General features: G+C 37.8%; 4 protein-coding genes and 1 non-coding gene across 5 annotated transcripts; 3 read left to right on the forward strand and 2 right to left on the reverse strand.

The window, feature by feature from the left end:
• Positions 1-843: 843 nt before the first annotated feature.
• TRNAL-AAG (transfer RNA leucine (anticodon AAG)) lies at positions 844-915 on the reverse strand. Its single transcript has one exon. It is a non-coding gene; the product is annotated as a tRNA-Leu (tRNA).
• A 15,717-nt stretch (positions 916-16,632) lies between these two features.
• LOC114349561 (tetratricopeptide repeat protein 7B-like) lies at positions 16,633-29,798 on the forward strand. The gene is made up of 7 exons (XM_028299973.1): positions 16,633-16,912; positions 18,354-18,633; positions 20,583-20,697; positions 21,980-22,134; positions 25,264-25,369; positions 28,682-28,801; positions 29,664-29,798. Exons 1-7 carry the CDS (start codon positions 16,786-16,788, stop codon positions 29,796-29,798), a joined length of 1,038 nt encoding a protein of 345 aa, XP_028155774.1. The 5' UTR covers positions 16,633-16,785.
• Positions 29,799-32,060: 2,262 nt separating this feature from the next.
• Positions 32,061-48,504, forward strand: LOC114349562 (uncharacterized). Its single transcript, XM_028299974.1, has 4 exons — positions 32,061-32,163; positions 33,261-33,380; positions 47,726-47,862; positions 48,325-48,504. Exons 1-4 carry the CDS (start codon positions 32,068-32,070, stop codon positions 48,488-48,490), a joined length of 519 nt encoding a protein of 172 aa, XP_028155775.1. The 5' UTR covers positions 32,061-32,067; the 3' UTR covers positions 48,491-48,504.
• Positions 48,505-49,443: 939 nt separating this feature from the next.
• LOC114349563 (mast cell protease 1A-like) lies at positions 49,444-50,906 on the forward strand. Its single transcript, XM_028299975.1, has 3 exons — positions 49,444-49,696; positions 50,013-50,149; positions 50,741-50,906. Exons 1-3 carry the CDS (start codon positions 49,508-49,510, stop codon positions 50,904-50,906), a joined length of 492 nt encoding a protein of 163 aa, XP_028155776.1. The 5' UTR covers positions 49,444-49,507.
• Positions 50,907-54,548: 3,642 nt separating this feature from the next.
• LOC114349564 (trypsin alpha-like) lies at positions 54,549-56,761 on the reverse strand. Its single transcript, XM_028299977.1, has 3 exons — positions 56,282-56,761; positions 55,607-55,767; positions 54,549-54,729 (listed from the first exon to the last, which is right to left on the reverse strand). The coding sequence occupies exons 1-3, from the start codon at positions 56,759-56,761 to the stop codon at positions 54,549-54,551; spliced, it is 822 nt and encodes a 273-aa protein (XP_028155778.1).
• Between the last annotated feature and the right edge of the window lie 15,328 nt (positions 56,762-72,089).

A 72,089-nucleotide genomic window follows, 5' to 3' on the forward strand; every position in this document is an offset into this window, starting at 1 on the left:
CCTGTAAGTCAAGTTTTGTGTAATTAAAAGTTGCAAAACCAAAAACGTGACCCAGTATGTGTCCTGCCCCTAGCCTAGAGACAATAACCTTGAAATGGCTGTGGCGTATAATCTGTCGCATAGCCGCGCCGATCGCGTCGATACGGCGCAGCATGCAAGCCAAGGACGCTGCCAGATAATACTTAGCCTCCTGCAATACGCCACCTACTGGCGCATAACGGGCCATATGAATATTCTCTAACACAATGCTGGTAGTTGTTAGATTTGAACATGTGTTCAATGCCTTTTGAGAGCTTTATATGGTGACTAGAGTAAGCTGATGATTTTTAGAACCCGTAGAGCTGATTAAGATTTTAATTTTCTACGATGCAATAACAAACTGATACACTTCTGAAATATACATTTACTCGTGCTTCTAGGCGCTTTCAATTAGGTATATTAATTATTACGCGAGTCACGTATGTTATGTTTCATGTAAGATAAACGAGGACACTTACATTGGAACTCTATATTAGTGCACATTTCTGTTATAATATTTATTTTTACCAACGCTCGTAAACCGTTACCAGCTAACATTTGTATTTTTTTTTTTTTTTTATCCACAACGAGGAAGCTCTTGGCCTGTATCTCACCTGATGGTAAGTGACGATCAGGCCGAAGGTGGAAGCGAGCTTCACCCGGAATCCTCAACCACGGAGGAACTGGCTATCTTACCTCTAACTGCCGGAACACAACAATGCTGTTAACATTGTTGTTATGGCGACAGACTTAGGTAAGATGGTGGTAGCTAGCCAGGCGGACTTAGAACAAGCCCTACCACCAACCAAACCGAACAGAAAAATCTGCCCCCACTGGGAATCGAACCCGGGACCTCTGCGTCTTAAGCAGGTGGTCTTACCACTAGACCACAGAGGCGGCTAAAAGTATGTTATCAGCCAACGTACCGCCACACAGTGAGATGTGGATCATAATAATATAAGATTATCCTGACTCATAACTGGGTTTTAGGACTCTGATATAAACCTCTTCGGGGCATATAGTTTAATTATTATAGTAATATGAGTTCATTATTTACAGTAACTAGGTACATTTAAATTAGTGGCTGGCCGTCTGATATGCACGGTTTTTTCAGTGTGAAAATAAAAAAAATCCTTGTCCTTGCAAAGCCGCAGAGGACGCGGTGCGGTCCGATAGTTCTGCATGAGGGGAATTGTATGCTCGTATGTGTAGCTAATTACATACACCTCTACGGGAGGGCTGTGGGGAGAGCTGTTTTATCAATGAAAAATCATTAACATTCAAGGTAAACACAACAGTGTTTCATTCACATAATTACATTATATAGTTTGTTTGAATCTCCATTGTGTTTCCGATTTATTTCAATTGAAAATTATTCCAATGAATAAACAGCATATAAGTATGTAGAATTGAAATTGTTATCAAACAAGAGTATCATTCGTATGCAATCACATTAACAAGGGCCGAGCCAATCAGCTAATGAACCGATCCCATTCAATAGGTGCGACTGAATGAAACCACTCGAGCTATCAGTTCTACTGAATTTAATCGAATTACTCCTCAGTCTACGTTACAAGATGATCTTTATAGCCGTGGACATAGAGGAGGATTTAGACAAGCCAGGTTAAAATTGCGCCAAAGGAAGGCCAAGCCACAAACACTATTCGAGAAGTAGGATCACCGAAAATGAGTAAGAAGAATTGATTTTGGGTAAAAAATTACAGCATGTACAGTACACGGGGCAAAGAGAAAAAGGATGCTGAAAAATGTAGGAAATTTGCAAATAAATCCATATGATGCATGTACTTATCCTATATCTGGATTTATGAGGAATTTATTTCCAATGAGGAAATCTACTGAGCTTACTTGCACTGTGCGATTGCCGTTATCGTTACATGACCCAGTTACTGGTAATTTATTTACCAACACTTTTAAATGCCCATCCACGGATGCTATGGAAAGTAATTGAGTTGGCCAGGCCTATTATCTTTTCCGCACACAATTGAAATACTTGTTAAACTTAATTAATCTGTTTCAAAATTGTATCTGTTCGTCGACGACGAAAAATGTAGCAATTTTTAGTTTATTTGCTCATAATGTAAGAATCCGACTTTAATGTATAAAATATACAAATAATTTTCAATCACGTTGAAAATTACTAATATTGGGATGAAAAGAAGAATTTGTGAACTAGAAGAATATAGTAATTCTCACTCAAAGGTCTTTGATATTTAATATTAAATTGTTTGATAGCATAACCCGTGCCAATATCTTAACAATTTTGTAAATAACTAAGATCAAAATGAAATTGTCTGTAAGCTGTCTCAGTCATACCAGGATACCTTCTTAATTAATTTATTTTTAACTACAATACTCTCATAGTTACAGGCATTAATATTTCGGTAGTAACGTTGGTCAGTTTTATTGTTTGCAAAATAGCTAGTCTATTGGGGCGGACTATATCGTACACCACCCAAGGCCCAAGGGCAGAGCTAAGCCCGGGGTTTCTGTTCAAACCTCACACACAAGGATGAACAAAGAATAAAGGGTTATATCCCAATAAATACTCGCCGAAAGATTCAAACGGTATGGATTTTCGCCGACAAAAAACTCAGTAAATAAAGCTTAATATCCTGGCAACTCTCAATTTTCGATAACCCGTCCTCAGGCGCAGTAAATCGAAAATTTCAACATTGAAATCCATCCAACATTTCTCGTTGAAGGTAAACCAATTTTGGCGGGAGGGGCCGGCCCCTGGGACCCGGGACAGTGCTGCGTCAATGCTTTCTATTGTAGGACAGTAATGTTTGAGATGGGACTCAATGCAGATAGATTGCTATGACGTATTCTGTTATATTTTGTGAGCAGTATCAAAAATATCTCGGTTTGTCCAATATTTTACACTGGTTACTATTTGAAGATCATTAAATAAAATACGTGAATTTAATTCTGTATTTGGTACATGAGTCTCCGCATTAATAAACGCCTTTGTTTGACCCATTCAATTGTGGATCTAAGAACAGAGAGTGGCGATGACATCAAGATAATAAGTATTGTTACACTGTCAAAATAATACCCTACTTCATCTACCGTCATCTTTTGTTTCAGGCATTTCATCAGCATAATAGCTGAGATCAAGTGGGATTACTCCGGGACGCCTAGCTGTGAGGTTGGCAGCACTGGCGCGCTGCGGCCCGACATTGACCCACAGTGCTGCACAGGTGCGTCATTCATGCCCCTCCCCTCCCCGCCCGCCCAGGATCCGCGGCCCGCACGCCCTGCATCAAACTGCCCTGAATTTCAGCTACAGCCAATCGACTTACATCGATGGTACCGAAAGATAAAACTTCGCAATTCGTTTTTTAAATTAACATTTTTGTATTTTGTACTGTTATTTTATTTTTAATCTAGAGTAAATAGCGTGTCACAATATCATATTTTTAGGTAGGTAAAATGAGACTTTTATATTTTAATCCGCTTCAAAAATAAATTAAAGGAATAAATAAAAAGAAGTCTAAAAGCATGTTAAAACATGAAATATTGTAAAAGTATGGAAAAAGTGTATCATTAAAATAAAGGGCGAAAATTAAATTAACTTTGATTTTATTTCATTTGGATAGCTTCGCGACTCGATTATTTAGAGGAAAGTTTTTTCACAAAACAATTGCTTACCAAACACTTTGTTAGGAAGTTGTTTCTATTCAAGAATGTTTTTCTTTCTTTACCAAAGTTTCAGGGGTTTTTTGTTCTTTGAACAATAAATCTCAAATCACAGTTCTTTGTTTATTGTTTTGGCGCAACTTTATGGTTTTGTGCTCGTACTTCGCCTACATCTTAACAATATACCTACCTAGCGCACAAAATTACAGTAAGAAATGTACAAAACACTTTAAAAAAAATTTTCGTCAATGTTTATAAGAAAGGAAGTAGGTATAAGTCGACAGCACACTTGGACGAAAAAACCACTGGTGGGGGTGGTTTGTGGTTTATTTATCCAAGACAGCACATCATCAGATAAATACCTTTTTGTAAGTAGTTTTTTGTATTGCTATCAAAAGATATAGGGTGATTGCTATAGTAATTAGCCTATACATAGTTATTGGCCACCTTGACTAAAATAAAAATAAACAAGCATATGTACGTTATTAAGAGTGGAAAAGAGACACACATACTTTCTCTGAGCAATACGCTGTCCAATGTAGTATGTCAGAGTAAGAACAGATGGCACTCTAAACAGCAGAAGCTTTCTTTCGACAACGAGTCGTCCGAGTAGCCGCATGCTTGTCAAAATTTTAAGGAACATAGTTATGAATATTGTTCGTAATTTAATTGTTTTTCCTTGTTATAGTAATTTTTTACTGTTTTTTTGTAAAGAGAGAAATAGTAGCTTATGTAGATAGATTAAGTTACTTTGTTTTGGAATAAAATAACTTCAAAATTATACCGGCCAATAACTATACCACGTTTCAATTTATTTCAGTTATTGGCCATGGGTGGCCAATAATTAAATTTTACTTTTATTGTATTTTTATTCAAGATTAAGTTAATTTAACCCTTAAATATTTGATATTAAAATACTAACGTCCTAACCTATTGGGATCAGTAATTAGCCGGGGGGCCAATTACTGACACTTATGCACGGCCAATAACTATTTTTATTGATTTACTTTACCTAGATTGTTACAAGATGCCGTAGGTACCACAGTATACTAAGGTTGGTATAAGTAGTTGGAACAGAAACACTTAATCAGTTTAAAAAATAAAACAAATAATACCTGAAATGCAAAACAATGAACATTTTTTTTATTCTCTATCGTTTGTGGGACTATTATAAGCAAAATGAATTGGAAGCGGAAGTTACAGATGAACCTGAAGCTATAAGTCGGGAGAAAGAATCAACATTGAGTGAAATAGGAGATCTTCAAACTAGAGATAAAGAAAGAGAGACACTTAGGAGAGACAAAAGACCCTAAAACTGGGACCCAAGAAGATGCGATACTTGTAGACATAGATCGAGATGAACCGTTGGCCCAAGAAAAGGAAATAACAGTTAATGAAGCAGCGTTATCTGTAAATAGAACACAACAAAAAATAAATTTGACGACCTGGAAAAAACTAGGACTACCAATACTTTTATTAGTATCACATCAGAATTACACCCACTATCGGCTAAATTGACGAAAAAAAAAAGACAATGATCACCAAAACGTACATTAAGTTGAAAGAAATAGAACGAAACAACTTTGATTTAATAGAAATAGAAAACGAAAACTGTAAATAAACTTTAGAAGAAGAAGAAAAAGCTAAAGAAAAAGAAATCCTCGAGAAAGAAAAAAGGGAACGAAAAATTGAAAGAGAACAAAAAAGAGAGGACAGGAAACGGAAAGCTGAACAAAATAAAACTGCTAAAATAAAAAAAGTAAGAATAATGTATCTGTATCCAATCAAATCTGTAATATTTGCAAAAAGCTTATAAAAATAGACTTTTAGTATGCTCTGAATGTTACCGTGTCTTTCATAAATCGTATATTCCTGAAGAAGAAGGAGACAGTTATCTTTGTCACAATTGTTACAATGTTACTGAATGTACTGACGATGATGAGATAGATGAAGAAATCGATAAGAGTGATACTGATGACGAATTCTTAGCTAATCTGGAAAGACAAAACGAGTTAGGATTACATAGCGTAAACTATGTAAACTGGATGAGAATGCCTTATGGCATTAAGTTCGCCTAATGTTAATATTTTTGGCATTGAAGTATAAATAAATAAATAAATAAATAGCGTGATGTTTCAGTGATTTTTATGGGTTTTTTTTCGGTGGCTAATAACTGTACTTCTAGGAGCCAATTACTGTGTTTTTGGGGCCAATAGCTAAATTTAATGTGATCTCTGATATTTTTAAAATTATTATTGTAATTCATATCGTATAACACCAAATAGGTACTAGCTTAAATAGCAGGAATATTGTTTTCTCATAATAAAATATAAAAGTAAACAAAAGACGAGTTTTTGTTACATTTTACACAAGTTAACTTACACAACACTCTTAAAGGGCCAATAACTGTAGCAATCACCCTATAGACGAAATTTTTTATTTCGGTTTTTTAAAAACAAAATTCCATGAGTGTCTAAGTTTGTCTCTTAGCGAATAAGCTCACGAAAAAACAAAGAAATGCTACGTTTTGCGTAAAGAAAAATTCCAAAATTGCTTCAATTTTTCTCCATAGCCTGGTAGTGCTCATTATTCACGTGTACTAGCGTAATAAAACACCGGGTGACACGTACGTAGTTCGTACTCCATGACAAACGGCTCGGGAGTACCGCAAGGGTGTGGCAAGCATCGCGACCCTTTTACCTGAACATTAGTCAACAAAGTGGCCGAGAACATTGCAGGTGATGTTTGGTTACGGACGTGTACTTATTGCGGGCGTAGGTAAGGCCTTTCTTAAAAGTGACGTAAGTATACCTACATATAGAAGATATAAAAATTCAGACCAACCATATGAAATCGTGAATACGTAACTATGAAGGTAATTTGAGTTCCATGACATTAAAAACATAAGAATTATAGTTAATACTAGTGTACCTATTAAGATTTATTAGTTCCTTTCAATCTGTTAAGACTAAGAAAATTAAATACTAATTTAAAAAGACTCACCATTATCAGCCATTAAAACTCGATCCCCGCGGTATGCACACAAATTGTTTTCACTGGCACACACTTATTCCCAATACTTTTTTTATTCATATACTAACTATAATCAAAAACGTGCATTATTATATTTTAAGAGTTCGCTTTAATATTGGGAGATAACACNACAGACAGACAGACAGACAGACAGACAGACAGAGTTACTTTCGCATTTATAATATTAGTTGGGATGCTGCAGAATACAAAATAAGACAGAAATAACATTTTCTTCTGACCGGTCACCACCTAGACATTGAAGAGTGCATTCAAGCTTTACCTCTCCTAAAAAAATAGAAAGCACCACCCAAAGACATTTTGCCACTGTGTAACTTGTCCAATAAAGCTTACCAAAGTTTATAAATGTTACCTGAAAACGAACTAAGTTAAAAGTCAACTGAATGTTATGAAGTAGTGAAGTAACTAAGTAAATACTAGTTGTACCGAACTAATACTGCCCATAAGACACGTTTTGTGTACCTAATTAAAAGTTGCAAAACCAAAAATGTGTCCCAGTATGTGTCCTGCCCCTAGCCTAGAGACAATAACCTTGAAATGGCTGTGGCGTATAATCTGTCGCATAGCCGCGCCGATCACGTCGATACGGCGCAGCATGCAAGCCAAGGACGCTGCCAGATAATACTTAGCCTCCTGCAATACGCCACCTACTGGCGCATAACGGGCCATATGAATACATTCTCTAACACAAAGCTGATAGTTAACTAAATGCTTTCGGAGAGCTTAATATGGTGACTTGAGTGAGCTGATGATTTTTAGAACCCGTAGAGCTGATTAAGATTTTAATTTTCTACGATGCAATAACAAACTGATACACTTCTGAAATATACATTTACTCGTGCTTCTAAGCGCTTTCAATTAGGTATATTAATTATTACGCGAGTCACGTATGTTATGTTTCATGTAAGATAAACGATGACACTTACATTGGAACTCTATGTTAGTGCACATTTCTGATATATTTATTTATTTAAGGATAGTACACAGCCCAATATCAATCTGTGATAACAATGTTTTTAGTAGATTTTGTAGGCCAATTATGACTATCCAACATATATTTTCACCAACGCTCATAAACCGTTACCAGCTAACATTTGTATGTTATCAGCCAACGTACAGCCACAGTGATATATGGATCATAATAATATAAGATTATCCTGACTCATAACTGGGTTTAGGACTCTGATATAAACTTCTTCGGGGCATATAGTTTATTTAGTATGATATATGAGTTAATTGTTTACGGTATCTAATCGTAGGTAGATTATTTTAAACTAGTGGCTGGCCGTCTGATATGCACGGTTTTTTCAGTGTAAAAATCAAAAATCGTTTTTTTGCAAGTAGGCCCCCAAAGAGCCCTTTAATTATGTAAAACATGGAATATTGTAATTATGTTATGAATTTGGCGTTCCAAGGCTGTCCTTGCAAAGCCGCAGAGGACGCGCTGCGGTCCGATAGTTCTGCATGAGGGGAATTGCATGCTCGTATGTGTAGCTAGTTACATAGTCATACACCTCTACGGGAGGGCAGCGGGAGAGCTGTTTTATCAATGAAAAATCAATATCATTCAAGGTAAACACAACAGTGTTTCATTCACATAATTACATAGTGTGTAATCTCCATTGCGTTGCGGATTTATTTCAATTGAAAATGATTCAAATGAATAAACAGCATTTAAGTATGTAGATTATTGAAATTGTTATCAAACAAGAGTATCATTCGTATGCAATCACATTAACAAGGGCCGAGCCAATCAGCTAATGAACCGATCCCATTCAATAGGTGCGACTGAATGAAACCACTCGAGCTATCAGTTCTACTGAATTTAATCGAATTACTCCGCAGTCCACGTTACAAGATGATCTTTATAGACGTGGACATAGAGGAGGATTTAGACTAAGCCAGGTTAAAATTGCGCCGAAGGAAGGCCAAGCCACAAACACTATTCGAGAAGTAGGATCACCGAAAATGAGTAAGACGCGTGCGAGCAATGTGAAAGTAAGAAAACAACGAAATTCAAATGGAGCTAACTAGGTAAGTATAAATTGTTTTTGGGTAAAAAATTACAGCATGTACAGTACACGGGGCAAAGAGAAAAAGAATGCTGAAAAATGTAGGAATATACAAATAAATCCATATGATGCATGTATTCTTAATACATACATCTGGATTTATGAGGAATTTATTTCCAATGAGGAAATCTACTGAGCTTACTTGCACTGTGCGATTGCCGTTATCGTTACATGACCCAGTTACTGGTAATTTATTTACAAACACTTTTAAATGCCCATCCACGGATGCTATGGAAAGTAATTGAGTTCGCCAGGCCTATTATCTTTTCCGCACACAGTTGAAATACTTGTTAACTTAATTAATCTGTTTCAAAATTGTATAGTCTGTTCGTCGAAGACTAAAAATGTAGCAATTTTTACCCGACTACGGCAAAGCAAAAGGAGGGTTATTAGTTTTTTTGCTTATAATAATTTAAGAATTTTATTGTATTGTACCTACTTTAATGTATAAAATATATATAAGTTTTCAAAAAGGTTGAAAATTACTAACATTGGGATGAAAAGAAGAATTTGTGAACTAGAAGAATACAGTAATTCTCACTCAAAGTTCTTTGATATTTAATATTGTTTGACGGCTTTGACGCATACCTAGCCTGTGCCAATTTTGTAAATAAGATCAAAATGAAATTGTCTGTAAGCTGTCTCAGTCATACCAGGATACCTTCTTAATTAATTTATTTTTAACTACAATACTCTCATAGTTACAGGCATTAATATTTCGGTAGTAACGTTGGTCAGTTTTATTGTTTGCAAAATAGCTAGTCTATTGGGGCGGACTATATCGTACACCACCCAAGGGCAGAGCTAAGCCCGGGGTTTTTGTTCAAACCTCACACACAAGGATGAACAGAAATAAGGGTTATAAAGAATAAAGGGTTATATCCCAATAAATACTCGCCGAAAGATTCAAACGGTATGGATTTTCGCCGACAAAAAACTCAGCAAATAAAGCTTAATATCCTGGCAACTCTCAATTTTCGATAACCCGTCCTCAGGCGCAGTAAATCGAAAATTTCAACATTGAAATCCATCCAACATTTCTCGTTGAAGGTAAACCAATTTTGGCGGGAGGGGCCGGCCCCTGGGACCCGGGACAGTGCTGCGTCAATGCTTTCTATTGTAGGACAGTAGTTTGAGATGGGACTCAATGCAGATAGATTGGTATGAGGTATTCTGTTATATTTTGTGAGCAGTATCAAAAATATCTCGGTTTGTCCAATATTTTACACTGGTTACTATTTGAAGATCATTAAATAAAATACGTGAATTTAATTCTATATTTATGATACATGGGTCTCCGCATTAATAAACGCCTTTGTTTTACCCATTCAATTATGGATCTAAGATCCTGTAAAGTAAACCATAAGAACAGAGAGTGGCGATGACATCAAGATAATAAGTATTGTTACACTGTCAAAATAATACCCTACTTCATCTACCGTCATCTTTTGTTTCAGGCATCTCATCAGCATAATAGCTGAGATCAAGTGGGATTACACCGGGACGCCTAGCTGTGAGGTTGGCAGCACTGGCGCGCTGCGGCCCGACATTGACCCACAGTGCTGCACAGGTGCGTCATTCATGCCCCTCCCCTCCCCGCCCGCCCAGGCACCGCGGCCCGCACGCGCGTTGCATCAAACTGCCCTGAATTTCAGCTACAGCCAATCGACTTACATCGATGGTACCGAAAGATAAAACTTCGCAATTCGTTTTTAGGGTTCCGTAGCCAAAATGGCAAAAACGGAACCCTTATAGTTTCGTCATGTCCGTCTGTCCGTCTGTCCGTCTGTCCGTCTGTCACAGCCGATTTACTCGGAAACTATAAGTACTACAGTGATGAAATTTGATGGGAATATGTGTTGTATGAACCGCTACAAAATTATGACACTAAATAGTAAAAAAAAGAATTGGGGGTGGGGCCCCCCATACATGTAACTGAGGGATGAAAATTTTTTTTCGATGTACATACCCGTGTGGGGTATCAATGGAAAGGTCTTTTAAAATGATATAAAGTTTTCTAAAAAACATTTTTCTTAAAGTGAACGGTTTTTGAGATATCAGCTCTCAAAGTCGTAAAAAGTATGTCCCCCCCCCTCTATTTTTATAACTACGGGGTATAAAATTCTAAAAAAAATAGAGGTGATGCATGCTAATTAACTCTTTCAACGATTTTTGGTTTGATCAAAGTATCTCTTATAGTTTTTGAGATAGGTTGATTAAATTGACATAATAAGTTTATTATATTTGCTGCTACGGAACCCTTTGTGCGCGAGCCCGACTCGCACTTGGCCGGTTTTTTAAATTAACATTTTTGTATTTTATTCTGTTATTATGTGCTTATTTTATTTTTAATCTAGAGTAAATAGCGTGTCACAATATCATATTTTTAGGTAGGTAAAATGAGACTTTTATATTTTAATCCGCTTCAAAAATAAATTAAAGGAATAAATAAAAAGAAGTCTAAAAGCATGTTAAAACATGAAATATTTTAAAAGTATGGAAAAAGTGTATCATTAAAATAAAGGGCGAAAATTAACTTAACTTTGATTTTATTTCATTTGGATAGCTTCGCGACTCGATTATTTAGAGGAAAGTTTTTTCACAAAACAATTGCTTACCAAACACTTTGTTAGGAAGTTGTTTCTATTCAAGAATGTTTTTCTTTCTTTACAAAAGTTTCAGGGGTTTTTTGTTCTTAGAACAATAAATCTCAAATCACAGTTCTTTGTTTATTATTTTGGCGCAACTTTATGGTTTTGTGGTCGTACTTCGCCTACATCTTAACAATATACCTAGCGCACAAAATTACAGTAAGAAATGTACAAAACACTTTAACGATGGAAAATTTTCGTCAATGTTTATATAATTTTATAATTTTATATTGGAAGTAGGTATAAGTCGACAGCACACTTGGACGAATAAACCACTGGTGGTGGTGGTTTATTATAGTTTAATCGTCAAAGACACCAGAAAAAAAAACCTTTTTGTAAGTAGTTTTTTGTATTGCGATTGCATAGTAGATGGCACACTGTATCAATAGATGAATAGACGAAAAATTTTTGTTTTTACAAAATTCCATGAGTATCTAAGTTTACTCTTTTAGCGAATAAGCTCACGAAAAACAAAGAAATGCTACGTTTTGCGTAAAGAAAAATTCCAAAATTGCTTCAATTTTTCTCCATAGCCTGGTAGTGCTCATTATTCACGTGTACTAGCGTAATAAAACACCGGGTGACACGTACGTAGTTCGTACTCCATGACAAACGGCTCGGGAGTACCGCAAGGGTGTGGCAAGCATCGCGACCCTTTTACCTGAACATTAGTCAACAAAGTGGCCGAGAACATTGCAGGTGATGTTTGGTTACAGACGTGTACTTATTGCGGGCGTAGGTAAGGCCTTTCTTAAAAGTGACGTAAGTAAGTATAACATTTTAGAAGATATAAAAATTTAGACCAACCATATGAAACCGTGAATAACTATGAAGGTAATTTGAGTTCCATGACATTAAAAACATAAGAAATATAGTTAATACTAGTGTACCTATTAAGATTTATTAGTTCCTTTCAATCTGTAAAGACTAAGAAAATTAAATACTAATTTAAAAAGACTCACCATTATCAGCCATTAAAACTCGATTCCCGCGGTATGCACACAAATTGTTTTCACTGGCACACACTTATTCCCAATACTTTTTTTATTCATATACTAACTATAATCAAAAACGTGCATTATTATATTTTAAGAGTTCACTTTAATATTGGGATATAACACTAAACAAGAATTTTTAAAGATTTTTCTAATTTTATGTGACGCGCACAGTTTTCTGAACTACCAACTAAAATAAAATAAAATAAAACTGACTCTCGAAGATCACGTGTGATTCAAATTTCGAACTGTGCCTTTGTTCTCCTGTCATGATAGAAAAAATAAATTTCCTCAGTAGTTTGCGTTGCCAGTGCTAAATTATATCTTTTTATTTTTATTTAGCTTTGACATTACTTTATGGTTAATTGCTGTAGGAATTGAAACCCAGGTTGTATTTCTTCAGCTTTATTTGTATTTACTCCAGGATAAACCACAAAAAATAGGAACGTCCTAGAACCGTCTTAATACTATTCGTCTTCTGTTTAAATCCCGTCGTTCTTCCTTCCTCACTCATTCATTCCGTCTCACTCACTCCCTTGCGTTCCGTTTCACACTCTTTTGTACTGTTAAGAGTTTTGGTCGATTGTAATTTTATTAATACAATAAACATTTATGACTATGACTAAGACTATTCTGAAACAGATACTTCTATGATTTTATTATATGTAAATAACGTAATTAAATAATTTATGAATATCAAAATATCCTTTGACATTTTACCCTGCGCCATCTAGTCCCAAACTAAGGTGTGTACTTTAAAATTTTCGTCATTTTAAAGTATTGCATTTAACCAAAAACGTTTATTAATTAACTTTTAAAGTAGAACCCAGGGGAATACCTATTAATTCAATGGTTTAGGCATAATAAAGGATGTAAAAGACAGGCTGGTAAAAACAAACAGTAAACTCACGTAGCATGATAATAAGTAATATTGTTTGTCGTTTATGTTTACCTGTATCATTAGTCTATATTGTTTTTCTCCTGGAGAAAATTAGACATCTACCATTAGTAGACTAGTTATACAGTTTTGTTGCAAATATACATAGTTACCTGTTACCTATGGATCTGCCGTCTTCTCTACTGTACTAGAGATTTTTTGGTCGTTTTCTCATAAGTTTAAGTATCTAACTAAATACTTTAAAAAATAAAATGTGAAAACCGTGAATTAGCTATTATGAAATTATAAATGCGCTGCTAGTTCTCAATTTTGAACAGTTTAGTAACTATGTTTTACTAATACTTCCCTCCCTTACATCCTGTATCACGCATTTAAATATTGATGTCCCAGGAGGTTGGGGATTACTGTCCAAGTCGCAAGGTCGCCCTTGGAGCGTAATCCGCTGCTGACACAGCTCCGTAGCAACGAGCGCCGTAGCTCGTAGCACGTAGCCTCGGTGCGCTACGAGGGAGCTCTTTAGACAGAAATTAGGTAAGTACATTCACGGAACGTGCCTACTTCTAGAATATTCTTATCTTGTTACGGTTGTTTTAACTACGTGTATTCCTCGTGCCTTAATCCTAGGTAACATAAATATTTGTAGCGAGCTTTAATCTTATTTTATCGGACTATAAAGTAAACTAAAATCTTTATACGCTACCATATTGACATTATAAAAACATTAGGGTTATTATAAAGATTAGAAAATATAACTAACAACACATTGTTACACAGAGAAAAAAAACCTTTTATGAGCTTTATCATCGCTATAATACCTACAGTATTGTGTATATTAAAGTTGATTTAATATTATTTAATGAGGTCTATGTAGCTTTATTTAAACAAACCTGTTTTTAAGGTTGTTAGTTTGAAGTGTTCACTTTATGTCTTCCTTCAGCATTATTAATTCAATGGTTTAAACTTACATCTTACGGAAGTCGGTTTCACATTAAACAATCGGTATATTGTTTCATGGCCTTATCGAATAAGAAAACAATCCCAAGCCCTTGGTACAAACAGGAGACGTCTCCGGAACCCCGCCCCACCCTTTCATCCCCCCAAAAGGAAGTAGTTAAGTTATAAAAGTCAATCAAACGACCATTTTACATCCTGCAAAATCTACTTTCCGTGTTTAAGGCGAATTTGCAGACAAGCTTACTTAATGTGCGGCAATAACCACAAAATATCTTATGGCAGAAAGACAATAATACCCATTATAAAATTGCTGATTCGATTCGGTTGTGAATAATAAAAGTCTGTTTTTACACTTCAGTTGCTTTATTCCATTTTCTTTATCTTAATCTAATTTGTCAGTCTAAAAATGTCTTTTTAGGTCGTTTAATTTGATTGAAAACACCTGAACTATTAGCGATTTAGATTTTTGTTAGTAATTTTTCCAAGAACAAGGTTAGGTACTAATTGAAAAATACCTCTGTGTTCACATTAAAAATAGATTCACTCATTTTATACACTCCACAGACTAAAGGCTCGAAATATTGCACTATTTGCACGCAATAGGAGCGAATTCTAATCGTAATAACCGTAAAGATCGCCGGTGTTGTTTATCGACAGGCGAGAACAGCGTGTGGGGGGGATTATGTAAGTGTTGTGAATAAAATCGGTCAGTAAATCCACTCCTTATAGCCAGACAGAAAACACAGTAAACATAGCAACACACGAGTATTCAACGGCTAGTTTTATCTAACTTGAGCAAAGAAAAGAATTGAACAAAAACTTTTTGTTAAAAACATAATCCTCCTTCTGGCGCAGTCGGGTAAAAATACCTACTGCCTATTTGATAACGCCTGGTAAACCACCTGCCTTCTAGTACCTACTTCATGTTCAGACGACTCTCAAAGCTTGGCAAAAATTCATGCTTTTTTGTTAAAAGACAATATAATAATACTTATGCGGATCTTCTACATCTTTTTATTTTTTGACGTGTAGGTTTCAGGCCAAATGATTATGTCGTGTCGAACCTTCATAAAAGCGGAAATTATCGACAAACTTTCAGGCGGAAAGCTGCAGGTATTTTGTTACGAGATAAGTATGGTATTTTCTAAACGTGACCTTTAAGGTGCTTACATGACCTATTTTCTAATAACTAAAATACCTAGTTACATAAATAAGTAGGCACATTACGTGGCAACTTCTTACCTAAATCTCATAATCTTATCTTTATTTAGCTGAATAAATATCTGGGAAAGTATAAACACTTGCCTGTTCTAATATTTTCAATATCCTTTCTTCAGATTAATAAAGTATAGACTACTTTATTTAGGACAAGAATAGATTTTCCTGTAAGTCATACTTATTGTGGTTGGACATCATCTCGATGTCAGAGAAATATTAGAGAGCGACTCTAGAAAATAGAGATAATGTGTAATGTTTTTCTTTTTTTCTTATTGTACTTAATGGTAATGAGACAAGACAAAAACTGCGCATGACCAAAAGGTCGCCCTAAAATTAGGTAGGTCAACGATCTCGCCCTGTGCTCATTGTTCGTGATGGTGGAGATGGCAAGAAGACATTTTTTTCTTGCCAAATCTTACCAAAGCAGTATGAATAAAATTGACAACAATAAATATGTTTGATACATATTAATGATAACATACGAAATGGAGTTTTACGTGGTCTTAATTTATTTTTTAAATAAAATAAGTAAAGTCTTCTCTCCAACGTTGTTGAACCTTACTTACCTAGAAATGCAGATATAACTTTTAACGAGTGTGGGTAGTATGTGTACTTAATTAAAAATTAATTTTATTATTTAGTTAAGTTTTTTTAAATACCTAAATAAACTAAAACAAACTTTTTTTTACTTTACATCGCGCTAGTTTATATACTACTAACGCCATCTCTTGAGTTTTTTATACAACAAATAGTTACAGCTTTGACATTACCAAACCATTTCCGAAACGATCAGTATTTTTGCACTTATTATTTATTAACATTTTCATAAAGTAACCAAAATAATCATAAAAAGGATCTGGATAAACCTGAATTATTTGAGAATAAAATGCAGTTATGTTTGAGGTTTAATCGTAACTAGCCTCGTAAATGTAAACTCATACATTTCATTAAATAAAATTGAAATAACTACTGTTTTAATTAATTGAAAATATTAAATTGTTACATTTTTATTTTAATATTATTTAAACAGATGTCATAATACACATATTTTTTCAAAACAATGATTGTTTGACAGATTTGCGCGAGAATAATCAGCAGGAGTTCCGTCACCGGAATAGGGCCGTGCAAGGGATGTTGTCATCTGTCAAATTTGGCCTTCAATGCGCTGGGAATCCTATTGCAATTTGTATAGAATTTTGCAATGTTCAAATGAAGTTCTAGCCAAGATCGATGGTGTGACATAAAGGTGCTTGCGTTCATGTGTTAAAATGACATCGAGGAGCAAAAATGCGGTGCGAATTTACGAAACAGAAATTGACAAGAGCAGAGAGGAGGCGAATTGGAAGAAGGTAGTGGACCTGGCTCAACAGCTAAAGGCCAGGTCACCACAGCATGGTATGTCCAAAGAAGAAACTCTTTACTAATTCCTATTTCCAGCCTTGACTTCATTCAGTAAAAACAGCATGAACATGTAATACCTCATTGACCACCCATAATAATTTGTTTTCTTTAATTAAATAATTAGTCTCTAATTATTAGGTATTGTGGACACACAATGATCACACCATGTAAGGTCATAAAGCCATTTCTAATTAGATTATTTAAATAGTCAAGTAACAAATGTATAATAGATTAACTTAGTTAATTAAAATTATATAATACTTGGTTTTCAAGTTCACTCATTATTAATGTAGCCTATATTTTGTATTAATGTCTTCTATTTTTGTAAGTTTACTTACTGAATTAAAATCAGCAGTTAAAATGCAATAAAAATGACTGATGTATCACTGAATAATGACACTGAAAATTAATGTTTATCTTAATAATTAGCCTTTGTTAAATAAGACAAGGTCTATTTACTTATATATTTAGATAATTATAATATCATTTCTCATCAGAAGGTAAAAGTGCTTAGTTTACAGTAAATATAAAATTGTGGAATTGCTCTTTTCATATAATAATATGTCTTAGTGTTTGTGTAATTTATGTTTTTCGTTTATTAGAAAAATCAAATCATGCTGAAACATAATATTGGTAGGTTTCTTTCTCCTGTATATGTGTGTACTAAAGGATAAGTGTGTGGAGGTCTGTCTTTTAGTTATTGTATTGTTTGATTCTGGCAATAAATATTTTCATTTTCATTTTCATTTTCATTTTCATTTCATTTCATAATACAGAGTGTGTTGGACATAACAAGGCGCTATGTTAGGCCTCCCTAACCGGTTTGGCCAGTGTGGAGAGTGTAAGCCTATTCCTGCACTTGCTTCCTATAATATATTTATCGTTATACATAATATAGGCTTATATATTTATAAATTCCATTTTTTTTGTCATTGTATTATAACCAAGCTAATTACAACAAATATAAAAAACATAGAAGTCAACATAATGATAACTGCATGTTAAGCTTGGTATCCCAACAATCAATAAATGCTATTTGGTAGCTCTTTGTATCTCCATGTTTATGCATTGCTTATCAGATAAATCAAATCATTTATTATCTCTAATCTGGTACTTTTTTAGTCAATAGGTAATACTAGTGATTCTGCAACACTGTACAGTGCTACTCCATATCGGCCATAAAGTATGCTATGGTGATAAAATAACTGTACAATTCAAAATTAGCTATTGTATGTTAATGAGTTTGTGGCTGTTTAAGAATAATGCTGATTGTTTGTGTAAATAAACAGTTTTATGAGATCATTTGTATGATTGAAGAAGAATAATGCCATTAATATTTCATACCCGTTCAAGTACGAACTTATAAACAAATTAAACCAAATGTTATTCACAACAACTTTAAGGAATTCAACTAATATGTTTAATGTTATTCCAGAAAGCCTCGCTCACTTCCTCATCGGTGAAGGAAAGCTGGAAGCGTTTCTTGACGAATGGCCACCGACGAAGGAGAACATCGAGAGGGCCCAGCGGGAGCTGTCCGAAGCGCGTGGATACCTCACCCTGGCCACAGATGACGCTGGGAAGCGGGCAGGAGTAGCGCTGGACGCTCACTTGCTCTTGGGCAAGTTGAACTATGCCTGTGGAGCGTACGATGTTGCATTGAAACACTACCAGTTGGCCGAACTGAATACCTTGACTGAAAAAGAATTACCAGTGTAAGTTAACCTTTTATTTAAACTTTGCTGCCAAATATTTGACTGAAATCAAATTCAAGTTTCAATCAAGCTCCCCGTAAGGTTTCTTAGCATTGATTACTCCTATCAAGGTGTTGGGCTAATCATTTCTACATAGAAAGAAATATATATAAGTAAGTGTCATGATTTCAACTCAATACATCTTAATTGTTATCAGTGACAATAGGTAGCGGTGTTGTACCTTTTGATAAAATTAAGTATATAAGGTATTATAAAATATGTTGTGTTTGATAATTTGATAATATTGTAGTCAATCCCTATTTGTACTAATAATTACGTAATATATTTTAACGTCAATATCCGCCGGTATGCTTATAAATACATTGAAGCTATAACTTTTATAATGCATAGTTCAGGTAAAGTTTTAAAATTATAGGCTTCTACTGCCGGCAGTTGTTAAAATCAACTAACTATGCATATTATTAGAAGAAAATAATATACATTGCATCATATCATCTAAATATTGGTCAAAGAAAGTGATGAAAATAATTGAACTACTTTTGAGAATAACAAACAATACAACTGTGTTCACACACTTGCTTCAAAACAATGTCTGCTGATATGTAATTAGCTTAGTTGAATGATAATGGACTGAAATGCGCGCGCGCACAAGACGTTGTTTTGTAGCCTTGCTGATTCATCGCTATCTAAACAGCCGTCAGTGCGATGACGGAATGTTTGATCAACGGTCACCATTCGCTTCTTTCCTGTCGAAAGCCAATGATAGACTCGCTATCAGTGGGCATGGAAACATGCAGTGACTAATGTTATTGAATTTACATTGTATGCTTCGTAAGAAGTACATTTTAGTTTGTACACGATATTTTAGGCCTCAGGTGGGAGTATGGGACTTGAACCCACGACCTTTCATTTAACAGTCGGATGTGACCTGAAACGCGAGACGAAACGCATTACGCGCATCTTCAGCTAGAGTATAAACAAAATAACATTTTAAATCTTATCTATGGAGAGACATACCTACGTCGCGTCATGGTGACAAAAGTCGCACGTGCGCGCGCGCCTTTTGACACGATATTACGGCACTGTTTTGTATTATGAGGGTTAAAGTTCGTTCTATCTACATACTGGATAAGTTCATACATCATTCGATGGACTACATTCTCTCTTAACCAATACGTTGAGAACGGTATTCAACTAGCATGAAATTAAACGAAGTTTGATACCTATAGTTAGTGAAAACATTATCCATTACTACCATTTGTGTCATAGGAAATGCTTGATGTCATTTAAAATAATGATATCAGAATTACGTTAATAAATAATCAGCATGACGACGGTCAATGTTGAAATATAATTAGATTGTTTATCGCTGAAATATATAGGTACGAAGGTATTTTTCTGGTTATAAATTTATTTCGGGAAATATTATTTGATAGTTAAATATTATACACTCGATTATATACCTACTCTTACCTCACAGTTTGAGTGTAGGTATAGACGATGTTATAACGTAAGGATGATACGAGTTTTTAAGGCATCGTCCTAAGTTGAAGCTCGCAAGTCATTGCGCGTCTAAATCGCATCGCACGCTCGTCATGACACCTCAATTATTACATATTACTTTTAAAAGCTGCTGAACCGTAACTAGAAACTTTAGTGCCTTACTTTTATTTTTATAAAATCAACATAAAATCAGGCACTCCCTTCGCAGACGTAAACGCTTTTTGTACCCCAATTTATTCCACTTAAAACCATACAACGACTCATTTTCCTCTGATGTTGTACCATGTCGATGGCAAAGTGTCCGCATTTTCGCAGCCCCTAAAATCAGGTCGTTAGTCGTAATTTGTTAACAATTTTTCTCTACGATGAAGCCTAGACTGTTAACTGTTTGTATACCTATTACAAATAAATAAATAAATAACCTAGTCGTGTTTTCTTTCAAACAGCCGGAGCGTGCGCATCGTGGCCGAGTCGTACGCGATCAAGGGGCTGTGCCTCGAGCAAAACGCCCTGCCCGGCTCCACCAGCCGCTACAAGCAGGCGGAGAAGGAGTCTGAAATGGTAAGGATAAATATTACATTTACGATGTATCTTTGAAGTAAAAGACCACTATTATTATTTAGTTCAGACATCACTCATCATCACCATCATTATTTCAGCCATATGACGTCCACTGCTGAACATAGGCCTCCTCCAATGATTTCCATGTTGATTGGTAGCGGCCTGCGTCCAGCGCCTTCCTTCTACTTTTATGACGTCGTCTATTCACCTTATGAGTGGACGTCCCACGCTGCGTTTCGGCCTCCACTCCAGAACCTTGCTGACTTACTTGCTGCTTACAGATATCACTATTATAACTAAATAATTATGTCTTCCTTTTTTTTGTCATGGTTCCACAGCATCAACAAAGTGCTTAAAAGACTTTCTTAGAAACTAAAGGCAGGATGCACTATTCTGCCTCTTAGCACAGAACATTGATTAGTAGATAGAAAAAAAGAAAACATGTTTATGCAGTATCACATAATTTACAAAATAGAAAAATGTTAGAAGATAATNGTTACTTTCGCATTTATAATATTAGTTGGGATATATAAGATAAGATAAGATTTTTCATTACGAGGAAGCCTAGACTGTTAACTGTTTGTATACCTATTACAAATAAATAAATAAATAACCTAGTCGTGTTTTCTTTCAAACAGCCGGAGCGTGCGCATCGTGGCCGAGTCGTACGCGATCAAGGGGCTGTGCCTCGAGCAAAACGCCCTGCCCGGCTCCACCAGCCGCTACAAGCAGGCGGAGAAGGAGTCTGAAATGGTAAGGATAATACTTTGTTTTTGTCTTTAAAGACCACTTAAACATTATCATTTAGTTCAGAAAGTAGGGCCCCGATTACGCTAATTTTTAACGTGTCCAATACAGACGCGCTTCTTCAATTCTGCGATACGATTGGTCAAAAACAGCTGACGTCAGCTGTTTCCGTCCGCAGAATCGAAGAAATCGAAGAAGCGCGTCTGTATTGGAGACGTAAAATATTAGCGTAATCGGGGCACAGTATTACAACTAAATACGCAGTCTTCTTTTTTTTTCATGACCCACTGAATGTGTGACAGATTGTATTGACGCGCTTGCTAGCGACGGCGTTTGATGTAAACTCACACTAACACCCTGAAGCACATTTGAAGTCTCGCTGACGTTTGACAGCACAGAACTGGCCCATTTATTGTCCCGAAGCAGTGATAGGGTTAATACCGTGGGACGTGTAAAAGTACTTTTTAAAAGCCTATTTGCAAAAATAAATGAGTTTTATGAGTTTTAAAAACATAAAAGGCATCTGTCCCTACAGATCCGCAGCTTCGAGTTGGCGTCAGACCTGACGCTGCTATATCTTCAGCGCGCACAGGCGGCGGGCGCGCGCGCCGGGCCCACGCTTGAAACGGCGCTCCAACGAGTGCCTATACTACACATACGGGCCGGCCGGTTACAGAACGCCATCGACAGGTTAGTTGTGATAAGAGATGACTGGACACTTTGACAGTGTTAATGTTAGCATCAACGCGCGCGCCGGGCCCACGCTCGAGACGGCGCTCCAACGAGTTCCTATACTACACATACGGGCTGGCCGGTTACAGAATGCCATCGACAGGTTAGTTGTGATAAGAGATGACTGGACACTTTGACAGTGATAATGTTAGCACGTAATGAAAGGTGACTTGACAGTGATAATTTTAGTGTCGCCGCACATCAATCAACGTTAGCGCCGGGCCCACGCTCGAGACAGCGCTCCAACGAGTTCCTATATTGCACATACGAGCTGGCCGGTTACAGAACGCTATTGACAGGTAAGTCGTAATGAAAGATGACAGTGATAATGTTAGCGCCGCCGCACATCAATCAACGCGCGCGGGCCCACGCTCGAGACGTCGCTCCAACGAGTGCCTATACTGCACATACGGGCTGGCCGGTTACAGAACGCTATTGACAGGTAAGTCGTAATGAAAGATGACTTGACAGTGAAGTGATAATGTTAGCGCCGCCGCACATCAATCAACACGTGCTCCAGGTCCACGCTTGAGACGGCGCTTCAACGAGTGCCTATACTACACATACGGGCTGGCCGATGATCAGGTGATCCGTCTGCTCGTTTGCCTCCTATCACATAAAAAAAAAATACGGGCTGGCCGGTTACAGAACGCTATTGACAGGTAAGTCGTAATGAAAGATGACTTGACAGTGAAGTGATAATTTTAGTGTCGCCGCACATCAATCAACACGTGCCCCGGGCCCACGCTCGAGACGGCGCTCCAACGAGTGCCTATACTACACATACGGGCTGGCCGGTTACAGAACGCCATCGACAGGTTAGTTGTGATAAGAGATGACTGGACACTTTGACAGTGATAATGTTAGCGATACCGCACATAAATCTAAAAAAAAAAACATCTGCACATACCAGCAGGCCGGTTACGCACATTGGCAGTATCTCGTGGCGTGTTTCGGCAGCACACAGGGACTGTCTCATCCAAAGCGCTTTTGCGCTATTATCAACAAGCTACAAATTAATCGCGACACAATCGTGCTAATTCTATACTATGTATTGTCATGTCCGTAAAATATCACACTATTTACATGTTAATAGTGTTTGAGGCTCATTTTATGGGCTTTCTCTTATACTCAATACTCAATCGTTTATTGCATAACCACATTAGCACATTCACATTAGGTCTTACAATTTAGGCAGTTATACAATGTGAACCCAGTTAGGGCACAGCAACTTCAGGAAGGAGACAAAACGACGATCTTAATAGTTTCAAAAGAAATTAANTACATGCTTGAAGAATACATGAGATGGCAGCACTGTAGCTCGATACATTGAAAAAATATTTACAAATTTTACACCCTGGGTGACATATGTCACCCGCGCGAGCACTCTAGTGTTAATGTACTTAATTAAAATCACGCCTAAGTAAGTAGTGTAGATATTATCAAACCTTCCCAGATGTCTATCCACTTGTATTTGCAAATGCATTGGATTTTCGACGTTAAAACGAAGTGACTATGTTTCAAAGTTGGATGGCTTCTATTCTACCGATGCCCTACAAGGCTTAACAAGTGTAATACTCACGTCGAGGCGACAAGCCAAACACTAAGCTTAACGTAAAATGAAACACCATGGTGTGCGCAGATTTTGACCCATTTTTAATGTACTTCGAGTACGATCCTATTTGAAAAAATATTTTTGTGTTGGGTAGCCCATTTACAGGAAGGCTTTAGGCTTTATAACATCACCCTACAGTCAATAGGGGCGGAGCAGTAAAGAAAAATGTTGAAAAAACATAAAATATTATTCATACTATTTTTACGCGTACTACGAAGTCGTGAACACAGCTAATTTAATATAAATAAGTCACTGTGTTATGCTAAGTGGTGGAATGTGTTTTGAAAATCTTATTATTTTCAGTCTAAATGTAAGTTACAAAAATTGTGAAGACTGTTTCTTATCATCGTTCAGTTTTTTATCGGCCATAAATGGTGTAATCGCCCCGGCTTAGTGCAATGGCGAGTGTCGGCGGCTGCGCAAGAGACAAAAACCGATCGCTCGGACGCGCCTTGCTGCGCCCGCCACTGTAATTTATGCCGTCTTTGCACCATCCTCGGCGTTGTTTACACAAACACTATATTAAGGCATATTTAGCATTATCACTGTCATATTTGATTAAGCAGATTTTTTTATATTGTTCCAAAAAACGATAAATTTCATAAACTGAACATACTGTGACAAAATCAGTGGAATGATATAAAACATACAACAACGCCAACGATGTTTTCAAATAACTGACGTCAAAAAGTCGTGATATTCTTGTACAAAATATATTACGGGAATGAGTATAATAATTGAATTGACATATCAATTGCTTTACTATTTTCGTTCGTCGCCGAAAGACGTCCACTGCTGGACAAAGGCATCCCCCAAGGATTTCCACAAAGACCGGTCCTGCGACGCTCGCATCCAGGCACCTCCCGCGACCTTCACCAGATCGTCGGTCCATCTAGTGGGAGGCCTGCCCACGCTGCGTCTTCCTACTACGTCCTATTTACTAACGACGTCTTACTACTGTTATATTTTAAAAGCTGTTATTTTAGATTACAAAATGTAATTTAACATCTATCAGAATATTTTAACTAAAGTAATGATTTCCTGCCCCAGCGGCCATCAGCTCTCCGAGCTATGTGCCCTGCCCACTGACACTTGATTTTAGCGATTCTGTGGGCTATGTCAGTCACTCTGGTTCTCCTACGCTGATGGCCGCTGGGGCAGGAAAGTTCTTGAGTGGCGACCACGAGCCGGAAGACGTAGCGTGGGCAGGCCTCCCACTAGGTGGACCGACGATCTGGTGAAGGTCGCGGGAGGTGCCTGGAAGCGAGCGGCGTAGGACCGGTCTTTGTGAAAATCCTTGGGGGAGGCCTTTGTCCAGCAGTGGACGTCTTTCGGCTGAAACGAACGAACGAACGAATGATTTATATTTTCAATGCAAAAAATAAAATGTTTTAGCGATGTGCTTTACAATATTAATGTTGTTTCGCTATCCAAATTGACCGCTCCAAGAAATCGCGTCGTTGTTTCCGCAGGTACCGCTCGATGCTGACGGCGGTGGAGTCGACGTCGACGCAGGCGCTGCGCCTCACGCTCACGCGCCAGCTGGCCGAGGTGCTCATGCGCGGCGTCACCGGCCAGGTATGACGTCACGCCTTCAATGAAGAATGTTCACTAATTTTGTTTTTTAGCTTTCTGTATTCTCTGTTAAAAATAAAAAATACACGTGAAAGAATTATTTCGATACGTCAATTAGTTTCCAAGATATTGAATTTTAAAAGTGCGGGCGGCGGCCGGCCCTCCATTTTATGCGCGTGACGTCATATTACAACGACTGGCTCATATTTGTATGGGTGGAATCTTGCAAACTGAATTAAGACCCACTTCCAGGCAACCGATTAAGCTGAAATTTCGCAAACACATGTGATTTGGATGACCATGCAATATTATGATGACATGGAGCTGATCTGATGATGGAGCTGGAAGGTGGCCATAGGAACTCTATAATAAAACGACTTAAATGCATCGAGTTTGGGCTCGTTCGTTTTGTATTGATGAGTATTTTAATTCTATATAGTAATCGGGGTCTAATGATGGAGCTGGAAGGTAATTCGCAATAAAACGACACAATCGCATCAAGTTTGGGTTTGGTTCAATTTTAATTTCTGTGATGGGTCTGGGTGTTAATATGTATAATAAGTTTGTATTTACGAAAAAAAATATTTAAGTATGTTTATATCCGTTTTATGGTGAGCGGACGCTGTGAATGTACGTCACACGGGGTCACGTGACCATCGGCGGGATTCAATATTTAAGCGAACTTTGAATGCCTATAAAATCATAACTACTGGGTATTTTTTAATGAAATAAAAACTAATGTATTTGTAAATGTAAAAGCTTAACTGTAACATAGGTTTCAAGTGATTTTGCATACCTAGTAACATTCTCAATTCAATGAGGGCTATCGTTTTTATACTTAACAGTTGGCACCCCTGGCGATTGACAGGACCTTACTCTACAGTGGCGCCATCTTGATGAGTGCAAATGCGATAGTCCTCTTACCACTTTAGCGCTCACCAGTTGGTGCCACTGTCTTCGCTACTAGCAAGTGACAGGACCTTACTCTACAGTGGCGCTAACTGGTGAGCGCTAAAACGATAGCCCTCATTCAAATTGTTTTATTGTGAAATCACAGGTAAATACATAAGGTCATACAATTTTGTAATAGATCAGCTGTGTTCCGCCGCATGGGCATACAATAATTGAAAGATACAGAATTTAAGGCGACGACAAGCGACAAAGGCAGGGGGGCTACGCCTAAAAACGGGTCTGACGCAGAAAGTGCACTTCGCTCAATGCGCACTTTTTCATACTAATACTGTACAAATAAACTTCGGCCTTCGGCAGGACCGTTCATTGTGGAAAACCTTGGGGAAGGCCTTTGTCAGAGTAAATACTAATGAGTAGGTCACCTTCATAGAAACGCACCGAGCGCGGTTTGTATGTGAGCGCGCCAATACGTATGCGGCGCGCACGCACACACTGACAAAATTTAGCGTGGATTAGCGGTGAGGTGCGCCGAGTGGACGTCATTTGGCTGAAACGAACGAACGAACGAAACTTCTGCCTTTACATTTGTATACAAAAGTGCGCATTTTACGAAGTGCACATTCTGCGTCAAACCCCCATAAATAATATCCAGTTTCGATTGTTTCCATCCCTCTCACGCAAAGTAAAATGCCAGTATGAGTGACAGTGACAGAAAAGACCCGAAACCCATGTAAACCGCGTTGTGGAGTAGTCCTGTAGGTTCTGACGAGACCGTAGCTTAGGGATATGCACCCGAACAACTTTGTTCGCCACTGAGCGCGACTAGAGGGACACGACTGGTTTTTAGCCGTTGTAATTTTACATATTTTCCAGTCGAAAAAAAAACGGTTCTGAAAAACTCTGGCTCCATATTGTCTTTGATGCATTGTCATTCGCATTTTGATAGGGAGAGTAATGCTCTGGTGCTGCAGAACGATCTAAAGGTTATCGATGATTGGTGCTCGTCCAATAAAATGTCCCTCAACGTAGATAAGTGTTGTGTTATCATCACTTTTACAAAAAAGAAAAATAGATTTGTACACTCTTACTACATACGCGATCAATTAATATCCAGAAGGGACACCGTCAGAGACCTAGGTGTTTTGTTCGACGAGCAGCTATCTATAATAGTAAAGACTGAAAAATATTCATTAATAAATCATTTACGTGACATACATGACACAATTGATGTAATAGTGACATGGCTTAATGCCAATAATTTGAATGTTAACTTGACCAAAACAAAAATAATGAATTTTAATAAATTAAATGACTTGAATATAAATTTTTGTAATAATATTATTGACGAGGTAAAAAATATAAAATTCTTAGGTATAACAATAGATAGCAACCTAAACTGGAAAATTCATATCGAGGAATTATGTAAAAAAATAAACAAATTTGTATATGCCCTTAGTCGGCTTAGAAGAACAACGTCGCAGCACACTGCCTTACTAGCCTACCATGGGTATGTTGGCTCTGTTCTTAGATACGGCATTATTATATGGGGTCATGGTGTCGAATTGAATAAGGTTTTTATTACACAAAAGAAATGCATCAGGTCGATCTGTTTGGCACATCCATTGCAAAGCTGTAGAACCTTGTTCAAAAAATTGAATGTTCTGCCTTTGCCATCTTTATACATTTATGAAATGTCTTGTTTTGTGAAACAACATATGCATTATTTTAAAAGGGCTGCAGAGATATACCCCAGGAACACTAGAGATCCTGATAGGCTGGTGCATGCTTTTGCGCCGAGAACAACATTGTTCCAAAAAAATTGTTACTCTATGGGCATCAAAATATATAATAGGTTGCCATCGAATATTAAACTCCTTCCACTAAAAGACTTTAAGTCTAACATCTTCGCAATACAGGCATACAAAAACAATACTTCTTACTACAACCCTCTAGTCAGGATGTGTCGCGCATATAATGAGTTGGCTCGTGCAGGCAAGGACATAGATGTATTTAATAGTAAATTTCCTCAGTATAAAAAGGCTATATCCGACTTGCTCAAAAATGACGAAACGACAGCGTCTCCCGGTGGGAACAGTGGGTAATGTCTTCTGGGTAATCTTTTGCTTCCGTCGTAATCACCGCAATTAGTATAAAATATCTAATAAAATTTCATAATATTGTGTTGTAACTGTTAGAGTTAAGTTAGAACTGTATTTATTTTTAGATAGTACTTGTAATTTAATTTAATTTATCATGCTGTGTATACTAATTTTGGCTTACGGTCCAGTATGTAATTAACACTTTTTCTTTACGATGAAGCCCAGACTGTAAACTGTTTGTATACCTATTACAAATAAATAAATAAATTCGTTTAATTTATAATAACTATAATTTATTCGTCAGGTATACAAAGCGCCAGAGAAGCTAACAGTGATGCCACAGCAAGGAACGCTGACGAGGCGGCGGGAAGACCACGTCTCGGAAGGCCCATGGAAACCAAAGAAGTATGCTGGGATCAACCAGGTAATAACCACGGGTATATTACAATTTCCTAAATTATCTACAAATAGTATTCTCATGTGAAATTTATTGTAGGGGGGACAATAGCCCAACGGTGTCGCTGTCAAACTGACCGACTCGAAATCTGAGAAACGCAGGTTCAAACGCTGCAAACCCAGTCGTCCACTGGACTTATATTAGCTTAGCTAGGGGTATTACGCCCGTATTCACAAACATTACTATGAGGTCTCTCAGTGCGCGTGGACGCACAGTGTGACACACGAACCAATCACAGAGCTCCATTCCGCTGTGCGTTAGATTTGCTGCTTCTCTTAAGCAAGCATCGTTTGTGAATACGGGCGTTAGGGCCTACGTTAAAACTTGCGCCGGCGGCGCACGCACCCTTGTCTGGTGTCGAAACATTTTATGAACAGCGCAGTGTGTCGCGGAAGTGTTAGATGGGTTTCTACACGCGCGGCATGCGGCGGGCGCATGCATGAACTTGCTTTAATAGGCGATCTATCGATCCAGGTTCGTTGACCTTCTGGCCAGTACGGGCATCGAACTACAGTTCATAGCCCGAGTTTCTTCGCGATCTTCTTCGCGAGCGAGGATTGATCGGTGCCGGGAACATCGCTGTGCGATGGACTTCGCTGCAGCTCGGCCCTAGTACCATTGGCCCGCCCTCGGCGCGGTACAAGCCCACCGGGTGATTCGACGTTGGTCGAGGCTCAGTGAGCGAGCAGGCGGGCGACTGCAGTGCAAGCCCGCTCTGTGCATCCGCGCAAGTTTTAGCGTCGGTCCTACCGTTACTTGTAAAAACATATTTTGTAAAAAAATGTACGTTATTTGTAAAAAAATAATAAAAAAACTGTCTCCCTTCCAGTTCGTGCCGCGCAACGAGTACGAGGAGGTTGTTTTGCTGCTGCTGGTGGGCGAGGCGATGGCGGTGCGCGACGCCGNTTACCGGGTGCCGCAGCGGCCGCTGCTCCGACTGACAAGTACCTTGATAGGGAAATAAGACTGATATTTTTATTGTTTTTGTATTGTTTTATTTATTTGTGTTTTTACTTTATTTATACAACTTTTACAAACCTTTTATTGACACATTTTATTTTATTATTATTCTCAAATATCACTAAGCGGTCATACGGACAGCTGATTATTATATCACACACTTTAGGCGACGCGCACCTCCGGCGATAATATGTTCGGCTTCAGGACTCCAGCAAAGAAGCCCAGCGACGAGGTCCAGCAGAAGTCTCCGGATTCCCCACCAATCCGCAGGCCCGGGAAAGTGAGACGCAGCGTCGGCGAGTGGGAGACAAGGAAAGCTGGGCTTTCCTCTGGCTCCGACTCAACCCCGCCGCAGGCCGAACCCCCGAAGGCCCCCAAGAAACCTGCGCCAGTGCGCCGGTCTTCTGTGGAGGCGGTTTCGGCGAGCTCACCGAGGGCACCCGCCGCCACTATTGTTAAGGAACGGACAGCCGAAGCCAGAGCCTGTTTGCAGAAGGCCAAAATGTCCCTTGGCACAGCTAGGAACCTGCGCGGTGACATTAAGACCGACGTCACCCAGGCTCTGGATCGGCTGTATCAGTTAGTGAAAGAAGCCGAGATTGAGAGGAAAGGGAAGGTCTCGGGGAAGAAGGCTTCAGAGCCAGAACCCGAGCCTTCCATAGAGAAGGAAACGGATAGGGAGAGGGAGCGAGGGCTGAGTGAGGAAACAATAGTGGCGGAAATCAGAGAGAATCGGAGACTCCTGTTGGAGAATAATAGGAAATTGGAGGAGATGAGGGAAGAGGCAGAGAGGCAAAGGAACAGCGTTAGTGAGCAACTCACCTATGCCAGCGTCGCGGCGTCCGTGCCCGGACAGCAGCGCCTGCCTGTTAGGTCGGCCCTGCACTCCATCGTGGTCACGTCTAAGGACGCGATGGAGACAGGGGAGGAGGTGCNGAAATAAAACGGTGGTTATGAAATACTTCCCGACAAATAAACTAATGATTAATAAAATAAGAGACATACCTACGTGTTAAGGCTATTAACGTTCGCTCGGGGCTCGGGTTGGCTTTTTTCTTTGTTTATTTTATGAATAAACGCACTAGTAAGCCAAAAGGTGAATTACTTTAATATGATAGTGTTATAATTTTTAATTATATTATTCACTAGCTTTCCGCCCGCGGCTTCGCCCGCGTGGAATTTTGTCTGTCACAGAAAAACTTTATCGCGCGCGTCCCTGTTTCAAAAACCGGGATAAAAACTATCCTATGTTCTTTCCCGGGACTCAAACTATCTCTATGCCAAATTTCATCAAAATCGGTTGCGAGGTTTAAGCGGGAAAGCGTAACAGACAGACAGACAGACAGAGTTACTTTCGCATTTATAATATTAGTTGGGATCTAATATTATAAATGCGAAAGTAACTCTGTCTGTCTGTCTGTCTGTCTGTCTGTCTGTCTGTTACGCTTTCCCGCTTAAACCTCGCAACCGATTTTGATGAAATTTGGCATAGAGATAGTTTGAGTCCCGGGAAAGAACATAGGATAGTTTTTATCCCGGTTTTTGAAACAGGGACGCGCGCGATAAAGTTTTTCTGTGACAGACAAAATTCCACGCGGGTGAAGCCGCGGGCGGAAAGCTAGTATCTTATCTATATTATAAAAGAAAGTCGTGTTAGTTACTCCACTTATAACTCAAGAACGGCTGAACCGATTTAGCTGAAAATTGTCAGGGAGGTAGTTTAAAGCCAGGAGAAGGACATAGGATCGCCAACTTTTTATCCCGTTATTTATTGCCATTAAGGCGGAACAAAGTTCGCCGGGTCAGCTAGTTTTAACTAAAATAATGATTTCCTGCCCCAGCGACCATCAGCTCTCCGAGCTATGTGCCCTGCCTACTGACACTTGATTTTAGCGATTCTGCGGGCTATGTCAGTCACTCTGGTTCTCCTACGCTGATGGCCGCTGGGGCAGGAAAGTTCTTGAGTGGCGACCACGAGCCGGAAGACGTAGCGTGGGCAGGCCTCCCACTAGGTGGACCGACGATCTGGTGAAGGTCGCGGGAGGTGCCTGGAAGCGAGCGGCGCAGGACCGGTCTTTGTGGAAATCCTTGGGGGAGGCATTTGTCCAGCAGTGGACGTCTTTCGGCTGAAACGAACGAACGAACGAATGATTTATGTTTTCAATGCAAAAAATAAAATGTTTTAGCGATGTGCTTTACAATATTAATGTTGTTTCGCTATCCAAATTGACCGCTCCAAGAAATCGCGTCGTTGTTTCCGCAGGTACCGCTCGATGCTGACGGCGGTGGAGTCGACGTCGACGCAGGCGCTGCGCCTCACGCTCACGCGCCAGCTGGCCGAGGTCCTCATGCGCGGCGTCACCGGCCAGGTATGACGTCACGCCTTCAATTCAATGAGGGCTATCGTTTTTATACTTAACAGTTGGCACCCCTGGCGATTGACAGGACCTTACTCTACAGTGGCGCCATCTTGATGAGTGCAAATGCGATAGTCCTCCTACCACTTTAGCGCTCACTAGTCGGCGCCACTGTCTTCGCTACTAGCAAGTGACAGGACCTTACTCTACAGTGGCGCTGACTGGTGAGCGCTAAAACGATAGCCCTCATTCAAATTGTTTTATTGTGAAATCACAGGTAAATACATAAGGTCATACAATTTTGTAATAGATCAGCTGTGTTCCGCCGCATGGGCATACAATAATTTTATTGAAAGATACAGAATTTAAGGCGACGGCGAGCGACAAAGGCAGGGGGGCTACGCCTAAAAACGGGTCTGACGCAGAAAGTGCACTTCGCTCAATGCGCATTTTTTCATACTAATACTGTACAAATAAACTTCGGCCTTCGGCAGGACCGTTCATTGTGGAAAACCTTGGGGGAGGCCTTTGTCAGAGTAAATACAAATGAGTAGGTCACCTTCATAGAAACGCACCGAGCGCGGTTTGTATGTGAGCGCGCCATTACGTATGCGGCGCGCACGCACACACTGACAAAATTTAGCGGGGATTAGCGGTGAGGTGCGCCGAGTGGACGTCATTTAGCTGAAACGAACGAACGAACAAAACTTCTGCCTTTACATTTGTATACAAAAGTGCGCATTTTACGAAGTGCACATTCTGCGTCAAACCCCCATAAATAATATCCAGTTTCGATTGTTTCCATCCCTCTCAAACAAAGTGAGATGCCAGTATGAGTGACAGTGACAGATAAGACCCGAAACCCATGTAAACCGCGTTGTGGAGTAACCCTGTTCTTCTGGCGTGACCGTAGCTTGGGGATATGCACCCGAACGACTTTGTTGAACTCGCGTCATTCGCCACTGAGCGCGAGAGGGACACGACTGGTTTTTAGCTGTTTCATTTTATAAATTTTCCAGCCAAAAAAATGATTCTAAAAAACTCTGGCGCCATATTGTCTTTGATGCATTGTCATTCGTTTGATTTATAATAACTAATTTATTCGCCAGGTATACAAAGCGCCAGAGAAGCTAACAGTGATGCCACAACAAGGAACGCTGACGAGGCGGCGGGAAGACCACGTCTCGGAAGGACCTTGGAAACCAAAGAAGTATGCTGGGATCAACCAGGTAATAACTACGAGTATATTACAATTTCATAAATTATCTACAAATAGTATTCTCATGTGAAATGTATTGTAGGGGGGACAATAGCCCAACGGTGTCGCTGTCAAACTGACCGACTCGAAATCTGAGAGACGCAGGTTCAAACGCTGCAAACCCAGTCGTCCACTGGACTTATATTAGCTTAGCTAGGGGTATTAGGGCCTACGCTAAAACTTGTGCCGGCGCACGCACCCTTATCTGTGTCGAAAAATTTTATGAGCAGCGCAGTGTGTCGCGGAAGCGTGAGATGGGTTTCTATACACGCGGCATGCGGCATGCATGAATTCGCTTTTAAGAATAAGAACACTTTATTCAGAATAGAAAAAAAAAACAGTAAATGACATTAAACTATAAACTCGGACGACCGAAGCGGGCACCTGCTGTGTGCATCCGCGCAAGTTTTAGCCATCGGCCCTTAACTTCTTCTTCGTCGCTACACTCTTGCCGTAGTCGTGGTCGTCACACCAGGTCCGGTGGCAAGCCTCACAATCCGTCGCCATTCCTCCCGCACTGCAGATTTTCTTGTGCTCTTTTGACCTGGTCAGTCCAGCGCATGGGCAGAGTAAATACAAATGAGTACGTCATCTTCATAGAAACGCACCGAGCGCGGTTTGTATGTGACCGCGCGCTAATACGTATGCGGCGCGCACGCACACACTGACAAAATTCAGCGCTAATCCACGCTAAATTTTGTCAGTGTGTGCGTGCGCGCCGCANAGAAACTAATATTAGTACAACAAGGAATACTGTTAACATTGTTAAATTTATCAAAGTTTAAAGCCTCTAAATTACTGGAATATTTACGTCCCTACCTAATTAGTGCTCTTGGCTCGTTTGAGTTTAATTGACAGTAAATACGGTGAGTTTATAAGCCAGCAGATTAATTGCCTAAGTTACATAGTAATTAAGCAATCTGTTGTTTAATATGCAAATAAAATCTCCTTACACTTACATTATGTAATAGCTTTCGCGTAAAAATGCGTCAATAAACGTAAATCAAGCTTAATCAAGCCTGCCGGTACTTAAGTCAAAGCTACTAAGCGTCGTTATAATGGAGGACTATTTTGTAAGTAATAAAGTCTTCAAACCGTATTGAGTCACAATTTTAATTCATATGAAAAAATACGGTTACGCACAAACTGGATGGAAAATCGTCTCCCAGTTAGAACCACAGATATTATCTAGAATTGGACCCATTCTCCTTATCTACACTCCTCCCTTAAGTAAATGTTGTAAAAAGTGACTAAGGGACAACAGTAAGCATCAGGCATTCCCAACCCGAGCGTGGAGAGTGTAGTCCAACCAATAAGTACTCCTCAATTTGAGTTTCTTCGGTGGAGACTAGATGACCTAATGTTGAAAATTGACAATAGTTTGTAAAGGTAGTTTTACTTTGGTCATATTTGACGAAGTTATGATACCTTTCTTCTTCTTTTCGTGTCGACAACAAACCTACACAGTGTCAGCCCAAAACTCCGCCACAAGAGTGGCGTTGTCAGCAGCACTTATCAAATCCTCCTGAGTGCAGTTGCTCGGGCCCTCCCCGTGAGTAGCGGCAGAAGCCGTAAAACCATGAATTACTGCACCACGATGACAAACCGAAGTTCAACCAGTCCGCTCACAAAACCGTGCCTGTGTGTAGTCTCGATTAATATTGAAGGGTTCTCGCAGGACAAATCAGAGATTCTGTAAAACCTTTGCCGCAAAACCAACTTTGACATGATACCGTTTAATATCATTCAAACAAACATTTACTGGCTGCACCACACAATTTATCAAGAGCAAAAGGTATGCTTCATTCATGCGATGCGAATGCGACGGCGCGCGCATGCGTAAGCGCCGGTGCCCATTCATTGTGCCGTATTAGTACGTCCCTAGGCGCCCACTGCTGGGACCGAACGGTCAACGCGAAAGGAAGTGCCTTTAGGGAAACTCGGATAGGAAAGTTATTTTCATTCAAGCGGAATGAAAGTAGACTTTGAATTGTAGTTTCAAATATTTGTCTTTGTGTTTGTTGTGTTTTGTATCCTTGTAATACATATAGCTACGGTAAGTATTAGGTGATTTTTACATCATTTGATTTTACTTTTTCTAAATAATTTACAAAGAACTTTAGTAGAATAATTGTTTTTCCAACAATTTTCAGGAAATCGATACCTATCTAGAGTTTCATGATGAAGAAATTGAAATGTAAGATTCTTGTTAGGGCAACATTAGTAACATTAGTAAGGTTTAGGCTTTGAAATTAATAATTAGATTCAGTTTAATTTAGTTAATGTTAGGTAAACTGGAATAGCCAGCGTCCTGTAGTTAGACTAATTTTATTGCAGGCCGTCACTACAGTCTTGTAGGCTTAGTCCTTAGTTAATTCTCCTTTATACATCTTATGATACTTAAGCCTACATCGTTTGACAGCATCATCATCTATCCACGCCATTCATTCACCTAAACAACAATCTCCACCAGTTAATTAGCAAAAATCAACAGCCGCACTTTCGAAACAATAAGCAATAAGTAGCTCTGGTATGATCGACGGGCAGCAAGCAGTATCCGTGACAAATCGTGCAGCCGGCGTTTCAGTGGCAGACGATAAATAACTGCTTATCGCGCATACCCGCTTGTTAACACGTGTCCGAGAAGGGCCACCAGCGGTTCTCAATATTTAAGTTTTGTCCCCAATAGAGTTTACCCTCTATGTAAGGTATAAGGTAGGAAGAACGGGAATTGGCAACATTCAAAAATTATATTTAGCTTGTATACGAGTAGATTTCTTATAACTGTAAGTGAGCTGTATAATTTTCAGGGATTTATCCTATTGATATATCAGTTAAAAGCCTCATTGATATTGGTTAACTCTATGTAAGATAATATCCAGCATAATGTTGACACAATGTATATTGCGACTGAGTATTTTCATGACTCTGAAATAATGTATGTAATTTTAATGGCCATCAGAGAAGTATGTCCTTTCAAACAAAAAAAGATTTCTTAAATTGGTATTGGCGTCTTGAGCAACCATTTTGTTTAAATCGGTTACAAATGATAAGCGATAGATAAACCTACACAAGTACCCTTTGAAAGGACACATGAAAAGTTTGAGAAGCACATATCAACCATCACTATTAACGATCGGAGCGAATCGACGCGAAAGCGTGCTACTGCTTTCTATCTCCATAGATTCGGTCGGGAGCGATTGTCCTCGTGGCTAATGCATCCAAATGTCGATAACTGATACTAAACTTATTAAGGTTTAACTTTAACTAATGGAGTTTCTAATAACCACAGAATACATAATAGTAGCAACAGAAATTGCACTCCTTTGTGTAGGATCAGATGCCGACATTTTAACGGTAATAATAATAATGCGAAATATCCAACGCACATGGTGCATTCGAAATCGCACCTTACTACTACGCTCACAAGAGCGCATTTTTTTTGTGTTTAGAATTGATCTACGTCACCGCTCAAGCGTCAGGGTTGTATGAGCAAAGTAAAATAAATAAAAACTTAATTTTAAGAAGCATTTATTGTATTTACGATTAGAAAACTTTAATCTAGTGGAGTTTGTATAATCGTACCATCTCTAAAGTACCTATTAATAAACTTCAGTGTTGCGATAATTCGAAATTAAACAAACAGTTTTAAAAGGTGTAGTGTCGGAAAATAGACACGGTGAAGTAAAGTTAATGTTTTTATTAGCTAAAANGGGGCAGAGGGCGTCCACAACAGTCCTCCATCGCGTTTATTCTTGACCTTCGTGTTTGATCTTGTTGCCGTAATTTTTGCCTCGTCTAATACAGTGCGCTGCCAAGTTGTTAAGTTAAATTGTGATTAACTATGATACTAATGAATAGCCACAACCACGCAGAATGATTCGATCGATCGAGACTGTTTTGCTGACGTCGAGACACACACAATCACAGTATACACAAACGCACTTTAATACATTACAATTTATTATTATTATTATGTACACACACACACAGTTTTGTTTTTTAAATATTATCCTTTTATTTATAAATATCTTATCACATCTTTTCTACTTCGTTTATATCGTATATTTTCTACTACGTCTGTATTTACACTTAAAATTTATACGCGCACTATTATTTATTATTATTTATGTATGTATATTTTATGCAGTATAGGTTAGTGTCCGTGACTCTCACTTGGCATGGGGCACACTGAAAACCAGCGTCGTGGCCTCCCTCACCGGGGGCCACGGCATATGCTGAGTGGGGTCCCATTGCGATGGGCATCGCTGTGCGACAGGGTGGCACTGCTTAGTTTACTTGCTCTTTCATTGTATGTTTTATGTCACCTCTGTCTTATTTGCTTTTTTTTTATTTTACCTCTTTTGTCTTTTGTGATGTCCATGGCAATAAATGTTTCTTTCTTTCTTTCTTTCTAATGAATTCGAAATATTTTGTACGAAGTGAGCTGGCTGCTCTGCATTACCTCGACACTATCTCGCAGCCATACGATGCGTTCCAGTGCACCAAGCTGGTTAGTCCGTGTTTAAGTTTGTACTTATTAACTGTAATCAGACCACCGACCGCAGGAATAGCTCATTTGGGGTGGTCCACGGTATGGTTTAATTGAGTTAATGAGAGCTCGGAGCGGTTACGATTAAAAGATCAAATTATTAGATTCTAGAACGCCTGGGCTGGTGGTTTGCCTACCGAACTCTAAAGGCAGCGATTTGGAGTCTCCTTTAGGATTAATTAGAACCAAGTTATAACTACTTCATGTATAGGAGTATGTTATATCTACCCATGCAATCATACATAACCCTCCTTCTGGCGCTGTCGGGTAAAAACAAAGTGACATAAAAATCGGATGTTAAGTGTACCGTCATCATTAAATAAGATTAATATTAATTTTATTCGATTTGAAATTTGATTTAAATCTCAAAAATTCCCCGGCAACTACTGCAAATGCCTCCCTACGTATCATTCAATCAAATTCTGCACCAAAACTCAGTACCGACATTAAAATCATGCCAATTAAAATATTCAATATATCAATGGAGCCGATTGATTAACGATTAGGTAGATTCGAGATTTATTTTTTGATGTTTGCCGTAAAGGAATGTCTGATAAGTGTTTTTGATTTAGTTTAACTTACTTTCACTTAGAACTTACATTGTCTATATGTGAACAGTCGACCTTATAAAGTTTACCGCTACCAAGCGGCTAATCTGAAAATTATTGGGGGATGGCTCTAAGTAAATTTAGCAGTGGATGTCCTGTGTGGTTGAAATGATGATGATATTATTTACTAGCAGCCACCCGCGACTTCGTACGCGTGAATCCCGTTTTACCCTCTAATGGGTGGAGTTTAAGAAAGGAACCTGCATGCAAAATTTGAGACTCCTGCTCTTGTAGTTTCTGAGATTTAGTGATGAGTGAGTGAGTCAGTCAATCAGTGACCTTTCGCTTTTATAAATATAGATTTACAATTTTCTATGAAGGTTTCTTATGATGTGTTAAATGAAAATGAAGCCTTAACAGTATACACAAGATGAATCGACAAAAGATTTACTTACTAACTCTACCTAACTCAATCTTAACTAAACTTGGTGCTTCGCCACTTTAGTGGGTAAGTACACAACAAAAATGTGTAATTATTAATCGTTATTAATAAAATAAAGCTTTTTATGATTAGTATCGGTATATCGCTGGTATAATTGCATTTACTTAGCTAAAGTTATTACACTGCGGAATTCCATTACAATAAAATGAGGAAGTATTGTTTTATAATAATTATTATTTGCCGAATAGAAAGCAATGACCATCATGCTTATGATATTAGTTACAGAAGATTAAATTCACATATTGACCGTTAACATTGATGTTACTTTAAAAGATTTGTTAGATTGTTCCTAATACCGTAGAGTTGTATTTTAGAAAGTTCGAGTGTATTTATTTATTCAATTACTTAGGTATCTATGTTTTGCCAGTTTAATGGTTTCAGATAGGCTTATTGTGTGTTCGTATAAATTAAGGATTAATGTACTATATAAAAATAAGTCGGGTTTTCCTTCCTGACGCTATAACTCCAGAACGCACGAACCGATTTCCACGGTTTTGCATTCGTTGGAAAGGTCTCGGGCTCCGTGAGGTTTATAACAAAGAAAATTCAGGAAAATTTAACAAACGAAATTCCACGCGGGTGAAGCCGCGGGCGGAAAGCTAGATTTTAATAATTTAATGTTGGTGGGACGTGATGAGACGTGAAAGCTCTCTAAAAATTTATCATTGTTCTAAAGCACACAGGGCACATTTGCAATTTGAAATATTGAAATTAAAATCACATATCAAACCCTGAGCTTGGTTCGAGTTTTGGAGAACTCAAGATACAAATCTTACTTTAAACAACATGGCGGTCTGAGACTCGCCGACGATAAATCTGTCGCGTCGCAACTCACGCGCAGGCGCCCAGCAGTCTTGCGTTTGCGCACAAGTCAATATGTAAATAGCTTCACTTTAGTCAACGGAAATGTGTGCCATAAAGCTAGTGTAATAGATGTGTGATTTGTTTGAGAAGCTTGTACTTGTTCTCTACAAGATAACCTAACGCCATCGATAGAATTGTGTAAAACTCTTATGGACGGAATTCGAGTACCTATGTCCAATCTATCTATTATATCTATAGTAAAACTATCATAAGCTGGGCTCGATTGAACTTCAGCTATACATTTCTATTGCAAAATAACACGTATTACAACCACACAAATTGCAACAGAGTTTAACATAGCTTGAATTGCAACTTGTACAAGGTCTTATCCCCCACACTTTCCCATCACTGTAACTCCTGTATGTATAGCCCGGATCTACAGCTTGGCCTCCAATGAAACCCAACCAATTGAAGGTTGAGTAAGTAGTCCCGGGGATGGCTAACTGTCTTGGAACCCGCAAAGCAATTATACAGAAGAATATAGGAGGAAGCCGCTACCAACCGGCCTTAAGGAAATCATTGGGGACTAAGTTCAGCAGTGGACGTCCTATGGCTGCAATTATGATGATGATGATGTGGAGGAGTTTGAAATATAATATCGGCTATCATAGTTGACAGCACATGAGATGAATTTTTTTTTGCGAAATCGCTCTAATTTAATCCAAGACACCAGACAGTATAGCTTGATGTGCCATCATTTGTACAACAGTATACTTACTTAGACATATTAAGCTCTAGAAAGTAGCGAGCGTGTGGTGAGGCTGGCAACACAAATCATCCGGGAACGCCCAGACGGCTCGCTCAAATGCCACGAGGAAGAAACTGGTTGCGGCTGAAGATCCGAACCATCACTGTTTGAAAACGCTTCAAATTAATTTATTGCGGACTAAGTCCATAAATTGGGTGTTTAGAACTTAGTTAATAGTTAAATAAGAGTAGAAATGATGACTGTTAAAATGACATATTTTATTTCAATAATTTAATACGGAATTGAATGAAATATACCTGGAAAAGAATCTTTTTGAGCACGCTTGATTGTTCTATTCAAACTGGGAACAGTTACCTACATTTTTATATGCGAAATTCCATATTCTACTCGTAATACCCAACTCTAAATCCACCAGACCGTGGAGACGGTTCAATAACAAATCGATACAAATGTCATACTCACATTACAAAATGAAGTCCACAAAAATAAGTAGAGTACTAAAAACTATTTTTAGCCTATACTAGAACATTGCCATTCATTTTGTCTTCATTCACGTCAGCTTTACTTTAAGATGGGCTAATCCCTCACAATAACATCCCTAAATACCTAAAACCCCAGAAGCCAACCCAAAAATGTTTTCAACCGGTACTACCGGGACTATTCTCACCTCTCGTTCCCACCGCTGCAACTCCTGTGTAGCCTGGATCTACACCTTTACCGTCAATAAAAACCCAACCAGTACTAGCAACACCACATAGGTACCTGTACCTATATCGTAACTCTGTATTTTTTTTCCATTTTATCTGAAATGAGATCGTGAATGTTATGGTTTTCATTTGAATATACCCACGTATATTGTGATTATAAAATTATTTCAATGGCCAAACAATTGAGTGCAACAGACCGAAACACAGTTATGTCTCTATAGAGTCGCATATTTCTGAGTTGTATAATAATACGAGATAAATATCACCAGGCTTTTAATGAAATAACTATGATACAGGTAAAGGAAGGAAAGTGTAGGGAAAATGTTTCTTTTAAGCTTCGGAAGCAAAAGTACTTAGTCGTCAAGAAATGAATGTATATTTTTTTACCGCATTCTGTATTGTCTTACGCCCGTATTCACAAACATTACTATGAGGTCTAACAGTGCGCGTGGACGCACAGGGTGACACACGAACCAATCACAGAGCTCTATTCAACGCTGTGCGTTAGATTTTCTGCTTCACTTAAGCAAGCATCAACAATTTGACTGTGTCACCAATTTGATACCACTTTTGTTTCTGTATGAGAATTCCCACATAACTCAGCTGCACCTTATAAGAAAGCTCGACCTAATCAAATAGAAGGGATAGAATTTTTAAGAAATAAAAGGACTATATAAGAACAAACTACAGTCCATCCCAAAAAAAGGACAACATAAATCATTTAGTTAGGAAACTTCACGTTTGAGTTTAGGTATTTAGGATGGAACAATCCTTAAATTTTAATCGACTTTAAGTGTAAAATATGGATCAATTACTAAAGCACCTCCTTCTCTTCCCACATCCATACCACCCAAAGGAGGTCATGAAAGGAAGGCTCAGCATGATGAGGTAACGCCGTAACTCAACACGCTTCATCGTGGACGCTGGACTTCAAATTGCACCGATTTATGACATCAAGGCCCGTCATGGATTTTGTGAAAGGGAATAATAAATTCTCACAAAACTAAAGCTCTTGAAATTGATTAACTTTAACACTAAAATGAAGCCTTATGCTACAGTGGCTCTACAAAAAATAATCGTGTGAAATCAATTAAATTCCTCCGTGGTTGAGGATTCCGGGTGAAGCTCGCTTCCACCTTCGGCCTGATCATCACTTACCATCAGATGAGATACCTACAGGCCAAGAGCTTCCTTTTTGTGGATTAAAAAAATGATTCTGTTTATTCTGAGAAAGCCCGTAAAATCGGAAATCGCTGGCGGCATTCTCCCCAATTTGTATAATTTAATGTATTTAGTGTTAGTGTAGGTATAAGTTGAATACTTTAATAATTCCATTTTTTTAAATATAATTTTCATAATTAATGCAATAAAGTGGGATAATAATATCTAGATTACAACATTATAAGCATATAATAATTGTTATTAGTAGAACTTATCACATTTCTGGTGCATTTATTGCTGATCTCCAATTTCCACGTAATAAACCCGGTCGGGGCATTACTATAAATTATCTTAGGAAACGGTTAAGTGAAATAGTTGTGGAGGTAAACGCTCTTGTTAGCAAATGTAAGGTTATTTTGCTGTACAAACTTTTAAGTAGGTAATAGAATACAACGTATAATGTGACTTAGTGTTGCGAGTTTTGTTCTGGGTCTAGAGGCTCTAGGTTTTTTTCTTAGAAGGGGCTAGCACGTAAATTAGTCAATCGATTATACTAGTATAATCACCAGGCTTGAACTAATTTTAATGTCATTTGAAACCTTAAGTTCACTTTCTGTAAGTTATAAAATAAATCACGGCTATAACATATTTTAATGGACCTATAAAACAATCTTATTAGCTAGGCGTCTGGTAATGATGGATAAGTTGCTTGCGCTGCTTCTTCCATTGGACTCTTGGAACTCTCCTATATAGGCCTCTCCATAGGCCGCGTACAGCGTCACAATGCTTACTATACAACTATACAAATGTACGGTTGTGGCAGAGTAAATACAAATGAGTAGGTCATCTTCATAGACACGCACCAAGCGCGGTTTGTATGTGAGCGCGCCAATACGTTGACGCACACACTGACAAAATTTAGCGTGGATTAGCGGGGTGTTGCGCCTGGTTGTAGTCTCCTTTAGACGTTGATGTCGCCGTATGGACACTGTGGACGTCGATAGGAACGCTGACGTCTTTCGTCGCGTATAGCGTTTACTTGGAGTAAAATGAAATTTCAGGAGCTTTAAGTACAGTGCAGTGCCTATCTAAGAGCAGTCGTAGAACCAATCTATACTATCTATACTCTATACTAATATAAATGCGCAAGTAACTCTGTCTGTCTGTCTGTTTGTGTCTCACTTTCACGCCTAAACCACTGAACCGATTTTGATGAAATTTGGCATAGAGATAGTTTGAATCCCAGGAAAGGACATAGGATAGTTTTTATCTCGGTTTTTGAAACAGGGACGCGCGTGATAAAGTATTTCTGTGACACAAAATTTCACGCGGGCGGAAAGCTAGTATTTAAATAAATTGATCTGTAATTTCAAAGTACAACTTAGAAACAAAAATGCACGCTCCTAAACTAGATTACTAGACCACCAAATAAAACAGCGCCACTAATTTCCATTGCCTAAAACAAAACAAAATCTAGACTGTCTTTTGTTTTAGACTGACATTAGCGGTGTACCCCGCCATTATTGTTCCGAAGCAACCGCGGGATAAGCTCGGAAGCGGAACAGAACAGTTACCCGCTCTTCTGCTAACGGTGCTTGTTCGCGGGTACACTCAGCAAGATAAAGGACTGATTCTTAAGCTCATAACAGACTTATCAACTCGGAAAGGGATCAACACCGTATCGCCATTCGCGAGTTGTCATCGCTTTTCATGCGCTGTCAATCGCGAGGCGGTTACGGTGCGGATGTACGTTGCAGTATGGAGTTTCATATAAAGAATACAACACAATATTCGGAATAGCGTTCTTTCAGGATATAGTGAATCGGGATTCCGATTGTTAGCCCCAATGTAGGGAAGACCGAATCACGGAAGAAACGCGTACTTAGTTGTTCGCTGTAAGTACTATAAATACATGATTAATATATTCCCCCGATTCTGAAACGTCAAGTGTCAAAAATCAAAAACTAACAACCCTATATTGATAGTAGCGCCCTCCTGAAAATGTCATAGCTGGGACAGTTCATTGTAATGTTTTCAATGTATCTGTCTTCTCCTTTAATACTTACAACAAATTTTGAAGTTCTATTATGTTATACTATTACTATACTTACTACACTTACTAGTTTTTACATAATATAAAACTAGAACAATACAATACATAATTATGCATAATGTTTTAAAAAACAGATAATAATGTTGACAGTCTTACATTGTAAGAAGTCCGGAAATAAGTAAGCACATACATAATTTATAATTCTTAGGTATATTATTCCTGTGTGAAAGCATGGTTTCTTACTTCAATTTAAATATACAAAGTATGATAGTAAGGCTGAGTTGGACCATCTCAATTTAACTATGACAGACGTCAAAAATCTTTCAAACCATACAAAAAGCACCGGTTATTCGATATTGTTATTGTTACAGTTAGGTGGTGCAACTCAGCCTTAGTGTTTTTATTGAGGCTGACTATACAAACTTTTTCATCGTGTGTTGCTTGCTGCAAATGCTTCTAACTAAAGCTGTTGGAATGAGTAGTGGTACTTCATAGATTACTACTCGTAAATGTAATGAATGAGAGAATTTTGATACGTTCCTATACATGTATCAATGAGGGCTATCGTTTTAGCGCTCACCAGTTAGCGCCACTGTAGAGTAAGGTCCTGTCACTTGCTAGTAGCGAAGACAGTGGCACCAACTGGTGAGCGCTAAAGTGGTAGGAGGACTATCGCAATTGCACTCATCAAGATAGCGCCACTGTAGAGTAAGGTCCTGTCAATCGCCAGGGGTGCCAACTGTTAAGTATTAAAACGATAGCCCTCATTGGTAACATTTATAATGGCTTGCGCCAAACTCATAATTAAAGGGCAAGAAAAACGGCAAAGATTTAAAAATAATTAACTTTTTTGTTAGCTTTAAAGCACTTTTACACCCAATATACTTTTATCAGGCACCATTGCATCAACGATGAAAGAAACTACAAATCAGACCTATCAAAAACTAATATATTCATGGTTTGATTAATATAGAAACTTAATTAATTGATTATATTTTGCTACATTAATTTACATTTATATGTTTATTGCTCATTTGGAGTATACTTGTCAAATTCCAAGCGATAAAGAAATTAAAGTGCCCAAAAGTGACTTCAAACATTAGTGACATATTTTCTATCAAAATAGTAGAGATTAGAAAGACCGCCTTCAACATCTAACTCAATATCCCAAATGATTGGTGCCTAGTCTCCTATTTTCAAAGAAAATGGATGCGTAGCATTTACAGACTCTATTTTTAAGTATAAATATACCAGCCAAACATAAAATTAAGTCATTAAAGTATGTTTGGTTTAAGTAGCTCGCTTAAGTGTATGGCTGGAGGTGATCGGATCGGTCCTATAAATCAGGTTGTATCGTAAAATCTTCGGTAACCGCTCTTGACTACCGGGGACCGTTAGCCGATCTGTTCTTTGTACTTACTTTACGATCGCAACAATACTATGATTGAGTATCGAGTATATTATGGCGTAGAGCTGCTTTTTGTAGTAATAAGTTGACTCCGCCGGCGGCAAGGTTTCACACTCATTTTGCAAATTCTTCATAGATATAGGCATTTTTTATCGAATTAAAAAAAACGTGATAAAACCACCAGTACTTCTTAATAATATCTGTCTTCACACTTTTAGAAATTAAACAAAAACTGCAAAACATAAGGCTTTACTTTCTTGCGTAAAGATTGAGTGGACACAGAACGCAGTCATTTCGGTTGATCAGAAGGATGCCGGAAAATCACGAAATAATATAATAATAATAATAATTATAAATCTTTGGACAATTTCACACAGCGCCAGCTAGCCCCAAAGTAAGCAACTTAATGCTTGTGTTATGGGTGCTAGCTTAACGGATATACTACTTATAATATACTTTTTTTTAAATACATACATATTATACATAGTAACACCCAGACCCGTTACAGAAATTAAAATTCATCATTTCAATTTCTGCCCGGCCGGGAATCGAACCCGGGACCTCTCGGCATAGTAGTCCGTTCTGAACCACTACACCAAACGGCCGACATAAAAAAATTAAGTAACAGAATAGCTCAATATTTATTAATATTATTACTAATGATGGTGATGATATGACGTCATGCTTTGAATATGATAAAAAGAGAAATTGATTTCATCACTTACAAGTAATTGAGTGCAATCAATGGTAATCATGAGCGTAGTCATGAAATTAGACCGTAAATCTTGATTAACTCTATTCCAATTCCGAATCTATAAGAACAACACGTGAAAATGGCATTTAATTTTCTCTCTTTTTTAATGGGGGTGCGAGTAGCGCAGGGCGCCATGGAGGGGTTTGTCCTCGAAGGCACCAAAACGCAGATAAAGTACTACCCCCATTCAGTGTATTTTAATATATACTGTACAGATAGTACGTACATTTGTGGGGGCTCGATTCTGAATCAGCGTATAATGTTGACCGCTGCACACTGCGTGGAAGACTGCAAAGGCAAGAATCGTTTAAATGTGCTGATTAAATATGGCCACGAGTATATAAACAGTATGAAGTCGACTCAGATGAAGGATTTCATAATGCACGAACATTACGATGATGACACGATGAACAATGACATTGCCCTGGTGATGGGAACTAGAGCCCTGCCGCTGGGAAACGTGGTCAAAAGGGTCATACTGATGCCTACACCACCGAAACTTAAGTTGGCCTACATAGCGGGCTGGGGCGTAATGAACGTAGGTACCTAACTAACCAAACTATTTTTTTTAATGTTTTCATATGGTCTTCTTCTATGTCCTCTTTCATTCCAGTTGCGCGGCTTTCCCTATCATGGGATGGGCCGCCATTTTTATCCTATTTCTATAAAATTATTATAAAATTTAAAATTACCATCACAAAATATGTACATTCACAAAACTAGATAGAAATTCTAAGTAGGCAGATGTAATGAAAAAAGGGTCTGCAGGTGGACAGCCCTATCGCATGTTGTCATACCGTGACGTACCGCGCGGCTGTTGACATTTATTTCAAAAATATGACCGAGTTAGAATACTGTATAGATAGTATTACAGTGATATAGTGGTATAATATCAGCATCCAGATTTCATATTTTGACCTTTACGATTTTTGTGAATAGCGGGATTTGCTAATACTGACAATTGACATTTTGGCAAAAGCTTACTCAGCTTAAAAGCCCACTTGCAAAGTCAATGAATTTGAATTTCTTACAAATTTTTGTACCGGTTCGTCTTGTAGTACCGCCAAGACGTGTCCCTCACGTTACTGGAGGCAGTTCAAGAGTTGCAACCTTTGTCAGTGTGCAAGAAGATGGGACTGCGGCCCAGAGGCACCTTCTGCGCGGGCGTCGTCTCTGGCCCGGGGAACCCTGATTCGTAAGTGGATACAGTGGACTTTGAACACATCATCATTTCAGCCACTGGACGTTCACTCCTGAACATAAGCCTTTTAAATAAAGCCTTCCCCAATAGACAATTTGACACCATTCCCCAATAATTCGAAATCACAACTTTTCTAAAAAGACACTTCATTCTGATCTTAAAAATTTAATTTATTTTAATTTACATGTAAATTACGATTTTTGGTCGCATTGTAATTTAAAAAAGTAGTTTATTTGAGTTGACAAAATAGTGACGTCACTTGCTTGTAGTGCCATACCAAATCTATGGGAGAGTTTCGTATACCTCTGTGGTCAAGTGATCTCTCGACTAGGTGATTCTGGGTACAATTTGTTATTTGGGTATTTAGATTTGTTTCACTTTTGACTTTCTCTTCGAGCAAAGTTTTTGCGTTGCACTTTGCCTGAGTGCGTTATTAAACTGATTAATTTTTCGCAGGGGCGACTCAGGCAGCGCGTTGGTAGGCAAGAATCACGTACAAATTGGACTGGTCTCCTACAAAGTTAGCCACTACAGCCTAGTGATGTACACCAACGTATCATATCACTTCTACTGGATACGGAATAACGCTCAAAAACTGTACTGTCGACACAATTTAGGGTAGTAAATAAATAAATGAATACAGATGAACAGTTGCTTCGTTATTAACAAACAGTTTATGAATATTAAATATGAAAGAATTGTGAGTTGATTGAAATGTTTCTAATATCAGTGTGTACGACCCAAGCTCGAACACTTATAATACTCATGCTTGATTACTTTCAGAAATGTATATTATACTAATAATATATCCATTATCCATGAAAGAATGTAATGTTAACTTTATTCGCTTATTATTTTAATTAGTTCGATAAAATCTTCGGTAACATCTCCGGACTACCAGGACCGTTAGCCGATCTGTTCTTTACATACTTTACGACCGCAACAATACTATGATTGAGTATCGGGTATATTTTAGTGTATAGCTGCTTTCTGTAGCAATAGGTAGACTTTGTCGGCGGCAAGGACTTTCACATTTATCATATTCGTATAAAAAATATGACATCGCTTACATAATAATATTTTATGTATTCAATTTCGTATAGTAGAGTTGGAGTATGGCAGGAAATAATAGAAAACCTTGTTTTTATTACACCTAGGTAGGTACTTAGTGAATATTACTGATGATTTGATGATGACAGGATATCAAATGATGATAAAGTAAAATATATTTCATCGATTAATCACTTACACGTCATTGCGAGAAATGTCCGTGTAAATTAATGGCAATCATGAACATAACCATGAAATAAGACCGTAAAACTTGATTAATTCCATTTTTATTCTGAATCTACGAGAACAACACGCAAAAATGCCATTTAAGTTTCTTTCTTTTTTAATGGCGGTGCAAGTAGCGCAAGCCGCGATGGAAGGGTTTGTCCTCGACGGCAACAAAACGGAGATAAAAAACTACCCCCATTCAGTGTATTTTAATATATATTGTGCAGATACGTCGTACATTTGTGGGGGCTCGATTCTGAACCAGCGGATAATGTTGACCGCTGGACACTGCTTGGAGGACTGCCACGGGAAGAATCGTTTAAATGTGCTGATTAAATATGGCCATGAATACATAAAAAATATGAAGTCAACGCAGATGAAGGATTTCATAATCCACGAACATTACAACGGTCACACGATGGCCAATGACATTGCTTTGGTGATGGCGACTAGAGCCCTGCCTCTCGGAAACGTGGTTCGAAGGGTCATATTACTGAATTCAGCGCCGAAACTTAAGCTGGCCTATGTAGCGGGCTGGGGCGTAATGAACGTAAGTAGTCAAACCCAATCGTTAGATACCACTGAACCTTCTTCTCTTTCCTTCTTCATCTATCTGGTATATTAGGACCACCTTCATTCTTCTCGTTTACTACTAAAAAAACTCTTAGAGACAATTAATATCTACATGTAGGGACTACTGCGGCGCTGGATGCAGGCCGCCACCAACCGCCCATTGTGGAAATCATTGGGGGAAGCCTATGTTCAGTGGACGCCCTATGGCTGAAAATGATGTTGAAATGATGATGTGGTGACTAAATGATGATGATGATGTAACAGCTATTATAGGCAAAGGCTTTTTCTTGCAGTACCGCGACGATGTGTCCCTCACGTTACTAGAGGCAGTTCAAGAGTTGCAGCCTGTGTCAGTATGCAAGCTGATGGGACCGCGGCTCAGGGGCACCTTCTGCGCGGGCGTCGTCACTGGCCCGGGGAACCCTGCTGAGTAAGTACACTTAGGTACAGTGGATTTGGAACTTTATGTGTTCAGTATAAGGTTTAATATTTTTATAAGCCACGATAGCCGAACGGTGAAGGGGTCGGACTGGCCGAGTCGTGAGCCGTGGAACGCGGGTTTAGTCCCCGCCGCCGCTCGACTATTGTGGTGAGCTCACTCGTGACGCAAGCATATTTAGCTTAGTAGGTACGAGGGGCTAACTAGAATTTAAAAACAAAAAGAACGAAACAATATCAATTGTAATTATGAAAGGTTGATTTGCTGTCGATTCTAGACGACTTCTCTATGTCCATAATTAGAAGTATTTTCCCCAACAGCCGGACAATTTTGACAGTTCTAACTCCTTGCCAGACAGTTTTTTAGGGTAGCTCGGAGCTACCCTAAAAAAACTGTCTGAGCTCCCAAAGCCACCATGACCCAAACTTCATAATTCACCAACATATCCTATATTAGGAGCATACGCTGACAAACTTTCAGCTTCTATAAAATGACGTAGGTCTGGCGTTCACTAGTTCTTAGTCTATAAGGTTTAATTAATTGGGTTGCTTTGTTTGTTTGACTTAATTTATTTTTTTGCAGGGGCGACTCAGGCAGCGCGTTGGTAGGCAAGAATCACGTACAAATTGGACTGGTCTCCTACAAAGTTAGCCACTACAGCCTAGTGATGTACACCAACGTATCATATCACTTCTACTGGATACGGAACAACGCTCAAAAACTGTACTGTCGATATAATTTAAAGTAGGTAAATAGTTAAATAAATAAAAGAATATGAAATAACGGTTGCTTCGTCATTTAAACAGGATGCCTTTGAAATTGTTGGCATCCTTTTAAAATAAGACTCTACCCATGATACATAGTGCATTCCCCAAAAATGAGACAAATCCATCAAATCAATGATTTTTGACATTATTATTCTATGCATTTGTACCTACCTATTTAGAAATTCGATGGAGTTACTAATTGCATAATCATAGGTAATTAAGAAAAGTCTGAAAATTCTGCAATCCAACAACAAGACAAATTATTCCTAAAATCACCAAATCTACATTTGCATTTGTAAAGAACCATTGGAAATGCAGCATGAACCTATGGTTTTGACGGTCTGTGTGTTTTGAGATAACATGATAATAACGGTTTCTGTAAACGTAGAGTTATGGGGATTTCCCTTTATAACGTAAAGGATATCCCCTTATTCAGCTATTCTGTTCATGTTGTGCCCCGCACCAAAAACCTGGAGCTGTTTGTGGTGCGGGGCACGACCATGAACGTGTCTATCGTCAATCAGGATTGCACTACTGATTGCTCTATCGCGAAAAGAGCACAGAATAAAAATGTATCTTCTTCATATAAAATAGGACAAAGACTATTCCCTCCGCTCGTTTCCACCGCTGCAACTCTGTGTAGCCAGGATCTACAGCTTGACCGTCAATATAAACCTAACCGCCAAGTAAAGGCAATAGTTTTTCTGTATAGAGGTTCACAAGGGAAGCGGGTATGGCTTTGGTGATTTTAAAAATCCCATTTTTGTAAGCAAGATGACTTGATTCAATTCATAGAATTATTTTTGAATAGTCTCCGGCTTTTGAATACCTACTCGTAGGTAGGTAGTCAATAAAATTTACGTACCTAACTAGGTGTTTCATCGTGACTAAGACAAAAATCCAGAATTTATAGAGTAGCAGCAGAAAATTAATCAAGACTATCAATACTGATTGCTCCATAAAACTGCTACAAGCATGACTTGATTCTTCATTGATTAAATGAGAAATAATTTTAAAGTGAGCAGGTCACGAACATGAAGTGTACTCAGCGGTTAAGAAAATTACTTCTAGTCTTCCATATATTGAATTACTGCAGCCGCATATGCGGGAATAATCAAATGGAAGGTCATATAGTTGGCGGTGATTACGTGGATATAGAAGAGTATCCCCATGCCGCTTGCTTGGCAATAACATGTCATAAAGGTTACCAGAGCAATAGTTATAAATGTGGGTCGTCGATCATCAACCAACATTTTACTTTGACGGCCGCGCATTGCCTCCATGAATGTGATATTCGGAGAAGTTACATCATGATTTCGGTGGGTCATCACTACCTTAAGAAAGCGCTGAAATCCTCAGCCAACTCGTTCATGATCCACGAGAAATATGAAGATCAGATTATCTTTCCAGATATTGCTCTTGTCCAACTAAAAACTCCTTTGACACTTGGTTCGAAGGTACAAAGAGTAGCGTTGCTGAAGCCCAATGAGGTACCAAATGTATCGGAAGGTTTTGTTGCTGGGTGGGGCGAAACAGAAGTAAGTAGTGCTAAAAAGCTAATATTATTTTAATTAAATGTGATATCGGTTAAAGTCGAAGTTCTAATCGAGACAATAAAAATGTCCGATAAACGTTAATCTGGTGGAGCTTGTCAAAAAGTTCTATTTTTTTACATAAAGGATAAAAAAGGTAACAATTACCTGAAACATGTAAGGCAGCCGTTGTGGTCTCGGAAGAACTGTACCAAATTCTTCGGGGCGGAGCTATCTTTAGGACAAATCTGCGCTGGCTTTATGAAGAGAAAGGACTATGCTGACCAGTAAGTTTATTTTTAACAAACTTTGAAAAAGGAACCCCATTTGTCCAATTTGATTTTATCATTTCAAATTTATTAAAAAAGTTGAGTAGTTGAGTTTTAAAATCAAATGTAAAGAGTGGTTGTTAACTTTGTAATATTTTTGCTTGATATCCTTTTTTGTGACATGTTGTCTGTCTAATATTATTTAATGGAGGCATATTCACTAAAACCACTATTCATCGAATGCCATTAAATAAGCTGGACACATCAGATTTTACAACTAAAGCGTGTACCTTTTTGTTGGAAAATAGCATCATTAGATGCATGCATAACCCTAGTTGTTGGCAGTTCTCGGACAGCATGCATGGAAACGTAACTGCACGGTTATCGCCTCAATGCCTCGCCAATGAGAACCACAAACCGCGCCGTTACCATATAGCCTAGCTCAGGGGTTCCCAAAGTGTGCGCCGCGGCGCCCTGATGCGCTGTAGAAAGTAAAGAGGGTCGCGGCCATAGAAAGTAAAGAGATGCGCCATCAGTCAATCCTTTACGTCGCTTGAAAACCGTTGACTTACCCCTCACACTTCTTTACCCGCCCGTCTTTCGACTGTATTTTTTTCAAAGGGTAAGACGCCGTGACGAAATACTTTTGTAAGTGGGCCGCGGAATGAAAAAGATTGGGAACACCTGGCTAGCTTGGTGAATACGAGTACTTCACGACCAATTATTGTATTTTACAGAGGAGACTCAGGCAGCGCGTTAGTGATCAACCGCTACATTCAAATCGGAATAGTCTCCTACAAATTTGTAAGGAGAAGCCCCAGTATTTTAGTCTACACTGACGTTTCACATTTCTACAACTGGATCACAGGTCACACTCGACGTATGCACTGTAAACACAGGCAACATGCAAACGAAAACGGAATAGTCGACTTCGAAGATGATGATTATCCAACAGTAAACCAAGAAGATAATTTACTTTTTGTAGCGCCAAAACCGACACGAGTTGTTTCTTATGGTTAAAATTTGATTAAAAATCTGAACATGAGAATACATTTATTTTGAAACCTTATCGAATGTAGGTTTTCTTGCAGACAACCGGTCTGGAAATTAATTCTTGTTTAAAATCAAAGACTTTAATCGCATAAGTATTTCCCACAACCTGCGATATGCAGACAGCTGTCCGCAACAGGATTTTTCAAAGCTGTACTTGTATAAAAAGGGTCTAGTGGACGAAATAAAATCTATTATCCTATAATCCAAAATAAAGCAATGGAATGGAATACAAATTCGATGGTTGAAACATTTATGACGTCGATATTACGGCATCACTATTTAACTGTGCGTGCGCTTCCGCGTGACGTCATCGCAGGTGCACGCTAAACAGGCGAAGGAATACGCAATCTAATTTCTAACCAAACTTGAGACTAAACAGTTATCGATAGTTTTATTGGTTAATAAATGGTAGATAGGCTACTTTACTATGAATTGATGAATAATAATGTTGCTAACTAAAATGGATGACTGTGCCACAGATTGGGGTTAAGGCAGTAGTTAATAACTTAAAAGATATCGAACATTCGATATACCTAACTAAAGTTTGGTTAACAAACATGAAAGATGCATCTATGAGCTTAAAAGGTAGGTTGACTTAGACTCAAATAGCAAAAAGATATCGAATTTCTATTTAATCCAGATTGACAAATGCAAATTTTTTTGTGGGTGTAATTTCCATACTACCAGCAAAATAAAATCTTACTAGTTCCTTATTCTTTGGATTTTTCAATTCAATTTTATTATTAGACGACGATAGATTTATTAAAAATTACGATTTCTTTGTTTTTTTAGGGCAATTACTAACGTAAAGTCTATGAGTAGCAGCGATGATCCAGTCCCTGCTTGTGAATACTCCGGTGCTGACGCTGATGCCGTTGGAGACGAACGACAGGACCCCCACCAGGACCAGGACAGGATGCTTCTGCACCAGCCCGTTGCCAGCGTCGTCTCTGAAATAAAATGCGTATTACAACGGTCGAGTTAACTGCGCCAGTTGCCAGGTGTCAGGAGCCGGAAATGCTTGGCTTTTTACGGTCTTGTCCGGTCTGTCCGGCTTTTGTTAGGATTTTAATTTGGTTGCCGCGCCAGGTGAAAGTCGAACCACAGAATAATATGAAGCGCACGCATCAGGACGTTGGGCAACCGATGATGATAGTACTCACTCGTAAGCTATGACACTAATTAGGATAAAATATCCGCCCAAATGAAGCACAGTGCAGAGTCCGGCTTTTGTGTTTTGGGACCTGGAAACCCTTGGTTGTCGTGATATCGCATCGACGCTCGTACGAATTGGGGGCGAACGTGGTGTGAGAGGGAGAGTCGCATTCCAGCGAGGTGAGCAGTTAACTCAGCTCGATCGGGTTGTACCACCATGCCACTATTCCGAAAAAATTAATGGGTAATTTAAACTACTTAGCTGGCCCGGCGAACTTCGTACCGGTCTGTCAATTAGTGTGTGACTTGAGGTGTCAATTGTGGAAAATGTGCAAATCCGGAATGTGTAGGAACCTTTATTTAAAATTTTGGAAACATATAATATTCTATGGCCTATGTGCATCAATAACAAAGGTTTAATGTGGGATTCTAATGGTGAAGGTAGGTATATATTATATCAAATCGGTCAAGTACTTTCGGAGCCTATTCAATTTAAATCTTACAGAGTCATGGCAATAATTAATTAATGGCAGTGAAGAAAATAATATTATGTGCAGAGACAAGGATTCATCCATGATCCTCATATCAGCTAATAGTAAAACGCAATGCAGTGCACAAAAAAATCGTCGAATCAGTTAATCAGAGTTTACTGAGCTGAGTATAATTTCTTACTTGAAAAAATGGCCGATTTCTGGCATAGTGCACAAAGTTGTCGCCGACACCTTGAAGCCAGCGTATTTGTTGCAATCGTTTCGACCCAGTACTCTCTGCTTCGTGGCTTTCAGCGATCGTGCCTTGCTGAAGTCTGGCAACTTTGTAGGTTTTTCGGTTACCTGAAATGAAACACAGGTAAACCCACAACGTGGCCAGATGTCTTTATAAAAGTTACAGGAAGGCGCTGGATGCAAACCACTCTGGAAATAATTGAGGGAGGCCTATGTTCAGCAGTGGACGTCCTATGACTAAATTATGAAAACTCATAAAACACATTTTATTTTTGCAAGTAGGTAGGCTTTACAAAGCAATTTCACACGTCCCAGTATTAACCCTACCACTGCTTCTGGACAATAAATGGGCCAGTTCTGAGAAGACGCAGTGCAAGAAACTCAGTCAGATGATGATGATGAGTCTTTCTTTCTGTAAAATACTTATTAAAAATTCTTAGCGAATAGAGTCGCTTCTCAAATTAAATTTTAAATAAACAACTTGAAAAAATCGAACTGTTACAGTGTCTAAGTAGCTCAGTTGGAAGAGCAGTCGCCCGGCAAGCGGAAGGTCGTGGGTTCGTGTTCCACCTTAGGCAGTTCGATTTTTTCAAGTGGTTTATTTAAAATGTAAAATACTTGCCCGTTGCTTGCCCCAGCCCGCAGAAAATAAAATATCCTCTACTTTAGGCTCCTTCGTCGTCAATGGTATCTTTTTAATGTAGTGCTGCAGCGGTACTCGATCGCTCAAAAAGGCCACTGCCAGGTTGTTCCTGCCTTTCTCCTCGTCATATTTGGGATTTATCTCATAATCCACAACCTGCCTCACAGCCCTAAACTTATTGGGAATGGTCCCACCGAAGTAAGCGTACATTATCCCTCTACTGTACCGGAGCTCGTCTACACAGTGGGCAGCCGTCAGAACCGCTTGCACCATTATTAAGGAGCCACCGCAAGAAGACGGCGACGTCGTTTCGAAGTAAAGGAACGACGCGTACGAATACTGGTCAATTCCCACATCGTAACCACTGTAAATTCGGCTTTCCAACTCTGGCAACTTTGAACTATTGTTAAAACACCGCACGGGAACTAATATTAGTACAACAAAGAATACTGTTAACATTGTTAAATTTATCAAAATTTAAAGCCTCTAGAATATTTACGTCACTACCTAATTAGTGCTCTTGGCTCGTTTGAGTTTAATTGACAGTAAATACGGAGACTTTATAAGCCAGCCGATTAATTGCCTAAGTTACATAGTAATTAAGCAATCTGTTGTTTAATATGCAAATAAAATCTTACATTATGTAATAGCTTTCGCGTAAAAATGCGTCAATAAACGTAAATCAAGCTTAATCAAGCCTACCGGTACTTAAGTCAAAGCTACTAAGTGTCGTTATAATGGAGGACTATTTTGTAAGTAATAAAGTCTTCAAACCGTATTGAGTCACAATTTTAATTCATATGAAAAAATACGGTTGCGCACAAATTGCATGGAAAATCGTTTCTTGGTTAGTACGAGTACTATAACTAGATCTATTTTCACCTGGCTTTTGGTTCCGGTGAAGTAAGAATAGGAGTAGGTATGAGTGATAATCCTTCCATAAACAAAAAGTGACTAAAGGACAAACATGTAAACATCAGGCCTTCCCAACCCAAGCACCAACTCCTCCATTTGTATTTGAAAATTTCCAGACACCCGTATTCACAAACAATACTATGAGGTCTTACAGTGCGCGTGCACAGGGTGACACACGAACCAATCACAAAGCTCTATTCAACGCTGTGCGTTCGATTTGCTGCTTCACTTAAGAAAACATCATATTTTGTGAATACGGGCGTATATGACCTGACGATGAAATTGCCAGTTTTAGTTATGATACCGTTAATAATATCATTCCAAAAACATTTACTGGCTGCACCACACAATTTATCAAGAGCAAAAGGTATGCTTCATTCATGCGATGCGAATGCGACGGCGCGCGCATGCATGAGCGCTGCGCGCTGGTCCCATTCATTGTGCCGTATTAGTCCGTCCCTAGGCGCCCACTGCTGGGACCGAACGGTCAACGCGAAAGGAAGTGCCTTTAGGGAAACTCGGATAGGAAAGTTATTTTCATTCAAGCGGAATGAAAGTAGACTTTGTATTCAAATATTTAAGCGGTAAGTATTAGATGATTTTTACATTATTAGATTTTACTGTTTCCAAATAATTTACAAAGAACTTTAGCAGAATAATTGTTTTTCCAACAATTTTCAGGAAATCGATACCTATCTGGAGTTTCATGATGAAGAAATTGAAATGTAAGATTCTTGTCAACATTAATAAGTAGGGCAACATTAGTAACATTAGTATGGTTAATAAGGCTTTGAAATTAATAATTAGATTCAGAATGTAATTTTGCTAAAGTTAGGTAAACTGGAATAGCCAGCGTCCTGTAGTTAGACTAATTTTATTGCAGGCTGTCACTACAGTCTTATAGGCTTAGTCCTTAGTTAATTCTCCTTTATACATCTTATGATACTTAAGCCTATATCGTTTGACAGCATCATCATCTATCCACGCCACTCATTCACCTAAACAACAATCTCCACCAGTTAATTAGCAAAAATCAACAGCCGCACTTTCGAAACAATAAGTAGCTCTGGTATGATCGACGGGCAGCAAGCAGTATCCGTGACAAATCGTGCAGCGCGCGTTTCAGTGGCAGACGATAAATAACTGCTTATCGCGCATACCCGCTTGTTAACACGTGTCCGAGAAGGGCCACCAGCGGTTCTCAATATTTAAGTTTTGTCCCCAATAGGGTTTACTCCTATAGGGTTTAATAAGGAAGAACAAAAAAGTCTAGCCACAGACTGCACACTTTTTGTCGGCCGATAGTTTAGTCCGGCAATTGATCAGTATGGGCATGTATGGAAGTGCGCACATTATACCGATTGATTCTTCATACAAATTAAAATCGGGCCCAACTATCGGCTGACTAAAAATCGGTGGTCTGCGCCGTACCGTAAAATTTTCTGGAATTTATCCCGAATATTGGATATTTCGATCACGAACGACTCGCCAAGATATCGATGCATACAGTTGGAAAACACTTTCTTGCCACTGTGTGTTGTTAGGACTCTAAAAATACAAATTTGTTAGTAATATTTTTTTATGGGACGATCTGGAACTTAAGTAGGTATGTCCTTTCAAACGAAAAATGAAATTCCAAAATTGGTCTTGGCATCTTGATAAACTCTTTTTTGAATCGGTTACAAATGAAAATCGATAGATAAACCTACACAAATAGCTTTTGAAAGGACACATGAAAAGTTTGAGAAGCACATATCAACCATCACTATTAACGATCGGAGCGAATCGACGCGAAAGCGAGCTACTGCTTTCTATCTCCGTAGATTCGGTCGGGAGCGATTGTCCTTGTGGCTAATTAATGCATGCAAATGTCGATAACTGATACTAAACTTATTAAGGTTTAACTTTAACTAATGGAGTTCCTAATAACTCTAGATAGCGCCATATTAACTTATTTGCTGGGTAAGGGCTGCATTATTGGGTGATTTATTCAAGTCATAAAATTAAATGTGCTCGAACACATCCATATTTTTATGGTTTGCAAATTTCAGAAGTGATTGGGAAATTGATACTTTAATATGATTAGGGCAGATTTTTCAATCGTCGGATAAGTTTTAGCTGAAGAGTAAATTTGGCACATTGACAGTTTCAGTATGGGAAATATCTTCAGTTAAAAGATATCATGATTGAAAAATTATCCTGTTAGGATATGCGATGTCCACCCGGACAAACTATTTTTTTCATTATATTTACTTCTTTTAGTTCCAGTATAATATGTAGATAGTGGGCCAGTTAACGTTCCACATTGTAGAGATGTCCACATGTTGACCGCATGATTACGAGAGCTCCAAGAAAATTTTTCGCCCATCACCAACTTATGAAACTTATTTTGCAGATAGCATACTGAAAATTGAAATATTCCCGATATTTTTAATCAAGTTACACATTCCTATTACATTTAAAAGAAATTACCATTATAGCCGCTAACGTGATCACATATGAGCTCTATAATTACGCTCGTAAGTACATCGTGCGAGTCAAAAAACCAACACGAACCAAATTACATCAGGGTCATCAGGTAGCTACTCTCCATTGATATTCGAGTGATGTGTAAAATCGATTGAATTCGAATAATGAGTTCGACGAATAATAATCACAGATCTTTTACGAGTATATTTCTCGAAAACACTCGCTCTCTCTTTAATTTATTAAAACTCATGATAAATTAAAATTCATTTATTTTTGCAAATAGGCTTTAAAAAAGCGCTTTTACACGTCCCAATATTAACCCTACCACTGCTTCGGGACAATAAATGGGCCAGTGCTGAGAAGAAGCAGCGCAAGAAACTCAGTCACTATTGTCAGCCTCCTTTTCAAGGTTTTACAGTCTTTAAAATATACAAATTATAGTCATAAGTATTAATGCGAGCTAGGTAGTTAAACATTCCAAACATTTTTATCCTTTATATAATCATCAACTTTATAGTAGCTCTTTTTCATTAAGGTGCTTTTGATATGTGCTTTAAATTTATGAATGGGCAATTCTACAACAGTTTGTGGTAATTTATTGAAAAGTTTAATACATTTCCCCATAAATGAATTNGCTAAAATAATTTTTTTGCTATAGTTTTTTGTCATAAGTATTTCAAAATAATTTATTATTTAAAAAGTGTAGTTTTTTTTTATTATTTAAATCACTACAGTTAATTATTACTCCTAAATATTACAATTTTTCATTAAAGAAGAATAACAGTGCTGTTGGAATAATAGACCTTAATTGCGACGATGATCGACCGAGCGTGTATAGAAATACGCGTAAGCAAACAGGCGCGTGGCGGCCCGGACTGATTTGCAACTTGAAGTTTTCGCGCGCTGTAGGTAATTATCTCGGCCGGCATAGGCGAGTGACGGAGGCCTGTAATAACTCTAGATAGCGCCATATTAACTTATATGCTGGGTAAGGGCTGCATTATTGGGTAAAAGGATTTATTCAAATCATAAAATTAAATGTGCTCGAACACATCCATATTTACACAACGTATTAAAGTATCACTTTCTACTTCTGAAATTTGCAAACCATAATGCAAATTTCAGAAGTAGAAATTGATAGTTATATAGGTTGACGTTACAAAATGCGATATTCACCCGGACAACCTATATTTTTGTTATTATACTTAGTTCCAGTATAATATGTAGATAGTGGGCCAGTTAACGTTCCACATTGTAGAGATGTCCACATGTTGACCGCATGATTACGAGAGCTCCAAGAAAATTTTTCGCCCATCACCAACTTATGAAACTTATTTTGCAGATAGCATACTGAAAATTGAAATATTCCCGATATTTTCAATCAAGTTACACATTCCTATTACATTTCAAAGAAATTACCATTGAAGCCGCTAACGTGATCACATATGAGCTCTATAATTACGCTCGTAAGTACATCGTGCGAGTCAAAAAACCAACACGAACCAAATTACATCAGGGTCATCAGGTAGCTACTCTCCATTGATATTCGAGTGATGTGTAATATCGATTGAATTCTAATAATGAGTTCGACGAATAATAATCACAGATCTTTTACGAGTATATTTCTCGAAAACACTCGCTCTCTCTCTAATTTATTAAAACTCATGAAGATAATATTCGAGATAGCCGAGAGTGACGATATTATTTGTCCATGAGATAGAAGAGAATAGGTGAGTATCAAGCTCTTCACAATAAAGTTCATTTCATTTCTCTTTTGGAAAGGACCATATCCAGCAGTGTATCTTGAAGAACTTTGAAGATGATTATAATGCTAAATCAAAAAACTGCTTCACAAGCCCCAGGCATAGTGTAAATGAACACTGACGACACTCTACTATTCAATAATTTATTGCCAAAACGTAATGACATAAGATGTTTATGTTTATTGTGATACCAATATTCATCAGTTTTCTCTTATTTCATTGAATACTAGCTGACCCGGCGAACTTCGTACCGCCTTAGCGTAGAGATTTTCTTTATATTTTTTTCCGTAAAAACCTTGTACAGAGTATTAGAAAACTACAAAAAAAAATCAACCAAATCGGTCAAGCCGTTTTCATGTTATGTCGTGACAACGGAAAACGGGTTTCATTTTTATAATATAGAAGAAGATTCAGAATTAATATGGTGAATAACATTATTCGTATTTGTTGCAATAGTGCTGCAACTAATACGAATTAATAATAGTTGCAGCACTATATCGACTCATCACGTATAATCGATACTCACGAGCGCGTTTAAGGCACTATCTCGAATAATAACGTAAGTATTGTGGTTGACCGCCGCAAAAAGTGCACCATCAGATGAAATTATAACGGTCTCTAATTCTATAGGGTTGCCAGTTACACTGTTAGTGACTACTCAAAGTTTGATAATATTAAATGTAATTTCTGGTGGATTCTGTTTATAGTCCTATATCCGATGTTTGTCTCAGAGGTCATAAGTCATAGTCGGCCGTTTGGTGTAGTGGTTCAGAACGGACTACTATGCCGAGAGGTCCAGGGTTCGATTCCCGGCCGGGCAGAAATTGAAATGATGAATTTTAATTTCTGTGACGGGTCTGGGTTAGTACTATGTATAATATGTATGTATTTACAAAAAATGTATTTAAGTATGTATGATTATATCCGTTGTCTAGTGCCCATAGTACAAGCTCTGCTTAGTTTGAGACTAGAAGCGTAGTGTAAAATGTCCAAGGATATTTATTTATTTATTTATAAACGCTGGAGCACTAAAAATATGAGTATTGGGGACACTTCATAAACGAATAGGTAGAGGTATTGATAATACAAATCTCTACCATTTAAACTTTATTTTAAGTCCAGTCTAATTATAATTCCTGTTATTATTATCTTATGTAAGAATTTGCATTATTGTTGACGAACCCTGCTACCAATAAATTGAATATCTACACAAAAGTCGCATCGAAAAGTACCAGCCCTAAAATCGGGCGTGTCATTGGTTCGGATCTTGAGAAAGATCTGCTCTTTTTACCGACATCGATTTCTCGCCACACAAAAAAGTAATCGATTCAAAAAAATAACTGTTAAATGAAAAACTAATCGACTGTCACCAAACGACTGAAAACGCGAAAAAACTAAATTAGTGCAGAGAAATCGATTAATCGTTGAAATGAATTGTCAGTTGCTTGTTTTATTTGTTCCAGTTTGGTAAAAAACTAGTATTTATTAAACTGAAGAATTTTGCCTCACTCCAATAACAATTGATGTCAAATACTTCGTTACGAATGAAAATTTAGGCAACTATGAAATTAAAACGCAAACTTCATGTATTAGTCGCCGGCATAACAACCTACAATATTACTGTAATTGGCTTTAAATCTTATGCTAAAGGCACGAAATTATAATCCATTAGGGAAATTCACAATTTAATGTTAGTTTGTTGACCTAAACAATGTTCTAACTCTACCAATACCAATTGCATCAATTATACAGGGTGTTAGGTAAATGGGTATATAAGCCGACACTAGCCCATGTTAACATGGGCATATAAATGGTATGGTGAAGTCAGAAATTTGATATCACCATTTTAATTTTTTTAAATTTCATACAAAATAAATTTTATAAAATCCGATTTGTAGTATGAAAAATAAAATAATTAAAATGAAGATATCAATTTTCTGACTTCACTATACCATTTATATGACCATGTTAACATAGGCTAGTGTCGGCTCATATACCCATTTACCTAACACCCTGTATATCGTCTTTCTTTCTTTCAATATTTTGAAAGCTACCAAAATATGTAATTGCAAACTACTTTTCATAATCATTATTTTATCCATAGTACGGCCACTGCTGAAGCGTGTGGCCTGCGTCCAGCGCCTTCCTGCTATAAGAGTAAATACATTTAAGTTTGTTGAACAAATAAGTATTTTAAGTCAAACATAATATAGTAAAAAACTTTAAATTGATACCTAGTATTTGCGCTAGAATCTTCGTGATCGCGTTAAAAAATAACAGAGCAAGAAATATCTACAAACTTAAAATTATTACAAAAATATATTTTTCTACCATCTACAATGCATGCACTCACAAAAACAACAATAAAATGTGTTACAGTAAAAACTCGTGCGCACGTAACCGGATTTCTAAATCGCTGTAACTGGCACGGAGCTGTAGGCATATAATTGAAGAAATCTCTCTGTACCACAATCGTGGGTCTAAGTTATGAGCGATACCAAATAATAAAATCATATTTTTAAAGAGACTAAACTTCTTTTAGTTCAGTTCTTGTAACATTTGGTGCTGGTTGGATTCCTTTAGATATTGGTATAAAAATACATGTAAACTTTGTGATATCATAAGTAAGCTAGTAATGTAAGTATAAGAGATTGAATTAAGTAGATGTTACCTGTTTTTTTTTGTTTTTCGTCAGGTAATTTAATGATTCCATTCAAATAATTACGTCCGTATTTTAATTGGCAACGAATAATTTAATTTAATACCTAGGCGCCGGGTGTTCTTTAATTAGTAGGAAGTTTTATATTAAATAATTAGTGCATTTGGTAATTTGGTTGATTAATTGATTCACTGTCTGAATTTGATGACTTCATGTTATTAAATCATTTTTACAATAACAACGTTATTTTAAACGTTTTATTACTAAGCATTTTCAATTTGGGACTTTGGAACGCGAAGAAATAAAACACAGAACAGCATTCTTGTTTGGTGTTTTTTTATGTCAGCAATATACTGAAACAACCTGATGCGAACATTTTTAGTTCAGACATAAGCAATAACTTAAATAGCTTAGCTTTCATTTTCAGCTAAAACATTATTTGGATACCAAATGATCAAAAAATCAGCCCCTATATTTTGTAAAGTCATAACAGGTTTTAGTCAGTTTTTTTTAATGTATCTGCAACATTAACAAAACTAACAACTAAATAATTAGTAATTTACGAGTATTCCTAGGTATCGATTTAGTTACATATTTTTCTATTAATCTTAACATTCAATTTAAAATACATTTTATACAGTTAAAATTATCTCCTTTTCAATATGTATGAGAAAGTTTTCTTTTACAGGCAGTAAACGCAACAAAAGTTCTCTCTAAATTGATTGAAAGAAAATATTACAATACTTATTACAAACAGTGAATCTGTAATCAAATCTCTAAAGTTATGGTAATTTATGAACTAAGCAGAAGTACCTAATACCGATCCATCATTCATTGGAGATACACCAATTTGCTTTCCGTTAGTCTAATGGTTTAAGTACGTGAGTTCACGTGAAAAGTCGTTGGGATTCAATGTGAATGCCAAAGTTCTGGTGGTCTCTACATTTGGATTTGTATACCGTAATACAAGTTTGAGTTTCTAACGCCCGTGAATTGTGAATAACAAACGTTACTATCACGTTTTCACAGTGCACGTGAACGCACAGGGTGACACACGAACCAATCACAGAGCTCTATTCAACGCTGTGCGTTCGATTTGCTGCTTCACTTAAGCACTAGTAAGTACATTAAAGACATCGATACAATTTTTTAAGGAATATAAATTAAAATGTTCTAATACTTGCTGGCATTTTTCACTTATGAACTTAACAATAAAATCCTTACACTTGATCAATTTTCCACAGTTTTGGCAACGATTGGAAGCGACAAATTTTTATTTAGTATTTTGGTGAACTCATGAAAACAAGCATGTCATTGTGAGAATAAGTTCAGCATAGATAGAAGATAAATAATAAATTATAGGCACAAAAGTCAGACCTTCATTTTAGCCAAAAAACCGAATGGAAATCAATTATACAAAAACAAAAAGAAATGCATAGTTGACACAAAAATAAATGCAATTTATAAAATAACCACAAGTAAAAGTGTTACTGAAATAATTAAGAATTATCTACCACTATTCAATAATTTTCATCAATAAAATATTTAAAGAATAATTTCCTTCCTTCACATGAAAGAATAAAGTTTAATTGGCCGCACAAACGATGACAGCAATCAATAATTAGCAATAAATAAATAAGTAATAGAAGCAATAAATAAATATTGATTTAAAGTCTTTCACTTGCACCACTCGTAAGTTGCATTCAACTGTAAAGTAGAAATTACAAGAATCAAACCTATAATAGAAATGTATTATTTGTGAAATTAAGTGGCTCTGCGTTTGAGTAAGTCGTCGTTGTGCTTGTTTTATTGTGCCAATTGTGTTTTATTTTACCATTGTAGTTTTACAGTACCAACACAAAGGTATTAACGTTTATATTTAGACTCTACCTAAGCCTAGTTAAGACAAACGTCCACACACAACAGTCTATATTACAAAACGAAGACTAAAACTCGATTCTACTTCAAACCTTTTGGTAGGTTTTATTTCAGTAAGTATTTAGGACAATCGCCGGATAGATCTTTAACAGAATTTTTGAGCGTTGTTCTGTAATACGGGCCTAGAGTTTACAAACTTAGATTCAATATAATGAATTGCAGTATACAGTAGGTATTAAGCCAAAACAATAAAAAAATATTTTAACACAAAATTGCAAATCTAAATTCTTCGTAGTAACTCTACACATTTTTTTAATTAACAAAATAGGGAAAAACGCAGAATACAACACAAAATACGTCACGTAGCATCTTTTCTCTTCTTTTCTTCTCACTTCTTCTTGCTCTATGTGTTATTATGGTGGAACTACAACGTAGAACCGCCCAGCACCAGTGATGCCACTAAGAGACCACGGGAGTACGAAACAAAACCCGTGAATTCTTCCAGTGCCATTGCCTGTGCATGGTGCGTTTTTTTTGTTTATTCTTTCTTCTTTTCTTCATTGTCTTCTGAATGTCTTCTTTTTTGACAGCGGAGGTATTCACAATTAGAGTTAGTATTTCAATAATAATTTAGATAATTCTTAATAATAAAATCTTACTCCTAACACAGGTAAGTAAAGAAGGAGAGCCCAGCTCAGCAGTAATTTAATTAACTTTAACCAAAAGACTTTTTAATTTAAAATAATAATCAAAAAGTTACCTTATAAAGTCTCCAGGCAAACATTTCACAACCCACTTCACAAAACTGCAAGTCATCACAGATCGCGGCTCACTAAAAGAAATTACACGCGCATTTTCAGAGCGCAACGTACGAGCGCACCGGCGCACGCGCACAGCTAGTATGTGTATGCGCTCACCTGCGCTTCTATTAGATGCCTATCGACGCGCAGCGCGCAATTAAAAATAATGAATGGTGTACGCTATGTGATTCTATTGCCCTCTCCAAAGCAAGATGTCCATGTACTTGTATACTGAAGCCAGGTGTAAAGATTAGCGAAGAAACGGAAGTGCAAATTAAGCTCGCCTTTACGATAGCGGGCTCGTTAGTAGAGCCATTTTTAATTGAAACAATAAATCGAGGTAAATTATAATTTTCTGTGGCAATATCGCACCTATTACAAAGATGTTAAAGTGTTTAGTTTGATGTGCCGTTGTTCCTATGGAAGTGCATGCAAGTGCAATGCTTAAAAGAAATGCCTGCATATTAATGACGATATCTAATGGATTCAATAAAATAAGTATATAGAATAGACAAAAAGTACCAATTTTATTTTTTTCATTTTTGTATTGTTCCCACTCCAAAAATGAAATAAATGTCAAGGATTAAAGTCTAAATTTTTTGGATAAACTAGTAAAGTGGTTAGGAATTTCCACTTAATTTCAAATTTTTATAAATTTTCAAACATTTGATACAAGCTGGCTCGTAGCGTAAAAATCACTTAACAATTTAAGAGCAGCAAGAAAGAAGGAGGTTAAAATCCCTCCTGCGCGTGACTTTCTTATTCATGGGAAAATGTTGATAGTACAAATTAATATACCGACATACCTACTTGTTTAATAGAATATAACAGGAACGACCAAATAAATACCTGTCGAGTGTTAATACACGAACGAGATAGCATCGCCAGTTAGTGCCGTCACGCGAAGTTAGCATCGCTCGAACATTCTGCCCCATAAATCTAGCTAATATCAGATATTTATAACCAATAAACGCTTAAGAACGCTTTTAAGATTAAATTGGAGGAAAAAATTCAGAGAAAGTTAAATATTTGCGAATGGAATGTTGCGTGCTGATATTTTGTTATTAGCTGAAGTTGTGATGTGATGAATGACAATAAAGTAAAATTTTAATCTAAATACTTCTAGTTGATCCTTCTTTCAATTGCATATTTGCATGCACTTATATTTTGATATTTTCAACCGATTAAGGTCCATTCACCTCATACGGTTCGATTAAGTTACTAAGGCACGATCAAACTTCAACCGTAACTATAACAATAACCGGTGTTTTTTGTATGGAGTTTGACATATTTTTGGCGTTTGTTAAAATTAAAGTAAGATTGTGCAACTCAGCTTTAGTCCCATATTTTAAACTTGCATTTTTAAAGTGCAATATCTAGAAAAATCACCTGTAATTTTATTTTAATGAATTCTTAGATACAGCAGTTATGAACAATAATAGACTACACAAATATGATAAATTCAATACAAAGTTAACCCACTCGGCGGGAAGCCCTCAGAAACACCTGAACCCTAGCCCGTGGACTAAAATCTAGGTCTCCATCTGTGACTCGGCTCCCAGCCTGTAATTGGGTCTAGCTCTATTTATTTAATAACAGCCAGAGTTTCCGCCGGCCATCGGTCGATCTCTCAAAATGAAGAGCGGACGAGAAATTAAATCAGTTTTATCGGAAAGAAAATCTAGAGCTAATGATGAGGTGTAAGGTTTGAAAACTGTGACTGAATTTGCAGATGGAGATGTAAAATTAATTGGTTTTATTGGTCCATTGCAAGAAGAAGAAAAATGTTGAATATTCGCTAAAAACATGGGTTTATAGATTGGCAGTGAGCTAAAATGCTCAGTAGCTTTACCATGAGTTTACATAATCGCTAGCGAGGGTACAAAAAATCTATGACGATTTTAGTTCTTGATAGTACTGCTAGGTACGCAGTTTTTTTAGTCGCTATCTCGCTATAAGGACAATTAATTAAACAACAGTACAGTAAAATTATTGTCATATCTGTCGGTTGCCAATAGTTAAGGCTGAGTTGCACCAACTTACTTTAACCGTAACTATAACAATGACCGGTGTTTTTTGAATGGAGTTAGACAGATTTTAGACCTTTAAAGTTAAAATAAGATGGTGCAACTCAGCCAAAGTATATTATCCTCAACTGTTAAAGGCTTCACACGATTTGCTTAATACATAAAATAAGAGTTATACAAACTCTACCAATAAATCCGCTAAATCTAGTCCACGACAAAACGCGAGCAATAATTACATCAATAATTCAAACAAATGCTTCGGCCAATTAAATTTTAATGAAACGCATTGATAACAATAAGACAAACAATTGAAGCGCGTTAAATTATCGCAGTGACGCTATAAACTATGAGCACGTATAAAATTGATTGAACTCTCATTAAACTACAATTCAGAGATCCAATTAAGCCAGACATTGTTTATGGCCGCACAAATAGAGCGGTACTGAGTAGCATTTATCTCGGATTTGAGCTTAAGAATCGGTTTTATTGTTAAAAACTTGATTATTTCTGTTGTAAATAAAATTTTAGTACATATTTCTTTAGAATGTTCTATACTGATCTTCATTTGATAAGTTGGAGCTTTTGCAAGCTTTGCGAGCCAGCAGTGGAAAATATGTTGACAAACTTTTTTCAGAAGCTTTCTACGTCATAATGTTAAGTAAGTGTCAATTTGTTTATTTTTTAATGCTTTTAATTGCAACACTGTGCAGTATACTATTATAATAGAAATAGTAGGTTGGGAGTAGCTGGATAATACAGTATTTTCAGTGGGTATTAATAACGTCCTTGTTTTCGTTTTTACTTTAACCTTTTTGCAAACTAATGTGTACCTAACCTCTTTTTAAGTTTTATGCCTTTAGCTCTATTCGGCCATCAGATTACGAGCTATCATTTCATCGAGCGTTCGATTTCCAGACATTTCCCATCACTACATTCAAATGAGTGCGATGGGAATAGTCCCGGCTCCAGACGATGGTTCCGCAACCAGTCATGCTGAGATTTAATGCTCTGCTTAGAACTGACTCACGACCCGACTATAGTTTAGCTGTATTCTATAACACGACGCTCGTTGTAGGCCAGGGGACAAGGTGCGGAGTTGCGTGGCAAATGTGAATAGGAAATACTTGGTTAGCCTACTTATAAAACTAAGGAATGAAAGAAAGCAGTTAAATGTTTCAAGGGTGTCAGTTTCAGCTTGTAATATACAATTTATTAAAAAAACATTTTCTTCTTCATTTCAAAATAGGGCCTTAATACCTATACCTAAATCGACAATGATAGTAAGTGAATTCTATTGGACGAGTAGCCACTTTATGACAAGACATTTCACATAATATTAATGTGTAAGCAGTAAGCTTATTTTTCCAATAAATCACCATTTGTGTTTAAGCATTATGCAAACACTCTACATAGAAAATTTTTGCTAACTTCAGAGTCAGTTATTGTGTTCTAAACTAGATAGCTGTAAAAATCAACTGAAATTCGTACATAATAGGTATAGAGAGAATAATAAGATTTACATCCTATCCCCTAGCCTATTCAGAACATAACAGACTGCGAATCTCAAATCACAGCTCGCTAACGAACGGTGGGAAAAATACATTTCCTCTCCATCGGCTCGGAGTCCAATATGCATTATAAGATGTTGCACTGCTTTACTGTAACTAGACCATGGACGACATTATTACTGCAGTTTGTGTCTGAGTTAGACACTATCTTGGTGTATCGAATATCCTAGGTCTATTTAGTTAATAAGTTAATCATGGGACTGGCGCTTAACTGAGTGAGTGCCTAAAGTATGGGAGCGGCACAGCCCCCCTAGACAAAACGCAAATTTTGATCGAATCGAAAATCGAACCCGTCAAAACTCCATACAAAAAAGGGGCTTATCGACCACTTTTCGACTGGTTTGCGATTATAATTTGCACTTTGTCTAGACCCACAGGAGTGTGTTTTTAGATGTCAAACGTCAGCGAAACTTCAGATTTGTATGCTCTGTCACGTCATGATATGCCAACGTCACCCCTTCCATAATGAGGCTGAAGATGATGAAGAAAATAAGGAAAATTGGGAAATGCACTGATGACGACAGAGTAAGTTAGAACAGTGGCATCTTATGTATTAGGCTGTTCCACCAACTTACACATTAACCGGTGCTTTTTGTATGAAGTTCACAGATTTTTGAAGTTAAAGCAAGATGGTGCAACTAAGGCTAAAGTTACGTAAAGTCTGATGATGTATTAATGTCTGCGTTATTTCAGGATTTAACTAAATACATCGAAAATTTATAATGGAACGTTTATCTGAAACAAAACAGCCTAGGTCTTAGACATTTCGTAATAGAAGTTTTAATTAAACCCAACAGCAACAAAGTGTAGCTAACTGAGATAACGAATTCTCATTGTCCAGTCCAAGATCCTTATAAATAGATCTCCAGTTGCAATAAATAATTGTACCAGATCCCTATCTGAACGCGCGGTGATAAATCTCGAGGGTCCAGGTAATGTTTATTCGAGTACACCTATCATTCATAATGAATATCATTAATGATTTGCACGATGATGTTTATGGCGATTGAAATAGCTTGTAAGGTGTGTCAGTTGGCTACTGTAGATATTTATAAGCAGCGGGATTCGTGTTAGAAAAACTTGTACAAAAGTTGATGGAGAACTTTTTGCGGACTCTACAAAAGGTGTTAGGTTTGATTTTGGTTGAAATATTCAATTAAAGATTTGTAATATCTAGAGAAGGACGAATACATGAATAAGACCTACCTAGGACACCACGAGATTCCTATTTTATCTTCGTGGTTTCTGAAGCACTTCATTCTTTAACCAATAGTGTTGTGTAGTGTACATAATTACATTGTATAATACACAAGTATACACACTTGTACAATCATCACTACAATTAGCCAAACTTCAAGAGCCGTTTATAACGAGATAGCCAATCAACGTCAGCCAACAGTTTCGGCGGATCCCGCATAAATCCTCACAAAGCTAGATCCTTGTATCTCATTACGTATTTAACTGTTCCCGACGGCTTGTCACAGTTGTAAAATACTCGGTGCGTAAACATCCCTGCTTCCTGATATCTCTGGAATTATACACGAGCTCGCCTATAAACTTGCTGCGAAATTGTGCGCACGCGCTGCGGGAGAGACCACGTACACACTTATATGTAAATTAAACTTTAATACACAGAATTAAGGATTAAATTAGGACGAAAAAAAAGTATTTTAAAGCCAATATTTGAGCATTTAAAATATGAAACGCT

Source organism: Ostrinia furnacalis, unplaced genomic scaffold (assembly GCF_004193835.3).
Source record: "Ostrinia furnacalis isolate ACB-3 unplaced genomic scaffold, ASM419383v2 OfSCF0694, whole genome shotgun sequence".
Taxonomy (NCBI): domain Eukaryota; kingdom Metazoa; phylum Arthropoda; class Insecta; order Lepidoptera; family Crambidae; genus Ostrinia; species Ostrinia furnacalis.

Coding starts and splice junctions, on each gene's coding strand:
- LOC114349563 (XM_028299975.1), top strand. CDS start 49,508: ATGAAGTCAACGCAGATGAAGGATTTCATAATCCACGAACATTACAAC. Junction 49,697..50,012: donor CGGGCTGGGGCGTAATGAAC/GTAAGTAGTCAA, acceptor TTTTTCTTGCAG/TACCGCGACGATGTGTCCCT. Junction 50,150..50,740: donor GGCCCGGGGAACCCTGCTGA/GTAAGTACACTT, acceptor ATTTTTTTGCAG/GGGCGACTCAGGCAGCGCGT.
- LOC114349564 (XM_028299977.1), bottom strand. CDS start 56,761: ATGTTAACAGTATTCTTTGTTGTACTAATATTAGTTCCCGTGCGGTGT. Junction 55,768..56,281: donor CGGGCTGGGGCAAGCAACGG/GCAAGTATTTTA, acceptor GTTTCATTTCAG/GTAACCGAAAAACCTACAAA. Junction 54,730..55,606: donor GAAATCGGCCATTTTTTCAA/GTAAGAAATTAT, acceptor ATTTTATTTCAG/AGACGACGCTGGCAACGGGC.
- LOC114349562 (XM_028299974.1), top strand. CDS start 32,068: ATGCTGACGGCGGTGGAGTCGACGTCGACGCAGGCGCTGCGCCTCACG. Junction 32,164..33,260: donor TGCGCGGCGTCACCGGCCAG/GTATGACGTCAC, acceptor TTTATTCGCCAG/GTATACAAAGCGCCAGAGAA. Junction 33,381..47,725: donor AGTATGCTGGGATCAACCAG/GTAATAACTACG, acceptor TTCGTCTTGTAG/TACCGCCAAGACGTGTCCCT.